The following is a 72,089-nucleotide window of genomic DNA, read 5'->3' as shown; positions in this document are numbered from 1 at the left end:
GGAGTCATTTTTCACCCTCCAAAGAAGAAACTCAGCTCTAGCAAGAGACAGACACCAAATATTTTCCCACTGAATATTGCTGCAGTTAAAGCTCTGTGTCTGTATAATACGTACCAGCATATCATTACTACCACAGCTCTGATAAACACTGTGTCTTTAGTGAATGTCGAGAAGTCATGGAGATCGGGGGGTGTCCCAGAGGACTGGAGGAAGGCAAATGTTACCCCTGTCTACAAGAAGGGCTCAAGGGAGGATCCAGGTAATTATAGGCCCATCAGTCTTACTTCAGTCCCTGGGAAAGTCATGGAACAGATCGTCCTGGGGGCCATCACGAGTCAAATGAAGCACGTGATTGGGAAAAGCCAACACGGCTTCACAAAAGGCAGATCGTGCCTGACAAATCTGGTGGCCTTCTATGATAAAGTGACCTGCTCGGTTGACATGGGGCAAGCGGTTGATGTTGTCTACTTGGACTTCTCCAAGGCCTTCGATATGGTTCCCCAAGGCCTCCTCCTGGAGAAACTGATGCGTTACGGCCTGGACAAGTGGTCGGTGCAGTGGGTGAGGAATTGGCTGACAGGCCGCACCCAAACGGTGGTGGTAAATGGCTCTTCTTCAAACTGGCAACCCATCACAAGTGGCATCCCCCAGGGACTGATATTGGGCCCAACGTTATTATCTTCATAAGCGATCTGGATAATGGGATCAAGTGTAGCCTGATGAAGTTCACAGATGGCACCAAATTGAGTGGGGAAGTAGACACTCTGGAAGGGAGAGCCGCCCTGCAGGAAGATCTGGATAGGCTGGAGGAGTGGGCTAACAAGAACTTGATGAAGTTTAACAAAGACAAGTGTAAGGTCTTGCACCTGGGAAAACATAATCCAGGATTGCAGCTCAGACTGGGATCCACCTGGCTCGAGAGCAGCTCCGTGGAAAGGGACCTGGGGGTCCTGGTGGACAGGAAGCTCAACAGGAGTGAACAGCGTGCTGCTGCGGCCAAGGCGGCCAATAGGATGCTGGGCTGCATCAAAAAGGGCATCACCAGCAGAGATAAAGAAGTCATTATCCCTCTCTGCTCAGTGCTTGTCACGCCACACCTGGAATACTGTGCACACTTCTGGTCCCCGTTATACAAAAAAGATGTGGACAGGCTGGAGGGGGTCCAGAGAAGGGCCACCAAGATGATCAAGGGCCTGGGAAGCCTGCCCTGTGAGGACAGGCTGAGAGAGCTGGGTTTGTTCAGCCTTTGAGAGAAGGAGGCTTAGAGGTGATCTCATCACCAGGTACCAGTACTTAAAGGGGAGCTACAAAGAAGACGGAGACTCCCTTTTTACAAGGAGCCACATGGTGAGGACAAGGGGTAACGGGTACAAGTTACTCCCAGGGAGATTCCGATCGGACACGAGAGGTAAAGTTTTCACAATGAGAACAGTCAATCATTGGAATAATCGCCCCAGGGAAGTGGTTGACTCCGCTACGCTGAGCACATTTAAGACTCAGCTGGTCATGGTGCTGGGCCATCTCATCTAGATTGTGCTAGAAAGGTTGGACCAGATGATCCTCGAGGTCCCTTCTGACCTGGTATTCTATGATTCTATGAATGTATTTTTTTTCATGTTCTCTGTAAGTCCAAACCAAGGTAATTATATCTGAGCAGAGAGAACATATAGGGCATGTAGCCTTTTGCAGGGAACCCCTGGTGTCCAACAACATCACTCACCATTGGTTCTTGGGAAGAGAGTTCAGCAAAACATATGGCCTCAGAGCTGAAGGGATGATTTTCAACTTGGAGTAACAGACTAAATAGCTAAAAGCTAACTCAGAACAGTTTAGGGTCCTTTGAGTCAGTGTTGAGGAACAAATGTAAAACTACATTAAGTCTTTTCAGGACTGAAAAACATACATAATCTAGTTATTTATTAAAAAAAAAAAAAAGCTTCCTAACAAAGACATTATTCCCAGTATAGTTTGCTATTTTTTATTTGACTCCTAGAACAATGTACCTATTTAATTAAAATTCCTAGGGTAGTGTTTGGGCAGGGGGTAATGGGATTTTTTTTTTTTTTTTTTTTTTTAAGAGTATCCCTCTTGTTGGTCACATACAAAGAATTATTGTCCACAGTTGGGTTTGCACAGAACAAAACAGGAAACAAGCTAACTTTCCAGATTTAAAAGAAAGTCAGTTCTAACAACAAACTAGTTCTCTCACACGTAGACAGCATGGCAGACACAAGGTGAAGACCGTCATTTTATGAATGGGATTCCCAAAGCTATTCTTTAAAATCCTTTTTGTCTTCAGGTTAGCTACCATACACAGTAATTGGTTGAGAACACACATAAGGTGCAATACCAGAAGAAACAAGGTACATCTTTAATGGACTTCACATAACTTTCTTTGGACCCACATCACCATGACAGCGCTGTCTTTAGTTTTGTGCAGAAATATGTATGCAACAAGTTGTTTCATCAAATCTTATCAGCTGTTTTTCTTCCTGCTCAGTCAATTATGTTCCAGTCCTACAAAATAAACATTTCAAAAGGTGTATTGCCCAACTAGCAAAATATAATACTCTTCACGTCTAAGGCAAACCATTCTCTGTTATGATCTCCACCACAAGTTAAGTCACTAGCCCATCGCATTTTCAGCTTTCTCCATCCCAGGCAATACTTGTTTCTGTGATATATAATTAATCAGTCATTGAATAAAATAGAGAGATGAGCATTGAGGTAAGCTTCTGAACACAGATCATTCAGACAAGTGCTCTCATCTCTGGGCGACAAGCCCACACTCTTCCAGTTTTCCTTCCTCTTCAGTCCTTTAGTGGACACTGGCCCAATTGCAACAAAAGAGTGCCAAGTCCAGAACAGCCTCATGGTCCAGACCTTTAGGAAGTTGGAGACGGATTTGATTCACTGCAGCACCCAGCAAGGTATATGGTTTCACAGCAATTGCACACTCTGTAGATGAGGTTTCTTGGCCAGCTGGCTAGTACACGGTCAGCAGTAACAGCAACATGACTGAAAAGCGTAAGTTCTGTTGCAGAATAATTAGAAACATGAAACATTATCCCTCAAGATAACATTCTGGGTTGTAGATCCAAGTACAAAAGAGTATTTCTCTGATGTTCTGTGAGAGTTGCATAATTCCTGCAGAGACATAGGTTTCCACACACTCGCCACTTACACACACTCCCTGCTGTTATTTACAATTCTCTAGACCTGTATTTATTTCTAACCACAAATCACATTTGCATCTGATGCAAATCACATTTGTATCATATAGCTGCTTTTGTTGGCTCTCTGCAATAGTGTCATGGAAATGCACAGGAAGTCTTCAAAATCCCACTGGCCGTAGTTTTGGATGAGTTACAACAGGAGACTCATAGTCTTCCCAACTGTAGAAGTAGATGAAATAATAACCTTATCTTAACTGGTATAATGAGCACTAGAATTGCAGTACTTTTTGGTACTAAATCTAGCCAATTCAATATCAAAGTAATATAACTGAATGCATTGTAGAACTTACCAGATAGATAGTAAGCACACACTCACTTTATAAAGCCTGCAGTCTATTTATTGCCTACGACTCTTCAAAAATAAGTAAATAAAATTCAGCCACAGATGCAGACATAAATTCAAGAGACCAATGATACTAATGTTTCACAGTATCAAAAAGAGAAAAAAGGTGAATTGAATTCAGATACCCTCTGAATGGAAAGAAAAAAAATGTTCTTATTCAGGGGATATCTGCATTCAATATTTTTTAAGATTAAAAACCCTAGCTAAGCATCATCATAAATAGAATAACAAGATACTCTAAAATAAACTGAACAGAAAGATCTCAGCACCAAAGGGGAGATATTTTTGATGCAATATTTGCAGAAAAATCCCTAGTGTAGGATAATGAATTACGTTTATATTTCATTTCATTTTTCACAAAGAAGCAAAAATGCAATGACTGTGTAGCCATCAGACAAAACCAGCTAGTGCACATGGACACGTAGTTCATGCAGCGAACGAGACCTTCAGTTGCAGCAGGCATGGCAGTAAGATGCACATCACAATAGGAACTATTACAATATACCCTTCATGGCCTCCTTTGAAAGGAAATCAAGAGACGGTGCCCATGTAGCTCTTTTGACAGAATACACCAGGAATAGTGCTAATGCATTTTTCTTGGTAGCCCAGGTTTGATACTCAGCATAGACTGCAAAGAATTTTTCAAAGAAAAGCACTGAAGAGCAATAACTGCCCAAAGTCAGTGGGCAATCAAATGGCAAAGCTTTCAGTACAACCCTGGGCTCCAAGCTCCACCTAATCAACAAACTCTGGGCCACTCTACTCTCCTTACATACTTGCTTCATGTGGATCATTTATCTTCTTGTCCCTCTTCTCAAACACCAAGTGGTTTAGTAGACGGCCATTTACTTTCCTGGCAGCTCCTACATTGCTCACACTTTTCCGTTGGAGTCATTCATCACTCCTTGCCTCCAGAGCAGAGCCAAGGACCTAACATGGCTTCAGCTGAAACAAGCTGCAAAACCTGTCCTGTTCTTTGCCAGAATAGGAGCTGGATGCAAATAAGCAGACAGTTATTCTTCTGCTATAGTTCATCCCAAACGAACTACACAAAAAATGGTACTGAACAGAAAAGAAACTAGGTCTTATAATATCACTGTACTCTCAAGAGCATAGTAAGGCACTCAGGAATCAGGAGACGACTGATTGCAGCTATTTTTCTTTTCTCTTATCCCTCACAGACCTCTCTTATCTATCCTTATGGCTGTTCACGAGGCTGCGGTGTAGAGTGTGGATTGATGCCAAGGGTTAAGCAGGACACATAAGGTAGCACCTCTGAATTACCTCCAGGCTGTGCTTTCTTAACTCCTTAGCAGCACTGACAGCCACCTTTGTATGCTGCTTCAAGTTCCCGCGTTTCTTTTTCAAGTCCTTATTTACAGACAACTTTTCAGTCAATCAGCTCAAGGAATGAAAGCTGTGAGAAGCATGTCACTTCAGCTGTAACAGGAGCATACTGTGTCATTTGTTTCCATTGGTCAACAATGACAGGGATGGAAATTAATTTAAATTTGGCTTATTTCTTACAGTATAAAAAGGTATTTTATTGTTCCTTCCATTTTCATTTGAAGTTTCCAAATCCTGCCTTCAGTATTTGTTGTTAGTTTTGTTTCTCTAAACAAATCTTACACACCAAATTTCTGCAAGTAGTTGTGTTTGCACAGATCCCCACCCCACAAACTAACACAAGTGATCATCTTCACTGTTGAAATAAAGGCTAATTCTAGCAATGATTTTCGTAACTTGTAACCGTAGCATGGCAGAAACAGGATGAACAGCTATCATAATTTCATCACCTTGAAGGAAAAGAAATTCATAAAAGCATTCTTCAACTCCTCTTCTGTCTTCAAACCAGGAAATTTTATCAATAATTTATGCAACGGTATGGTTGCCATAGTTGGCAGTTTAGCGTGACTTCATTTGCATTTGTGACCAAATACTAAATATTAGTTTTCATGCTCTGTACTTTGACTCATTGCTCTTTTTCACTGCCCTCTGTTCCTCCCTAATTATGTATCTGTGGAAACGGACACCAGAAATGCAGCTCTCGTTTGGTCCTGTGTTATTCTGTATTTAGCCTGTAATGTGTGGCTTCAAATGCAAGACACAAAATCTTTTCTTTAAATACAAATTTATCTTCTGCAATCTTGTATCTTGAACATGAAAGGGGCCAAAACCACTGCCAAAGCAATCAATGACCGCTAAAAGTCTCAGGTCCTGTTATCTTGACTGGACATAGAAATGGATAGGCGCTAAACTAGCAAAGCAATTTTTTTCAGAAATTTTGAAAGATTGTATATTCTAATACAAGTCCTTTAAAAATCATGATAAGTTCTTATCAACTAAAATTATTTTTAATTCACTATACATTTAAAAATTTTACCCCTAAAAAAGTGTTTTTATTTTAATTTCCTGCCATTTTCTGTGGAATAAATTAAGAACATCTTAAAGCCCTACAAATTCAGTGTCAAGATTTTTATGGTCCAGAAATTAAGGGGGTTTAGTTTTCTTTCATGGTCTTTGTTTAGAGCAAACTGAAGTTAAAAACTAGACTTTGTAAAGCAATAGAGAGAGAAATTGATTCAGATACTGCACAAATCTCATCCTCAGTATTTTATGCCTTTCATGTCAGTGTATGGAGAAGTGGAGAGAGGGCTGGGGAGAGATAAATGAATTGTACAAGAATCAGTTCAAATAAATTTTCTAACAACAGCATTGCCACCAGCTTACATCAACCTGGAAAACACAGATCTTTCTGTCTAGTCTCCCACTTGTATTCTAACACGAGGCTGTTCCAGGCAGCAATGGCATAGGAAAGGTGAGCAAGGCGAAGTCAGCTCTTTCAGACTGTCAAAAAAAAGCCTATGTTGCTGGTTGAGCTGAGTACAAATAAGACAGAAAATGGCTTCAAAGGTAGAATCAAGACATACTTAGAAAATGGAGCTAAAAAGATGTTTAAGCTCAGGCTTAAATTTACTACAGAAAGTAGAGTATGAATTCAACCTCTGACTCACAGGCAGCAACTGCCTATCTGACAAAGCGTGCCAGAGAAACCAAGTCAGATGAGTAACTTCAGACAAGCATGACAGTTGTTAGCATGTGCACACAAAGACTCTTCCTCTCCTTACAGCTCCCTGTGCCACACACCTGTATCTCCTGTTCAGTCCTGCAAGCCTAACAGCAATTCTCTGGGTGCTCATTGATATTGTGGTACTTGAGTGAAACATGCAGCTGAGCATTCTTAATACTCTTCTATGCTAACACCACGAATGGAAAAAGACAGCTAGTGCTCTTGAAACACAAGCCTAAATCACAAACATTTTGCATGGTTTTGCCACAGGGCTTAATTAATGCTACTTAACTTTCCTGTTTATGAATGATAGAAAATGCTGGAGCTAAGAGACATCTGATTGCTGGCACGTTTATAAAGGAAAATGAATGTGTCTGCTAAGAAAAGAGAAACAAATTACATAGCACAGTGATATAGAGCAAACATCAATACACGTACATGTTGCTGTACATAAGGGACTGGTAAAGTCACAGAAGCACTCTGCTAGCTTTTCGTAGAACGAATACAGGAGAAGTGAACACCGCAGTTTTGCACTTGCTGGTGACATCCATCAGAAAGCAACACGTTAAAAAATCTTCTTTGAAATATTGTGTTCTGTAATCCAACACTGCAATTACAATGCTTATTTAAGATTCTCAAACACTGTGGATGTGGGGTGATACAGAAAAATACATATACAAGTAACGACCAAGTGAGCTTATACTATCAATATCTGCTCCAGGCAGTGTGAATGAAATGGATCATTTAAGAACTTTGTATTTTCAACTTTGCTAAACTCAGTTTCCTCAAATATTTCTCCACCCTTGTCCATTTTCAGTCACTCACCTCCTGCACTGAGAAAAGCTCTGGAGTATTAGTGTTTGAATTCCAGCATGTCTTAAAGGTTTCTTAAGCTATGATGCTTAAGATGGTTCTGTGTAACAGCCTCTTCTGTACTATTATAACAACTGGTGGAAGAAACAAGAAACAAAGCTCTGTTAGTGTAAGTTTCCAAGGTAGTGAATATTTCTCACAACAGGAACAGCTGAGAAATGGGATTATACAGCCTCCATATGCTATCCTTGTAGGAAAATGTAGGAGGGTAAGCAATTGTAACCAAAATTCACAAATTGAAGGGATTTCTATTCACAGTCTCTGCCAAGAAGAGATGGCAGGCAAAGTTATTATTTCAGTACTCCGAAACAACAATGTGAACTAGCTGAAGAATTTACCTTTGAGTTCAGGAAGGACATGTTGTAACCCCTAAGCTATTTGTCTCTACTAGAAAGACTGGGCTTTCAGCTTTATTTCCAAGCCAACAACATTTTTTGCACCATTTGAGCAAATAATACCTATAGGACCAGCTATTATACATAAAGAAAAAAGGCGTGGCACTCCCATTAGAGTCTCTGTATATAATGACAATGTTGGGAAAGAAAATGTTTTTCTCCCTAAATGACATGGAAAAGTCAACTACTTTGGCCTACTCATTAGCCTAGAGGAAATCCATCCTATCAAAAACACTGGGAGCTGGATTGAGTCCATAACTGAGACAAATGATTGTTGTTCTTAATACAATGATTCATGTGTAATAATAATAGTGAGCATTTGCACAGTGTCTCTACTTACATTTTTCCAAAAAGCTTTATAAACATTAGCTATTTAATTCACAAAACAACCGTTCAAAGGGAGTCATTATTAGGTAAATGCCTAAAGAACACAATCCAGAGATATTTTCTTTAACCTTGTCTCATGCTTTGACTTCTACAGACTTCTAACATAAATCTCTGCTGGAAAATCATTCGGATAATTACTGTGAATTATTGTTTGTGAGCTTATTTTTCTACTTCAGCTGCAGAAGTGAACCATTTAAAAGACAGTCTGTCTTACCCTATTTGAAAAGATCTCCCTATAAACTAGGGTCTTTGCATTCAAACAGCATCAAATGAAAAGCGATGGGTGACCTTGTGAAAGGTGGCTATTCTTCATTCTGAATGCTGTTGCTGTCCTAGCTGGCCTGTACATTTCTGAGCACAGCCAATTAGACATCATGCTAGACCTTATTAACAGCAAAATGAGTTGTTTCTGCTCTATGTTACTCTCTGCTCTCAGCCAGCTAAATATCTTCATATCATTGTATTTGGGGAAAAAGACAGGGCCAGTTTTTTCAAAAGGGAATAACCAGCTTGACTAACATCTAATAAAAGCTTAATTTGACTAATACTAATGAGAGCTTGCTTTGGGGGGAAGTCCTTCTTTGAAATTAATTCTGCTATTTTTACAGAGACTTGCTTTAATGCACAGTAGCTACACAGCGAGCTCTGTCCTTCGTGCTTCTATATATCCACTAGCTGCTTCTTCCTCAAGCTAAGCGCCTTTACATTTCCTCAGCTCTCCTCCTTCTCTCTAATTAGCACCAATCTTTCAGGTTTCTGCAAGGAGCTGAAGGTGCCTCCTTCAGCAAGGAAGCACCACACACAAGTCATTATAAGAGCAATGATGAACCCTCTCAGACTGCACAATTTATTCATGGGTTTCCTTATCAGAGAGAGTCCAACAGCTCTGAAAGGAAGGACTGGGGTGAATTTCCCCAAGACACAAAAACAGACTAACAAACCCAAAACATTTAATCACCAAAAATCCAGCATTCTTTTCCAAAAAATACAATTCTGCACCTCAATTTAGATGTTTTTGAGATTATCTGAATGACTGTCGTCAAGTAACTGCTAATAATTTTGCTTTACTCCAGGCTCAGACACGAACACTGGCTCCTAAGTAGTTCCTTACACAGTTTTGTTAGTTTCCACTGGACTAGCTGGGCTGATAAAGGGCTCACAGTTCTACATCAGCCGCTCTAAATCAAAATTCAGACCCAAATGCCTTAAATGAATGCCATTATTGAATTGCAAATACTTTCATTCTCCTGAATGATAGTGTATGTGCTTAACTAAAAAATTACCACTAACTCTTATTAATGTTTGCAAGTACGTAATTTCCCTTCTTCAGTGTTTTCCATTGACTCCCATAGCACCTCTTGCAAAATGTCAGCATTCTTCTTCAATGACAGTACATATTTTGTTACAGTGTTTGATGTCTTATTATTATACTGTTTAATTTATTGTCTTCTAAAAAAGTAACTGTATTGACCTTTAAGAATTAGGTATGACAGATATAAATGTAAACAGCCTCCTGCCTTTCTGAATCAAATGTTAGTTTTCTCCCATGTCATCTAGGCTGTCTTCAGTTTTCTCTTACGTCAGTGTAATTCTCAGATGTTTTATCCCCAGAGAATGACATTCAGTTATGCAATCAAGGTGTTTCTGGCACAGACTTTGTTTTTCAGATACAAGGCAGATTAGAAGATCCAATTAATCAACAAGCTTGATTATGCCTAATGAGGGATTAAGTATATGTTCTGTCTCTTTTTTTGATGCTAAATTTGCCAGATAAAAGATACATTTATCCATTTCTAATCCATAATCCTACCTGTTTGGAGTTTTATTACTTAAAGCTGTTGTTTGCTTTTCATCTACCATACTGCATATTCCTTATAGAGGGAATCTATGCATTTTACACACGACGATCATCTCCCTCTGGAAACTTTAAACCTACCAACATTATTCAATAGTTCTCTTCTACATTTTGTGGTTTCTATAATTCTGAAAGGCACTACTAAAATCTCTAGCTAAAGCCTACAAAGAATTTCATTAAAAAATTCAGAATACCGTGCCAACCAGAAAAATCATACAGGATTTAGAAGAAATCAACTCATTTTTATAGGATGTAAAAAACAGGTAACATGTAATAAGGAATAGTATTTTTCTACAGGTTTTGACAATCTCATGCTGTTCCAATTTATATTTTTTAAAAAGCCCTATAGCAATGCTTATACTTTCTCTTAATACTCCAGGAAAATATGAACAGGTAAAGTCATAGTACTGCCTCAGCTATAAATGATCAACTCCTTGTACAACAAAAACCTGCTTCTCCATATCTCATTAGCTGACGCAAAGATAATTCTAAAAGAAATTCATCGACAGAAGCCTCAGCTTTCTTCCCCCAGAGCGATTTCAATGTCTCATTTATTCTAATCTATGCCTTCCCCCAAGGGGTGGCTGCTTCTAAGATTTCTACAGCCAGCCTGTCCTATTCTCTCTCTCTCTGGCCACCCATCCCTTCCAATTCTCTAACACAAGAACAATCATCTCAAGGATCCAAAAATTAGGATTCTGATCTTAAAAGGCACAGCAGTCCACTGAAAATCCTCAGCTTGGGGGAGGAAGGCTAAAAATCTTCAGGGCCATCTCATTTGCCTTCTAGTTTCTCAGGGTAGGTAATTTTTCAAATTCCCCTCTGCAACTAAGGGTTAGAGATTTTTTTAATTAAAGAAACATAAAATCCTGTAATAACAACACTGCATGTATATAAATATCTTTTACTACCAAATGAGTCAGTATTAACTCTCATGGAATAAAGAGCTTTTACTACATACACCTGTGGCTATGGGCCCACCATGTTAGACTTTAACTGGCTGTCTTCACTCAGGGAAAATATGGCAGAATCAATGTAGATATTGTCAGAAAGCATTGGCTCAGTAGCAGCCAAAATTCAAATAGGATGTTATGAACTGTTAGAAAGGGTATAAAGAACAACACACAATTGTACCACAGTATGAATCTATAATGCAACTACAACCGTTCAGAAAAAAAAGATACAGGTAACTAGAAGATTTGCAGAGAAAGGCAACAATATTTAACAGAAATGAGAGATGGAGTGTGTTTTAAGCATGAGAGGGTTTAAAAATCCTCTGCTTGCAAAAGAAACACATCTAATACATCATAACTGACGGAGAAAATTAAGAGAGAATGGTTATTTCTTCAGTTTTAGAAATAAAGATACCGGAGAAAGTCCAAAGAAATTATCAGGCCACAAATTTAAGAGACAAGATGAAATACTTTTTGGCACAGGATATCATTTCCTTGTGGATCTCACAGCCAGATGATGTATATACCAAAAGTATAAATAAAATCACGTTTGCTAGGTCTCAGCGTGGCTATTAAACATGGTACCCTAAATCTGATCTTCTCAGTAAGTTCCCAGGACAGCACGTAAAAAAAAGTTGGATGGCACACCAGGGGAAAGACTGTATTATACGTCTCTGGTTCTTTATGTTTCCATCACAGAAAGCTGCAGCTGCTCATAGTCATATAGAGGGTTCAGCTTTATCCATCTTTGTACTGGAAAAGACCTGGTGCCCAGGTCTTCACCCAGAAGCTCATCTTTACAGAGTCAACATAAAATCATCCTGTACTTACCTGGAACTACTGGGGCCAATTTTATTGGATGAAAAAAATAGCAGGGGCAACGCTTTTTATGTGAAACTCTCAGTGGCTGTTGAAAAACGTTTTCATTGCAGTGGGGATTCAGGAGAGTAATTTACTTCACTGAGCTTCCTTTCTCTTAAAAGTTGAAGATTCCTGTCTCTAAATCTAATTTCACAGATTCTGTGCTAACCAGGAAATACTCTGTACCAACTTAGAGCTTTTGGATCTCTGTGCTTTTCAAGACTTAACATCATAGGACTGAAGGAGGGATTTCCACTGGACCAATTGCTCAGTGAAGTCAATGGTAAAGACAGACAAGCTTTAAAATATATATATATATATATATATATATATATAGTGGCACCTTTCTGTGGGATGTGGAGCTAGTCTTGGTAATGATTTATAATGCTAAAATACATTCTAGATCTATCTAACAGTATGTGATTCCACCATAGACAAAAGATGCGGAGTACATACAGCAGAGAGATTATTTCAGTTTTCTGTGATGGGAGATGATTCCTGGGTTAGCTGATTAATTGCATTAGCAAAGAGTCTTGCAAAAAACCAAAGCCAGTGGGACGCAGAACATTCTGACAGGAAAGAGCTCAGCACAAAGGTGACAACATGCATTGATTAGCATATCAATATGAATTTGTCAGTCATATAAACCTGGAATGCCAGGCTGCACTTCACTTTAAAAAAGAACAGTTTGCTCTTCTCAGATAAGAAGTGACAGCAGTGAAAAATACAGCTGATTGCTGCTGATTGATGGCAGTTAGGGTGAGGGAGATGCAACTGGATAAAGAAAATCTTTAAGTGAAACAGACTATTCTCTGTCCACAGTATCAAGCTTCTATTTTGTGACCTTAAGGCTTTGGGCTGCCTGTAAAGAGATGGCAGGAGCTGGATAGTATGCAAAAAAACACAGCCTCCAGCATACAGCCACAAGAAATTTCAATATGTATTTGGTCCTGAATCAAGACAAAAAATATCAACATAGAGCTTGAGATTAATTTTTTCCCAAGTGGAAATTCTCAAAAGTTTAGATTTAAAAAAAACCCAAACAAACCACAAAATGCTTTGCCGTATTTCACAAAAGAAATCATTTCAACAGTCCACCAGTCAAACGCTTTCATTTGAGGTTTGAAGACATGAGTAGCATCTAGACTCTGTGGTAATGGAGGCTGGATAAAATCCTGCCAATGAAAGACAGGGGTCTAAACAAAGCTGCTCTGTGCTGACAGATAAAACTGCAATATTTTTAGGTCTCACAATGGAAGCCTGAAAAAATGTATCGTTATACAAACATTAATATAAACAGATACAAACAGTGTGTTTTTCAGTTCTTCCCCCCCTGCCCCGCCCCAAACAACTTGGTTCAACTTCCAATTATTTTCAGTGCTCTCTTTCCAGTCTCCTGTTTTCCTGCTACTTATTGATTTGTCTTTTTCCCTTTTGTCATTCCTTTGGGTTTCTTCTCTTCAGTTTTCTGTCTTTTTATTCTGAATGCAAGTTGGTTTTAATGGCTGTTGTTGTCCACTGCCCCAGCTCCAGACTCCAATTACCCTTTGCTTTGCCTTCTTGGGCATCCCATGCACTACCTCAGTAAGAAACAAGAACATGAGGCAAAACCACTGCTCAGCAGCAGGGAACACCAGTTCATCTTTCTGGAATGAAATGATGTTTCATTAGGGCAATGCTAGAATTCACCCGAAGTACACATGCCAGTCCAGGATTTCCCTGTCTTTATCATCCATAAAAGAAAATGTGTGCTGAAGGGCCCTTTCTCTGCCAGATTAATCTGGAAATAAATCCATTAGATAACACTCTGAACACATTAAGTCAGGCACAAGAAATTAGTTTCTTCAGCCTACAAATGCTACCTCTACACATATTCCTACCACTACAAATCCTAGTTGACAAAATTAAATTATCTGAACAATTTAGTGAGACAACAAACATTTTATCAACACATACCATCTGTATTGGTTTCAAAAGAGCAAAAGATTTATAAAACAGCTTCAATCCCAAGTGCTTGCTACATGTATGAGAACAAATTATTTTCAGACAATAGCCTGAAGGGAATATGGGAGATTTAATCAAAAGAGTTTTTTTTTTTCCCTGCCTGCCTCAGGAAAGCTAAGGAAGACTCACATTTTAATTTTAAAAATCCCAGATCTCTGAACTCTTTCTATAGTCCTTTTTGCAGCTACTCTCTTATAAAAGCCATGCACTGGGGAAGGGTAGTTGCCTCTGGCTTTTTTTATAGTAAGGCTGAGTTTGTAAGTTCATAATATTGTAGAACTCATTTTCATTTGTCACTTGTTGGAGTAATGATTCAACTACAAGGTACAAAACTTGACTTTAGGACATCCATGTTTGTATCTGTTTATGTCTTTGAACCTGTATGTGTGTGTGAAAAATTCAGGCTGTGAGCCATTTCCTTTGTTGTTTATATAGACAGGAAAGGGTTTTTATCTTTATTTAAAAAAAAGTTCAGTAAAGCTAGAAGGCATTTTTAGCAAGAGATCACTACCTGCTGCCAACCCTAAGTGAATGAAATCCTTTAAAAAGAACAATGCTGTTGACAGATTAATATGGTTAGAGAAATTCCCAGATGATCAACTATCATCACTGTGGATGCAATAACACATTATGGATGTAGATACAGCGTCCATCCACCTGCCTTGACTCTATGATCAGGAAAGGAGTAGCAAAGCTATCTACTAACTTCATCATTTCCACATAAAAGTTGTTTTATTGTTCGAAAAATAGCAACAAGGATCAGAAGTGGTTTATTAGCGGCAAATTACGGCACTGTCATAGCCTCTTCATCATTAAACTTGCCACAGTGTTTAGTTTCGCTTCTGACTACCCTGTCTCCTAGGAAAAACAAGCTATCCAACAAATAGATTGGTCATAAGGTCAACTTAGGTCCACAAAAGTTTAAGTCAATTAGTTAAGGGAACCTAAATTATTGCAGTCTGCAATTGGGGGAAAACATTTCTAAGCCTGTGGTAGGGGAAAAAAAAAAAATGATCTTGCATCAATTTACTGGTTACTAAACTTGTTAAAACTCCCAATTAGCTGTAAATTCCTGAAGATGACTGTGATTTTAGGACACATCTCTGTTCTCAACATCAGTCTTGAGGGCAGACATAGCCCTCCTATGAAAAAAGTCTTTTCTCTGAAATCTCCTTTTCTTGGCAATAGAATTAAGTCATATTAAAATATGGGGTTTGTGTTTTTTCAGTTTTCCAAAAACACAGCCTGTCTTTACTACTTATTTGTATTGGACAGAATGGGAATATTTTAAACATTTATTTGAAAACCTACTTGCTGGATAAGAGTTTCTTTTCAAAAGACAAATGGCATATACTTGTTCTTTATAAAGCAAAGCCCCCCCCTTTCATAGCAATATTTGAAACAGTAAAAAAAAAAAAAAAAATTAGTGACATTACTTTTCACAACCTGTTTTCTGGGGGAGCGGCATCACTCATGCTAGCAAGACACAAGCACCCAGGTACATACACAGGCGTGTGTTGGAAAGAGGGGACTGGCAGATACTCTACTTTTTTGCAACTCACAATTTCTTGTGGTCAAGAAAGTAGCAGCAGGCTACATTCAGAGAATGAAAGGACATAAAATAAAATATGTGAAGATAGAATTACAAAAGACAATCTCCTTCCCATCTTTCTTAAACTGTATCATCTAATTTTCTAGTCTTTTTAACACAGATGGCTGTTGCTAGTGGTTAGAATATCTTCTTGACATAGCTACCAAGGCAACTACTTATACTACAATACCAGAGATTAAAGGAAAGAGTTCACAGAAAGCAGTAAAAGTAACATCCTTGGGTGTCCCAAGATGCTTTTACTGAAACCTGAACACCCTTATTGAAAGCTGGATCTCTTTATGGAAAATTAAATTTCTCAGCCTCAATACTTTCAAAGTGCATAAAACTCAGATCGCTGCTGAATTATTTGTAATTTTTTTCAGATCAGCAGTAATGAGAGGCTTGTCAAAGCAGCAAGAAAGAAAAACCTCATATCATAAAGTGTAATAAGGAAATTCTCCAGATTTGGATTTCCCACTTCATCGGCTGTCTAGAGCTTGCCTAATCCTCTGCTTGCTTAGTTTAAAGAATCAGTGACAAAACCAATAATCAATAACTGAATTACATTTTGGGAAAACATTTTGGGAATGCATAGAAATGCAACAATAAAAATTTTCAGGGTCTTGACTGTCTATCTTGGTATTCCAATTCTACCCAGTTGCCCAGATCACTTGCTACCCAGCTGTTTCTAAGCGATCTTGAAGAGAAGTAAGAAAAATAAAGTGAACACTTTAGAGAAGATTGCACCTTTAGATCATAGCATTAAATGGATGGTATCATCTCCAAAATTTTATTATCATCTTGAAAAACAGAAGATAGTATGGAGGTATTTCCAAACCTACCCAACAGAATTACTCCCACTGGGTTTTGATTGCCTGACTCCCACAGTCAGTATTTTGAAACTCCTGCTTTCTGTTATAAGAATTGTTTATCTCTTGAAGACCTGTGTGTCCTTTCTTCATCTAAGAACATGGAGATGGAACAGCTCAGTGAAAAAATTCTTCATCTGCTATTGAGTTAAAAGACTTCCAAACGGACTGTGAAAGGGTGTGTCTCTAAGTGAAGTCCTGTCTCGGAAAATGTATGGTGACAAAAACTCACATGGGAGGATACTAAAAAAAATATAATTTCAGAATCCTGTGGACAGAGGTCTGTTTTGGCTGGGGTAGAAGTAAATTTCTTCACAGTAGCTTGTATGGGGCTATGTTTTGGATTAGTGATGAAAACTGTCGATAACACAGGGATGTTTTAGTTATTGCTGAGCAGTGGTCACACAGTATCAAGGCCTTTTCTGCTTCTCAGACTGCCCTGCCAGCGAGCAGGCTGGGGGTGCACAAGAAGCTGGGAGGGGACACAGCTGGGACAGCTGACCCCAACTGACCCAAGGGATATTCCACACCATATGATGTCACGTTCAGCAATAAAAGCTGGTGGAAGGAGAAGGAAGTGGGGGACATGCAGGGTTAGGGCATTTGTTTTCCCAAGTAACCATTACCATGATGGAGCCCTTCTTTCCTGGAGATGGCTGAACACCTGCTTGCCAACGGGGAAATAGTGAATGAATTCCTTCTTTTGCTGTGCTTACACACGCAGCTTTTGCTTTGCCTATTAAACTGTCTTTATCTCAGCCCACAAGTTCTCACTTTTACTCTTCCGAGTCTCTCTCCCATCCCACCAGGGGGGAGTGAGCGAGCAGCTGTGTGGTGCTTAGCTGCCTGTGGGGGTTAAACCATAATGGGATGCTTATAAGGATCAGGTAGCCTAGAGGAAAGAATAAATGCCAAGTATCCTCATGAAAAATTGCAATTCATATTTTCCAGGAATTCATGTAAAAAAAATTTAAAAGGCAAGCATGAAAATCTCTCTCAGCTGATGGACAACAAGTAAGAGACATATGAGAGAATTGAGACAGTAGTATGCAAGAAGTGGCAAGGCACAGGCAGCTCGACAGACTAATGTGGTACCCTGCAGGAGCTGCCTTAGTAGCCAATTGCCACAGTCCTTCCTCAGATGTACCCGTCCACTTAAACATATTAGACAACTTTCCTACCAATAGTATATTCAATTAATTTTCTATGTGTATGTGTGTATTTTGTGTAGATGTATAACATTTATTACACAGGTACATGAACAGACAAGATTTATGGCAGAATGCTTTTCTGTTATGCCCTAAAGCCAGGCACTACAGAAATGAGAAACTAGGAGCAAGGTAGAATTGACTATGTATTTTTAATCCTTGTGGGGAGTTGTGGCTGAAAAAGAAGAGCAAACAAATATTTGGGACCCTATGCTGTCCCAAGAGCAACAGAAATGTTGATGTTCTGAGGGGATCCAGTTTAGTATCTGTGAGTCCTTCCATGAATTCTTGCTAATAGACTAAAGCAAGTGAAACCTTTAAAGTGAGAATCTCTAGGCCCTGGCCTGGTATATTAATAAATTTATGGCATCTTCTTAGTTGAGTTAATCCATCAGCTATGAGCATAACTATTCAAATTCCTTAAAGATTTAAGAAGAGAAATCTGCTTTGACAGGAGAGTAGGTCAGAGTCCACCTATGAAATGTGTGAGCCCACTCATTGAAATATACATATAAACAATTAAACAATTCTGCATTTTGAAAGCGTAGCTAAATTAATAAGCAATAGAAACTCTGTTACTATAAGAGATCAGTCAAAATATTAGTTTGAGACAGTTTTTGACAGAAATAGACATTCTAAGTGAGCAACTGTCATGTTATTGTGGGAAGTTTACACTGAAAATTTCAACTTTTTGCTAAGAAAAATTTCAATTTTCAAGTTTGGTTTTTTTTTTTTTTTTAGAAAATGAAGACGAAAAAAAAAAAGAAAATTTGTATAAAGGCAAGTTTTCCACAGGGAAAAAAAAATCTTCCTATTACTACAGAGAATAACAAAAACTGTCGGATCAAATCATGTTCACACTCATGAAAATAACACAAGAAAGCATTTGCCATGCACAGTTTCTACTTTGCATTGTAATTTATGACTACAAGCCCAGTCACTGAACATCAGTCAGTAAGCTGGACAGGGTAAAGGGAGAAATGAACCAGTGATTAAGCAATATGGTAGTTACACCTCTCATAAATGAAAGACGATCGTCCCTTTAGAAAGGATACACAAGGAAAGTAATTTTGCCATCAACTCTTGTTAATATCAGCTATAGTACAGTACTGTAGAGTACAGCATTGTTCAGTATAGTATAGTACAGGAGAGCATAGCACAGCTAAAGAGCATGCAAGATCTGTCTTCGCATAAAATAAACTGAGCGATTGAGTCTAAATCAGAAAAAAATTATGCCACATTGTTACTTGAGAATTAATTTAAAAAAAAAAAAAAAAAGGACACAATGATAAAAATCTAAATACCTGCCACTAAGTTCCAAAATAATTAGTCACCAAATGTGAATGGTAATGTTTGGAGCTTGTCTAAATAAAAAAGATGCATTTTTTACAAATTATACTCAGTTACTACCTTTTGCTTTTGTGCCTCTTCCTCACTCTTTGCTACTGCTTGTTCAAAACTCATCTGGTGATATATGTTGTATCCACAAAAAATAAATTAGTCTAAATCATTTCACCTCAGAAAATTAGTTGCCTTCCTCTCTGTTGTCTTCACAATGCCTCTGGAACATGCTGAATTACTGAGAAAGTTCAAGTCATTTGCAACAAGATTCTTTTTCTGCCAAGTGAACCTGTCTGACACTAGAAATAGGAGAAAGGTTTTGTGATTTAGTACATAAAAAAGCAACCCGATTTTTTGCAAGGACTGGATTTTTTGCACAGAAAAGCTTGGGACAAAATTACTGACATTTGGTTTCCAACCTTAACAGCAATGCTTTGTTGATGTAACTGGTAACGTCAGACCACTTTACAAAGCAGATTAGGAGGACTGGAATTTTGAAGTTGAGAGAGGAACTGATTTCTCCAAGCTGGGTTGTGCTGCAGCCAAACTAGAACACAGGTCTCCACAAACCCTGCTCAATGCTCTTAACACTAAGCAACCGATCACCTTTTGCCTGCCACTGCTCTAGGAAAAGCATGATTAACTAAGAATATACTTTTCCTTACTTATTTTTTCAAGTAAATATAGCTCATTCCACACGTTCAAAACCAAAACCTGCTGTTTTTAAGCAGTGTCAAGAATACTGAACAGGGCTGATGTAGCACAAAAACACGTAGCAGCCAGGTGATTTAATAGGTCAGCTCAATTAAAAGAAAAGGCAATAGGAACACTATCCCATGCTAAGACCAAGCTAGTAAAAATTGGCTCTCTTTTCTACAATTTACAGAATATATCACTGCAGATCAGCCACAGGCTAAGCAGTACCAGCATACTTAAAATACTGTGTGCTAAAAGAAGCAAAAAGTGAGAAATACCCTTACTCTTCACTCTCCACCTAAGGCTTATACAAAGCTGAAAAATTAGATATTTTCACCAAAAGCCCAAAACAAAAAACCTGAGGAAATAGTTTTGAAAATAATTTCTAATTAGAAGATTTTAGTCAATCTTCTACTCATTAATTGCCATGTTAGAAGCACAGAAGCTAGTAAGAAAACACTTTCTTGAACTCTGCTAATTCTCTAGTAATACTTCATAAATGAGAGAATAATGTAGCCCAGAAAATACTTTTCTCTAGTGGATTGGAAGAGAAATCACTGAGAATAAGAGTTTGATGGATCAGACCCCCACAAGGGAGCTAGCACATTCTATTACATAAGAGGATCAAAACAAGAAAAATATATTCAGCACTACAAATTATTCCTAGAATGATGATGAACACAAAAATCCTGGCCTGATTTGTATCTAAATTATACCTGCTCTTCCTGGATTATCTCCACTATAACTCATTTTTGCTGCGGAACTTTTAAGTATTTTAAATGATGGCTAAGATAAAACGAGAAACGAAAACCTTACTCTTGGATGCGGAGTTAAAAGTTGACGTTGCTCTTTAGTTAGAAAGGCAGAAATTTAGAGCAACTCCCCAGAAAGCAGAGTAATTCTGGATCAACATGTAAGCGAGATCAGAAACTGTCATGAATACCTAACCTACCATCAGCATGTCCTGTCATTCTTCCTTACAGTGACTTCTGTGAAGAGTTTAGACTGTACCCCTTTTTTAAGTAAATATATCTTCTGTAATAATCCATTGTGCTATAGTACTTTTTAGTTTTATTATTACTACTACTTGTAATGTTCAATTCTTCCTGATCCTTTCATCTGCTCTGGTTAATCTGTTTGTTTCACAGAAGTTATGGATATTAAATGTGATGATTTACTTTTTCTAGAAGCCTCAAAATGCAATTATTCTGCTTTTCCTTAAACTCTAAGCAATATTGGAAAATGAGTATAGCAGGAAGCTTCTTTGGCCTTGTAAATAAAGCTAGAATGTTTAAAAAAAAACCCCAAAACCAGTTTACTGAGCAGGCAGAAACAGAGTAGCAATTTACAGAACCATTTGCAGCAAACTTGTGGGAAAAAATATTTGCTGTCCGGAAGGCTTGGAGGAGGGAAATTACAGTTAGCATATTTCTAGAAAATCTTCCATTAGAAAAACTAGCAAAATTACCCTCTTCATTGCTCGTCCTCTTTTTTTGCTTTTACTATGACAGCTTTTTGGGAGTCATAATGACCTAAAAATTGTCAAGTCAATTTGTAATTAGTCATATTTTCTCACATTTTTTGGATGGTAATGCATCTTGCTGAACATCAACCAAGTATGTGATCTTCAGTAGCCAGTAAACAATTGGCCAGTCAACTTCAGAGTGTCATTCCTTGGGCTGGCTGCAGGAATGAGTCCTCTCATGCTGAAAAATTCTAATTCTGAATGATGAAAGGCAAATGCCAAGTACTCTTGTTCTTATATAAATAATCTTCTTTCAACATGAATACAGGAAATCAAATTAACAAGAACTCTTTTGTAAATACATATCATAGCAGAAATAAGATGGTTCTATGGTTGCAGAAAAGGTGCAAGAGATTGACTGTCTTCTTGAAGCCACAAATTGAATTTCTCTGATATGGTCATAGTTGTTTTTCCTTTCATTCCAGTTCCAAAGGAAGGAGAAAGATCACACAGCAGAGAAACAGAAACTGAGCATTAGGGAGAAGAGACAGAAAAAGAAAAAAAATACATTTGGTAACAGTGGTTAACTTTCATTGAAAAATAATAGTTCTTAAGACATGATTATTTCAATAATGGGTTCCATAAAACTCTACATAGGCAGATTATATTTTGGAATTTTGGAAAAAGAAATTAAATTATTATTTAAATTATTATTGGTTTTCAAAACTAACTAGCAGGCCTTTTGGCTTCAGAAATTCTATAGTTTAGAAATAGAAATATGATTAAATGTCATAAGAACACAATGATCCTTATACATCAGTTTTGACAGTTGTTTCTTTTCCACTGAGAGACACATAAGCAAACTCACAAAACATGACAAGACATTGTCAGCATATAGGCCACGACAGTGGTTTAGGATGCAGAAAAGCCAAGTTCAGATCCCCTCTCCACCTGCACCTGAAGCATTTCAGATGAAAAACTGGATTCTGAAGCAGGCAGGGCACGAATCTTAGATTCCAAAATGCATAACTGGAGAAAGCAAATGTTTTCCTGCATTTGAGAGAGTAGCTGAGAACACGTTGGAAGTAAAGGATAAAAAAAAAACAAAAAGATACATTTCAAGACACAAAATTTGTTATGTTTCCAAAAGGCTCCCTCCTATATTTGCTAGAGAATTTGCAGGTATGGCTTTTCTACTAAGTTATTATGTGCTTCCCACATAAGCAATTACAAAATTCACTTGACTGTGATCCTGCTCTAGCACTTAGAATTCAAAATAATTTTTGGACAAAAGTCATAAGAACGTAGTAATATCATGTATAAATGTATACCTTTTTTTATTGTAACAAACTATTTCTATCCTGCCAGAATATGGTCTCATATAAGCATTCCAATTAGACAGTCTTCTAAAATAGATGGGATTATACTATTTTTTTAGAAATACTCTGTAGATAGTATTCTAAACCTGTGAATTGCCTGCAATCCATAAAAATTCTTTTTTAATGAAGGAAGCAAGTAACATTGAATATTCTCTTGATATGACAGTGATAGTAAGATAATAAGGAAACTGCTCATCAGATCAAGTCTGAAATTTTCATTCATTCTTTAAAATGAACACCAGTAATAGCTATTAAAGGCAAATTGATTCAGAGGACATTCTAACATCAGCATTATATAACTAAGTAGCTGTATCTAAGTCTTATGGAATTTCTATTCATCTCTTGTTTTTTTTCAAAATATTATTTCAAATTGTAATTGTTTTATGCTTTACCAAAATTCAAGAATGAAAAGGCAACTTTAGAGACACCTATATACATACATCCCTGTTACAACTGTACTCAGAGTGCCACAGCTAGACAATTGAAATAAAAATAACACCTGATGCCAAATAATCTATGATTCAGCAGATTCATGTGATTTCATTCTTTACATACAGAAATGATCCTTACACTTTCTGATGCCATAGTGAATTTGCAGATTTTTCTGTTGGTGTTAATACGTCTATGGACCTATGATAATAGCTCAGGAGCATCTCCTGTTATTAAACAGCAAAGTCAAGAAGCCTCCTTGGTTTACTTTTCAGGTAACAGTGAGATATAGATGCATCACCAATGCTTTATGAATAATGTGAATAAAGCTACCTGAAAATCTTTTCCTGATTTCACTCAGCACTGAGTTACTATGATTCCATCCATGTCTCCTTGTCTTGCTCAGACCTTAAAATATGCATTTTATTATGTATGAATATGTATGTACATTTTATTATATATAACATGTATTCAGTAACTCCAGGAGACAGAAAAGTCACCAGTGAAATCCCCCTTAATCTGGATGTTTGGAAGGAAACAAGTCCCTGGAAAGAGCCCTGTACGAGATAGAGGAAATTGTGTTGCCTTCAGGTGTCTTTTCTATTGACTTTAGTGGACTTACAAACAGGCCCGCAGGAATTTCAGGTGGCAAGAGCAGCTACCCATTAGTTTCAAAACTGTAGGTTCAGAACCTGCAAGATCTAATAAAACACATTCTTTTCATCTCTGATTTATGTGGCCTCATAATTCTGTTGTTAAATGTAACTTTAAAAAAAAAAAAAAAAAAAGAAGACGACTTATTAAAGCAATTTAAAAGAAAAGAAGAATATGGGGAAACATGTATGAGTGCACACATATATGTAAGTTGCTAGTTCATCTCACCTATGACATTAGACAGGCACTTGAGCAGCTGAAGAAAGATGAAAAGGCAGAGGTGCCTGGAATTACAATTGCAAATACTTTGTCCCTCATTGGAGAAAATAAAGACTGTACAGTGGTTAGAAGAACAACATTTTAATTCAGTGAAGATTTCACACTAATTTGTGTCAGGGACTGCAACAAAGGATGTAAAGATGAAAAGAATAATAGCAGGAAAGAAAACTAACTAAAATAGCCCAAGAAAATGTTTATTATATCACATCCCATTTCACTCTGCCTTTCCCTGCTCTCCAGATATACTGCTGTCAGGTAGAGGAACCACTTGAATCAATCCACTTAATTTTTTCAAAAAATTTGCTAGCATTGCACTTTGTATAACGTATTTTCCTCTCAAAGCCCTAGCTGACCAGGAAAGCAAATGAATAAGAATTATTTTTCACAGAACAAATGTGCCCTATAAATTACATTTTGACACAGGCACCTCACTGTACCAGCTATTCAGCCCATTCAGTCATGTCCTATGTGGATCTTACAGCAGTTAAAAAACAGAGGGCTAAGCTATGCTGGTGACAATGGAAACCAAGTGTATTTAGCCTTTCAGGAGGATCAGAAGATCAAACTTTCAATGGCTGAGGAAATCCTGCTGGTTCTTTCTCCATCAAAGAAGAATAAAAATTTTCTCATATGAAATAATTTGTGAATATTATCTATAATTCAGAATAGTCTTCATTTCTATTTAGTGTTAGTTAATTTCCCATAACTCATCCCTAGACCTGCTGAGTTTTACTTTACTCTAAAAGTAGTTTCAGTGAAGTTGTACCTCAGCGTCATATTCGTGAAGAAAACTTGTCTCTAATCAGTTCTTTGGCTCCAACTGTCCCCACCCTTCTGGCCCCCTCTAGCTATGATGAAGACCCACATACAATACTTCTGGGTTTGCCCTACCCTTTTGCTGCAAGATCCTTACTCACATGCTTGTGAAGTTGCCTGATATCCTACTGAGTCATTTTCAGTTGGTGCCAGGAAGAAGACTTTTGCATTCACAAGTAATAATCAGAAACCAAGTGCAAACTGAGGTTTCCAGCTGTGTTTTAAGCTACACAAATAAAAGCAAACTGTTGAAAATCCAGGTGGACTGACATTGTCATGACAGCAGCACAATGCTAACAAGCAGCCATAGTAAATAGGACAGTGTTGAGCATCCTAAATTGCAAAAATTCTCCTGCCATAGCTAAAGCTTTGCATGACTGGCTGATGAATAGGAGATGTCAAAGCTGAAGAAAAAATTTGGATCACCAAAGTTGCTGCTGAAGGATCATCTCTTCTAGCTGGGGGCTGGAGGAAGGAGGCAGGGAATGAGGTCATTAGGCTAAGCCTAATCAAGCAAGCAAATTCAAAACTAAAAACAAACTTAGCACTGCCCTCAGTGCTATTTACAAAAGAAAGGAACCACAAAGGACAGGTCTTGTGAAACACAACTGTTGTAATTAACAATGATGCAGTTAGCACTCATGCTAAATAGCTATGCTGTGCAGGCTGCTATTTTGCTACAAATCCCTACTCGTGCACTACTGTTGATATTCTCTGGCTCTCTTTCCCGTAGCGCACAGATGAATTTAGTGGAAGAGCGACTTCGGATGAAAACTTCAAGTACACCAGAAGACCTGCAGCAGATTAAATCGTAGTCTCATAAATAGCAAAGAATAGAATAATTTCTAAATCTAACTTGTAGTCAAGATGCTAAGTCAAGATCTTAACTTTCACTCCAGGCTCAGTAGGAAAGGTTTTGCTAGAACTGTGAAAAAATAGCTTCAAGCCATGTAACACAACGGAAGAACTACAAGCAATCACAGCTACTTTCCTGATCACAGTTTGGATATTTCTTTCACATTTCTAAGTATTTCTGTAAAGCTGGGAATGGGGAACTGCTAATAGGCACAAGTTTAACCACAGCTGACTGTACAAGCACAAAGTAGCTATCAGTGGAAGGGCAAAAGAGAACAACAAATAGCAGATGACCAGAAAGCAGTCGCTCTAAAATTGAGTACAGTCTTCCCTAGAGGAAAATGAAACATTCCCACTGTAAATATGCATAAGCTGGAATGGGCAAAAGTTAACATAGAAGAAATCACGTACCTCTAACAGTTCTAGAAGAAAATGTGAGAAAGGTTACCCTCTACAACCACCTTATTTTTCTACAAGAGACTGAGAAAAACCACAGACCTTGTCTTTTGTACTGCTCCTTTACGTAAGTTTCACCACAGTCAGGCACGTTTTGTTACACAGAAGTAATTAATACAAATGTTTTTACCGAAGTTGCTGTGGAACTTATTTGAGAAACCGAATGCTGATGACCTTCAGCTGACCAAATGTTAATCGGTACATGTATAATCAACACAAATTTTGATGGAGAGGCACAGTTGACTTCACTGTCCAAGTGAATTTCCTCTCTAGGCAAGAGCCAATTACTGACTGCCTAACCTCTTTCCTTAATTAGTTAAATAAAATGCTAACAAGACAGGTGCTAAAGGGCAGATCAACCTATTTCTTTGCTGTAGTCTTTTAGATGTAGGAGGACCTGGTTTTGCTTCAATTGATTGCACCAGACTACTCCTCTAGGGTTTCAATAAGAATGAAAGCTAGAGCACAGAGGAATTTATTCTAGCAAATTTTTACAGTCTCCAAAAGGAATTGCAAATGTTCCCCATGGGAGGCTGATCCAGTTGCCCAACATTTGCCCTGTGCTGTTCAGTGTTCAATTTCTCAAAACAGCTCCAGATACTCAGCCACCTCTTCTGCCAGATTTGGATACTTGCTGCAACACAACAGATAACACCCAGCTCACTGAGAAAGTGATTAATGAAAAATCTAAGTTGTCCATTATGGAACTATGCTAATGGGACACCACAGTTTCTCTTCTCCTCATGCGTGGAGAAGAGGGGATGGGGAAGAGCACCGTGTATGAAAAGTTCTCGGCAGGAGTGGAATATTTCCTCGGTTTCCTCAGGGTACCCCTGAAGAAGAAGACAGGAATCAATGATACTTTCATTTCTATGCTGCAAAGCTAACGCTTTTGTTCATATACTGTATTGGTGGTCTGGCTGACATTTCACAAACACAGAATACAAAAAGCTTCCTGATTTTTGTTTAAAGTACATGTCAAGGACTCAATTTACTGACAGCTTTCCTTGCATAATGAGGTGTTGACTTGCACTAAACTTCTCACACTGTGACTAGGAATGTATTGAGGAGAACAATTTCCTTTGGGGGCACTGTAGAGGATTAGGGAAATACATATTAGGAATGGTCTCTCCAGAACACGGGGTTTGCAATGACAAGCAATTTTCCAAGACAGAGAGCCAGAACAAGCTTCATTCCTGTGAGAAAGGAGGAACAAGAAATTAGACTGCTGCTCTCAAAGTCAAAATACGGCCGCTAGTTTGCAGCATTGGTGCAAAACTACTGCATATTACACATTTTTCAGGGGAATTCACCACTGAGACAGAATTTACACACAAGACACAAATGTGACTCCATGAACTATGCAGAGGCAAATAGTTCAAACACAGATCCTTTATGTTTCTATACAGAGGAAGTTACTGCACGTGCTACACTGTATGCTGTTCCTAGAGGTTTGCACTCTGCTGTACACCTAGCAGTACTGTGTGCAAGAAATAAGGTCCCTGTGTCTCTGCTGAAACTGAGGAAAAGGAGTAATAAAGCTGAGGCTGGGAGAGCTGGGTGGAAGCAACAGAAGCATGTGGGACACAAGGACTTGGGCAGCTGGTGTGGGAATGTGGAAAACACATCAGCTTACTAAAAGGATACAGTCTGGACTTTCTAGTTTGGGCATAAAGGTGCAAGAGTATAGGGCACAGGTCTGGGTTTGTGCTTTCTGGCTCATAGCCATATGAAAATCTTGAGTGAAGCTTCTGGATTCAAGAGTTGAGTGTCCAAGTCTCTGCTATAACTAGTCAGTCCAGCATTCCTCACTCATTGGAACCACCATTTGAATTCTTTCAACACTCAGACTGACAGAGATTTTCTTTACCATAGTGAATTCAGTTTCTTACTTGGACTTTGCCTGTGACTTAGATCATTTATTACAAGTCAGATTTCCTTGCCCAGGTATGGGATTCTCACAGTCTATCCCACTGGCCTATTTTTAATGATACGATACAACAAGGAGCCCTAGCTATTAACCCTCTGGCCAGCACCCCACTGATTTTACCAGGAGAGTGCACCTGAATTGCTCAACTGCTTATTCTTCACTGCCTTCCCAAAGTCTCCTCTATATATGCCCAAAAGTCAGAGAAATATATCCTACAGTTCACTGTAGTCTAAGCTATCTTAAAGAGCGGTTCAACCTGCTCAGCACTACTACAGTCTCTCCTGACTCTGTGCTTCTTACTACGGGATCTCTTGAGAACACGGCACAAAACCTATTGGAGAAACGGTGTGTGAACTACTGTTCCCTTCTTCAGACTCACCTCCAGGGAGAAGATGAAAGGCAAAGATGGAAGACGTGGGACTTGAAATGGAACTGTGGGATTAAGCCCAGTGTTTTCCTGTGATGAGGACCTGCAGCGTATGGGTAGGTTCTAGAAATGCTGTAGCAAAGGGTGGTTTTCAGCAGAGTTTCTAAGCCTGGGGTGGGCTGCTGCTTAGGAACATGTCAGCTGGTAAGACCTGAGAAGCATATAGAAATAGCCACAATTGCAGTCATTCAAATTAAAACTGCAGTGAAGACCTGACAATTAAAGTGCAGACACTACTTCCACTGGGTAAATACAGCAGGGAAGAAGTGGCATGCAGGAATATTTGATTTTTGTATGAAGCTTTTGTTTAAAAAAATGTAGAATGTGTCATTGCTGATAGGGGTATTGAATAGCTCCCACTGCTGTGATACAGTTGAGATCTCTGCTGATGACAAGTAGTAGCTCTAAATTGTTGAAGCATGGAGCAGATCAGCACTAAAACACATTTTCTCCCTAAAGACTGCAGCCTATTGAATAACAAAGGTTTGTTAGTTGAAGTCCCTTGCAATCAACCCTTGCACAAAGCATGCATTCCCAATGCCAGCTGTTGTTAACCTATTAACATGAAAACTGATTTCTTGGATGTGAAAACATCAGGTGTTAAATTTCCTCATTTACCCTTTTCTACCAGTATAGAAATCACTGCATATAAAAATATTGTTTGCTCAAAACAATAATAGTACTAAGTGTAAAATAAATGCAAATAAGTAAAAAGAACTAAAAATTTTTTTTTCAAATATACAAAGAAAACAAACCCCTATCATTTTACTCATATTTAAGGACATCCATGTTTAGGGCTGCATAGTGTTTCAACAAAAATCAGTGTCTTCTGAACATGCAAATAGCTTTACAGGCACCAAAGTGAGCGCTGTAAGAAAAAGACAGTCACGTTTTATTTTTATAAATGTTTCTTGATGTCAATTACATATTACAGATTGAAAAGTGAAATTAGGGAGCAGCAGGATGTATTCCTTTATCTGAAAGAGGTCACTATTCCAAATCTGTAGTTAACAGAATGGTTAAAAGGAAAGCGTGCACTAAATGAAAAGACAGCACAAAAAAGCAGATCTGAATTCATCTGCAATAATTTCATAAATTCATCTGGAAACAGCTTTAATAAAACGCAGTCTCAGTCCTGGGATGTTCAACTAAGCCAGCTAATTAGCCCTGCAAAGACAGGGCAAAAAGACTATTTAAAAAGGAAGCACAATAATGAAACTTAAAGAAAGGCAATATAAAACAAATCTCTCAACAAAAACGAGACAAGAATTCCTTTTCCCTGTGGCACTCTCCACAGCTCCTGAAAGTGCCTGCTGCTGGCAATGAATGAAATAAAAGGGGAGGAGGGAGAACAGAGAGAAAGAGGTGTTATCTTACCAGCCGACGGAGCTTATCACTCCACTCCCTTCATGACGTTGGGAACTCACAAGCCTATAAAATGTGCCTTGGCTCCCAGTCCCCTTCTCCTTCAGCAAAACCAAAAGCAAGAGGTGGCCGTACAGAGGAGGAATGGGATGCTGTTCTACCCAGAGGTAGCTTTCCCGACTCAGCTAGTACAGCATTTCTAACAGTTTGAACACTATAGCCCAAGCTTTTTCGGACAGCTCTCTCTTTCCCAGTACCTGCTGTGCTGCCTTGCTTCCTTTTTTATTTTCTTTCTTTCTTTCTTCTTATCTGTTAGTGGGGATTTTGGAGGGTTGGGAGAGGAAGGTGGGAGAGGCACATCATTCCTGGAAGAAAGGAGAGGAACATCCAAGATGACTTCTGTCCCCACAGCCAACTGGAACATAAGCATGAGCAGCAGGTGGAACATGAGCCTTGCTGCAGCGGGCGATCCCTGGGGACAGGCACTGGGACTGCCAGCTGGAAACGCGTCGCCCCCTGTAGCATCCTCAGCAGCCAACTTCACCAATCAGTTTGTGCAACCCTCTTGGCGCATTGCCCTGTGGTCTCTGGCTTACGGTGGTGTGGTGGCAGTGGCCGTTTTTGGAAATCTCATTGTCATCTGGATTATCCTGGCTCACAAGCGCATGAGGACGGTAACCAATTACTTCCTGGTGAACCTGGCCTTCTCCGATGCCTCCATGGCTGCTTTCAATACTCTCATCAACTTCATCTATGCGCTGCACAGTGAGTGGTACTTTGGAGAGGCTTATTGTCGCTTCCACAACTTCTTCCCAATCACAGCTGTCTTCGCCAGCATCTACTCCATGACAGCAATAGCTGTGGACAGGTGAGAAAAGAGAGGAAAAGTTTAGGGGTGAGAGACTGAGATCAGGTTCTCTGCTGAAATAAAAATACAGAGTTAACAATTATCACATGATGAGAGGCAGAGCCCTCAGTAGTTCATTGACTGTGCTCCTCTGTACTTCTTTAAGATCTCTCCCTAACACACTGTTCTTCTCCCTGTCTTTGGTCTTTCTCCTTCAGCCTTTCATTGGTTTTACTCTCTTGCTTTCTTTCACAACAGACACTTCCTCTGTTTGACTTCAGGTGCTCTCTGTGCTCCATCTTTTAATACTAATTCTGTAACAGCAACAATTGCTCAGGGTTTTGCTTCCCCACCTGTGGAAACAGTACCTGTCCCTCAGTCAATGTCATCTAATTCATACTGATAAGGAGTTGTAGAGATTGTGTGTGAAAGGAGAGGATTTCAAATTTCCCTCCTCTTTGTATTTCTGCAGCTGGCAGAGGCATTTGCCTCCTCCTCAGAAATCACTTCAGACTCTGTTTTTAATAGCTCTTCTCACAGACAGGTCTGAGCTGCTTGGTTCCTCCTGATTTTAACTAATGAGACTATTTAAATTGCCATCTGTGCATATCCAGAGGTCTGGTAGGAACACGGTTTCTAAGTGCTTGATTTTTTCTGATTACTTGCAGCAAAACAAGCTTTTGTGACTGCGAAAGAAAACAGGACAGGGAAAAACTTTACCTTTGTGCTCTTGACAATAATAGAATAGGACAGCTGTAGTCTCCATAGAGCAAAGGGGAGATGTAGCTGTCAGGTTTCTAACAGAGATGATTTGACGGACCGTCTTTCTCAGAAGGTGCTGTGAGTCTTCCCTGGGAAATGTTCCTTTTTTTATGATCATTTTCACGTTTGTTGTACTGGAGAGATAATTCACCCCATGCCTTAGAAATCCAATAAATTCCTGAATTTTCATTCAGAAAACCAGATCGCTTTGTACTTTAGATCTCTTATTCCTTTTAGCAATGCACTGGAATTACTCACAAAACTCCTTTCTACATATTCAAATCACGTTATGCATCTTGCCTGAATTGACTTGGCAGAACTGCAGCACTTTCTGGTGGCGGTAGTTAAGATTTTATAAGGTTCAGTCCATCTCCTGAAATGTTATTTCTCATTTCCATGTGCAAAGATTGGGAAACATGTTGTTGTGCCTTTTGTCTGTGCTGTGGACAAGTTCATAATAATGCTTTTCTGTTGGCCCTACTAATTGCAAATTTTAGGTGGAATTCTCAGACAGATGCATTTCTGTTGTGTAAAGCTAAAAATTAAAGAGAAAATGAGATTCTTAGCAACTCTTCTACCTCTTTGCTCCAGGGATGGGTGAAGACAGGAAGAAATCAGTACACTTTCCTCCTGCCACTGATATATCTTGTTCCTACCTGTTACTTTCCATTAATAATGGAGGAGGTAGTATAAAGCCAGTGATACTATCTTTAACCAGGCAAAGATTTCTTCCATTGTCAGTTTGGGTTTAGCTTAAGATTCTCATCTAGCTTGATGTTTTAAATGTTATTGCTGCAGCTGATCGTGTCATTAGTGGAGCAGTTAGTAGGATGCTCTGAGTAAGGTTTTTTCATTTTTCTGACAAAAACATCCACAGAGATGTAGTACTTAATACCTTGAAAGTTCCTAAATCTATGCTAGTAAACTAGAAACGAAGGTGAATACAGTTCCTTGGAAATCCGAAGGGTGCGTTTCTGGAGTGAGTAAAGAATAGCTCTGCTCCATGCTGACTGAAGTGCAATGGTCAGATACAAATATATTGGAAATGTTTTCCTTGGTTTAGCAATGTGAGACATTGGTGCTCAAAAGTGAGTCAATTACTACTGCTATTCACTCTGATCTATTTCTTTTCTGAAAATCCCCTGAAGAAATCACAATTTCCACCCCACCACATCTTCCAAGCTCACCTGCCCCCAAAGACAACTCAAAAGCTTCCCTTGGTGGGAGCACAGTGAACAATGCCACAGCTGTGTTTAGGTGAGCTCTCTGTAGTACCAAGGAGCATCAGGTAAAATAAACAGAAGAGCAGCCTATCCCTCCTTCCCTGTTCACACTGCTGTTCCTTTTCCTTTTATACCAAATCATACCTGATGCGTTCAGTACTTTTAACTATTTCCTGGCTACCTCTGCAGAACACTTCTCCAGACTCGAGGGGAAAACTGAGGGTCAAAGTGAATCCCAAGGAATGTCCTTGGATGTACCGACTGCCCTATTCCAGGGCGCAGAGCAGCTGGGTGGACAATTTTTAAAACTTTGGTTCCTATTTGCCTTCTGTAAAAGTTCAGCCAGTGCTTCAGACAGGACACTCTGCTTTAGTTTTGACCCGGTAAACTCATCCTTACACATTCATGTTCATTTAAAAATTAAAAAAAAAAGCTACAAATTAGGATAAAGCTACTGAGGGAACTGAAATTATGGGATCTTATCGGATGATTTTCCAGTAGAAATTGTTAACATCCCAAAATACTGAAAGGTCATGCATTGCAACTCACTAAAAAGTATGTCGTGATGTGCTCCATTGATCATTTTAGAACGTCCAAATGTTCACAGAGTGTGAATGAGTCACTGTGATTCTAGAGATCACTGAGCAGAGGTCCCAGGCAGTACATGTTTCCTTTCACATCTGATTCTGTAGACCACGTTGTCTAAGCTGTGTGCACTGTGAAACTACTGGACAGTTCCTGCAGTGGGGTCTGCTGCATCTGGAGCTGAGGACAAAAGTATCATCCTCATACAGTACGATGCTATATGACCACCTGGTCATTGAACATAGACTCAGATTTATGTGGGTTTATTCACACTTCTGACCACCCTTTCCTGGTAGTCTTTTTCCCCTGCCTCCTGCTTCTTTTCCAACAGGCTGTTTGCAGTCTACTGCAGAGATACCACAGGTAGCTTTAACCAAGCCAATTCAAGTATCAGAAGCAGCACAGATTTTACACTGTACTGCTTCATAGGCATTCATTCGTTCCTTCTTCTGTAGCTCATGCTGCACAGTCCTAAAGTTACGTTGCTTCCAGTGCAATAGTCCCTTTAGCTACCCTATGGGGATAAACTTTTAAAATAGCCTAAGATAAACTGAATAGGGGGTAGTTCTGGAGCCAATATGCCCTTGCTGCTGGCCAGTGCATGATCCTAAAGGCTCGTGTGTCTTAACTCCATCTGTGACTACTGGCTGTGGTACAGTTCTTGGACATATTGAAAACAGTAACTTAGGCAGAATTTAAGCCATCTGGCCCTGGCCATTGAAGACCCACTGTCCCTTCCTAGTAGTTCTTAGCATGCAAAAGAGGTGGTTCATGTACGCTGGCAATTAATTTCCAATCCCAAGATTGCCTCATTATACAACCAGTTCTGTGTGTAGGCCTAGAAATTCTCTGCAGATATCTGATAGTTAAAGTGGAAGTATGGAGATGTAGCAATACAGCATAAAATAACATGCCTTCGATAGAGCACTTCGTACATTTTTATGCATTTTTCCCTGTTATTAGCCCGTCTACAGTATGACTTTCTCAGTTATTGTTCTCTCAGCAATTCCATAATGATTTTCTCATTTCAAGAAGTTTAACTCTTTGTAAAAGCAACTGCTCTGGAATTAAACATGGTATTCTAACAGTGACAATGAGTAATTGCTGATCTTATTCACATCTTACCATTTCTTCCCAGCATGCAAGCAAACTTGTGGTCTTTGAAGAGCTATTACATATATATTAGATTTCTTTATATGCAAAAGTAATTTAAAAGAATGACATATATATGCCAATATTTCATACAAATGTAGGTAAAATTACATTTATGATGCACCAATGTTCTGCATTACTGCAAAACAGCCTACAAGGCTTACTGCTGCTCAACGTGGGTCAACATAGTAGTATCAAAAATGGTTATGTTATTGATAACATACTGATACAGTTTGGGAATAAATATAGACATAACAGCTATTTTTTACTCTTTGTTTTGCATTGAGTAAATATTCTGTTTAACAAGCAGCTTTCAAAAGATGCAGTGAAAAAGATGAGGTTGATACGCCAATAATGAGGAGTATTAAAGCAACATTTACAACAGTGACTAGCCCCAAGTCTTCTTGTTCCAGGCAGGAAACAACTTCTGACAAGTTCGAACCATATGTTCAAACGAGAAGTTCGTTTTAGACAGAGTCTTAGCCTTAAATACATTTTCTCAGTGCCCTTATTTATAGCTTAATGAAAACTATTAAAAGATGTATCTGTGGTTTGCTCTGTAATGTAGCCTGTAGTACTTTTCAAAGATAGTCAAAGGTTGGGTTTTTTTGTTTTCTTTTTTTTTTCCTTGAATGTTATTGCCTATATGCATGTATTTCTGACTGATTTACCAACTAGGAAAGAAATTTGTATCATTCACATATTTGTGTTTACTTAAAATAAAATTATTTCAAAATAACTGCAGAAATAAGAAGGAAGCCATTCAGATGACAGCATCAGAAATGCAGGCAATAACAGAGTGGGTTGTAGTCTGTGCAGATGGAGCTGTTTTTGTAGACTTTGCATTGATATGGGTCCTTGATAGCCCAGGTAGATCGTATTCAAAGAATAGGAGAAAGGGAAGCCCTTCTGTCAGGGGAGGTCAGTTAGTCCATCATTTTATGAGACAGACCAAAGAAAAGTGTTATCCCTTTTCTATGAATATGCATAGGTATAGAATACATTGTGTAAAATCAATTACACACTTATAAAAATCTAGCCCATTGCCAGTTACCAACATGTTCCTCAAGTAGAAAGCATTGCACTGTTTATAAGAACTCAGCTATACTGAAGAATTTCAATATTACTGTTTTAAGGTTCCTGTTAGGAGGCACCTAAAAGCAAGGCATTGGACACTAGTCCTGATTTCAGAGAAACTGCAGTGTTACCCCCTGCTCAAAGCACGACAGCCATTCACCAAGAGCAGCACATGTGCCTCTGGGTAAATCAAGGCCAAGTTATCCCTCTGGGATATTGCCCACTGGTCTCTCAAATGTACAATGTGTTTGTTTATCTGTCATGCTGTCATACGCTCTTTCTTTATGCTGTTAGCTTTACAGTGATCATTGCATAACAGTAACATTGTTCACTGTAGATCCTTCTGGCCACCAAAACCAGTCTTAATCAACGGTCTGAGATAGTCCTCCAAAAATACCCATAGCCACTCTTCCTGCAGAGAAAGTCAGTCTAAATGAATGAATACAGACCACTCCCACAAGAAAAGATGCAGCCTTGCACTAGCAGGTAGAAAATGAAGATTAAAGAATGCAAAGGTTAAAGATTTGGCTTTCATCATACAAAAAAATGCCTCTAAAATCTCACAGTTCATTCCATCCCCTTTAGTCTCCTGTATCTACATTACAGAGACCTTTTGTAGGATTTTCCACAACGATGCTTTAAATAAGGGCAGGGAATCATAGCCATTTCCCTACCCAAGTTTCTTAATTGCCAGTTGATTCCAAACACAAAGTTTCAAAACCAGCTTCTGTTTTGAGGGAATAACAGCATCCACGCATTCACAAAGGAAGTGCACTCTGCTGTCTGCTGTTGACAAGCCACTTGTGTTCAAGCATTATGATTTTCTCTCAGTCTCTTCCTTTGTCAAGTCCTGATTTCCTGTTAGCTGAATTGATTACTTTTTTCCCCGTTTGAGTTTATAAACACACTGTAAACAGGTGAAACAAATCACTTAGGATGATTAAAGGGTTCCAACTGTGTCTCCAGATGGGCATTTGTAGGATCCAATTTTGAACATTGTTTTGTTTTAAAAGTGTCTTATATATTTTTGCTACAATTTTCTAAATCGTGTGTTAAAGAGGGAAGATTTTCCTGCCTGCCTGTATTAGTCAGTGTATGCTGTTTTACAAAAAGATAAATTAGGATTATTTTTTTATCTTTTCTACTGTCAGGACCATAATACACAAACTTCAGAAGCTTTTATAGTACTTACTGACTCTTTGTCTATTATGTTATTTGCAAACTGTAACAGAGCTACATGATTATGCTGTCATTATAACCACTGGCTTAAAGAGTTTATCAGTTATTCAAATGAGGACAGTCTCTATTACTGTTTCAGAGAAAACAGATTTTCTTGATTTCATGAACCCAAGAAACAAGTACCAAACAGTAAATTGTAGACTACAGCCAAACTGAGCAGTTCTGAAGGAAACTACATCTATTCTGACCCCAGTAGATAAGAAAACAGTCTTGAAGGAGAAGAGCACTGCAGCAAGCACACCATGATGCACCAGTCATTATATCTTGCAGCCTCGCTGATTTCTCATTAAGTTCAATGGAAAGACTCTTGCTAACTTCAGTAGTAATTAGCTAGGGACAAAGACTAACACAAGCCAAGGCTGGCAGAAAAGTGATGACAGTGGGATATAGCATGATCACAGCAAACAAAATCACGTGCTAACGATTCTAGTGATGAAACTAAAGTGCTACCTAAAAATGCTTTAGAGTAATACACAGAACATAGTGCAGATGTTGAATAATCCACATTCTTGCAAGTGTTGGCTTGAGTCTCTACTTGCACATATTTATATCCCTAGATTTCCAAATGTGCATATTCTGTCTTGTAATTATTTTCCAAGTGTTAGTGTTTATGTTGGATGGGGTAATAATGGCTTCTGCTTGTTGTGATTAATGAGCATAATGAGTTAATTCTTTTCAATTGATATGTACTTTAGATTCAGCATCCCTGCTTTGTTGTGTGGAACAAGCTATCTGTGGCGTTCTCTGCAGCTCCCACTGGAGTAAGAAAGCATTAGAAGTCCGATGCTTGAAATCAAACAACCTCAGTGAGAGTTCAGAGCCCTTTGTTTGGCAGGGGGTCCCATTGTTCCAGCCTGGTGACTGACTGAACAGTAAATGTCCAAAGACTGCAAAGCAAACTGGCACAGCACCCCACTGAGTAACGTTTGTGTGGCTACGGAACTCTTTTCAGAGGTGTAACAAGTCTTCAGTTGCTTGTAGACATTGTAAATTCTCCTTCAGCTCAAATACCTACCATCTTTTAGTGTCCTTAGAGACAGAGGTGCGGGGAGGTCCAAGGTCTGTGTATAAATATCACAGAACATAGGGGACCTACGAGGGCCTCAGCACTCGCAACTTTCACTGACTTCAGAAGGACTGCGTAAGTTCAGGCCACTTGAAAGAACAGTGGAGAAGCGGAACAGTCATTAAGACAGATGACATCAGAGCATCAGAGAACTCCATCTGTTCCTCTTGCACACAGCTTGTGGTTGGCTGATCACAGAGAGAACAACTCTTTGGGAGTTCTCACCCATACACTTTCAGAGGCAAAAGGGCTTGCCACCACAGAGCCCTACTGCCAAAACATTGTGCTTTCCTACCAGTTCTACGTACCTTGGAATCTCTGGTCCACTAGGGCTGATTTTTCTCATACGTCTTTTGCCTTTACATCACTGCAGTTTCCTTTCTTATTGTCTCCTCTCTCAACACAATTTCTATCTGCTATTATAGCAGCCCTAATGACAGAGCTACACCATGAAAGACAACAGACAGTTCTCAGCCATGAATAACTGGAATATATGGGGGCAATGTTGGTTTGGATGGTTGGACTCGATGATCTTAAGGGTCTTTTCCAACCTTAACGATTCTATGATTCTATGAATATCCTGCATCATACATACACATTATCCCATACTTGGCCTCCTCACCTCACTGATTTTCTGAGCAACACCTAAGCATGGAACCTCTAGCCTGTGCTAGCAGGAGCTTTCATTCCTGATGGAAACACTCTAGCCAAAATGGACAGAGATCAAAGGCAAGGGCCAACTGAAAAATTAGCTACTGCTTCTTCAGGTTGAGGCTAAAGAGACAGACAACCAACTTACCACCCTTAGGCACCAGTAATGGCAAGATAACATTTCCAGCAAACAAAGTTATAGGCAGGAATGGCTAAGCCTCCCTTGCAAATGACAGCTAATTGCAGGAAGAACTCAATTCTCTTCTGGGCTTCTTTTGGCTACAGAGATTAACATCCAGAGATACCTCAACTACGGACATGTTTTTTAACCTGCAACTGAGAGTCATTCCACATTTTCCACTATCCCTAATTATGGCAATGATATCTTCTCTAGGAAAATGCTACCAAACTTACATGACAAATTTGAGTGAGTATAACAACTGCAGCTATAAAGTAATATCTCGCTAGGTTAATTAAGCAATTTTGTTTCTAAGAAAAGCTACTTAGGGAAAAAGATAATTCATTGCAATTGTTAGTGTACTGGCAAATTATAATAAATAAGATTTGTTATCAAAGGCTCAGTAGTAGAGAGCTGTCAATAGTCTTTGGTCAGATAAGTCCTTCCTGCACAAAGGCATTATTGAGGGAATGGTCAAGGCTCCTCCACCTCCTCCCCATCTTGTTTGTTAGAATGTCTGCCTGCTACGTTTTTGTAATCTATCTTGTACAAAAGTTAGGCTGTTGGCTTATCACTCAAATTTCAACAAGACAGACAAGTAGCCTGCTTTTCATCTCATCCTTGTCCTTTGACTTACCTCACTCAGACAGCCAATACTTAAAATTTCCATCAGTACAGCTATATGAGTCGTTTCACACAAACAATCCACATCTTTAAAGGGCAGACACTAGACAGGGAGATAAAACAACAGAATTATATTTTAGCCAAAGAGAATTACTGCTGCTGCCTATTGGGAATAAGAATAATATAGCTGGGAATAAGAATAACGTGAATGTACTAGAAATCTGACAACTGCACATAAAATAATGTCAATGTGCAATCTGAAAAAAACTAGCAATTGAAAGGAATGATTCCAGGCTAGGAGGAGATGCTTTAAGAGTCCCACAAGCATGTGAAAATGATGACTTGTTTATGGGTTACCACTTACTACAGGTAAAGATCATCAAACATTTTGGACAGTATCTGGCAGCCCACGCTGAAGCTAGGTCAATTTGAAAGACAGGACTCATGACTACAAACTTATCTTCATTACCAAGTTGTACTTACTCTTTGGAGGAGAAGAACTAGGGTGTAGAGGGCAACAATCCAACTGATGTATATTTTCATGAGGTCTGCTGCTCTCTCAGGAGAAGACACCCAGCACTTGAATAAAGCTATTTCATAGTGTGGGATACCAAAAGCACCGGTTTAGCTGAAAAAAAACCCAAAAAGCAGGTAAAGGAAAGGGGAATTAATTACCCTGTGGGAAAAAATATGTATGTGCAGTAAAAACAATGCAAAAGTAATAGGCTTGAAATTCTAGATACGGAAATTGATGATTCAGAACTGAAGTTGATTTAGATCACGCTGTTTCTGACAGCATTTAGATGTTTTAAGGTATTAGCACAGTTATCATGTCTATTAAAGGCTGAGTACCACTATGATGGCAGATACTTATCACATATTTGATGGTTAACTATAAACAGAGTTATTTTTGCTAAAACAAAGATCTATTCTATAATTACCCATCTCTCAAGTATGAAATTTCCAAAAAGTAGCAATATCTTGAATGAAATTTGTTTGCCATAGCGGGTAAATATGGATGCGGAAGATTACTTACACAAATTCTTCTCAGGAGCATTATGTTATGAATATTACTATTATTATTGTCTTGTAGCTAATGTCTGTACATAAAAATCTTGGGCAAGTCTGCCTAGAACCTAGATGTATACTGTAACAATTAGGACATGTCACACTTTCCTTCATTTTAAATGAGTAGTACTCTTCTAATTGCAGCAGAACAGAACTTATTCATTCAAAAAAGGATTGATTCAAATCAATGGCAGCTTATCCATTGATTTCAATGGATTTCAATTCAAATCCCACCTAGATTTGGAAGCACAGACCCAAACAGTCACATAACACTATAAGAAGGGTTCTCATGATCTAAAGCCAAGGCAGAAGATGAGAACAGAAAAAGTAAACATCATGAATGGCTTTGAAATTTTTTTATCTATGAATGTCGAAAGGACAAACAGACAAGAAAAATAACAATAATCGCATATTAGTGTCACTTTGAAATAGGATCTACTAATTTATGCTTGCTTACCTACAAAATAATTCATTCTCTGTGAGTGTAAACAGATTTTATAACTTCTAAGCCCCACAGCAACACCTCAAGTCCCAGCAATAGCACAAAATCTACAAATGCTTATAAGACAAAGCGATTTTTTTTCCACAATCCTGCCATACAATGCCTATTACTGCCTATGTAATTTTCTATACAGAAAATAGTCTCTGAATCTATCCCAATCCATCTTTATATGAGGTAGAAATGTAGAGAAAGAGTAGATAAAGAGCCACAGTACATCTTTTACTTATTGCAATTCCTTTAGATGGTATAAATGACATAAGGAAGAAAGCAATACTGGAAAGTTCTGAAAATATTTTCTCTACACGTGTAGGCTGGAATAGGTGTGGTTTGACTTTCTAACTGTATTTAAAACCTGAAACAGACAGGGACAAGGGCAGTTACCAGGCATGAAGACTGGAGACAATGGAAACAAAGAGGACCTTTTGGGAAATCACTGATATACTCCAATAATCACAGAATCATAGAATCGTCAAGGTTGGAAAAGACCCTTAAGATCGTCGAGTCGAACCGTTAACCTAACACTGCCAGGTCCATCTATACCATGTCCTCGAGCACCACATCTATCTGTTCTTTAAATACCTCCAGGGATGGAGACTCAACCACTTCCCTGGGGCAGCCTGTTCGAATGCTTGACCACCCTCTCGGTGAAGAAGTTTTTCCTAATGTCTAACCTAAACTTCCCCTGGTGCAGCTTGAGGCCGTTTCCTCTCGTCCTATCACTCGTTACTAGGGAGAAGAGACCGACCCCCACCTCGCTACAACCTCCTTTCAGGTAGTTGTAGAGAGCAAATCTTGTCAAAGACAACCAGATAACTGGACATGTGTACTGTGAAAGACAGTAAAAGCATATGGGCCATAATTATTCTTTGGCAATGAGTTTGCTTCTTCCAGAATTAGTTCTAATCCCTGTGATTGACGACAAACTGTTGAAACTGATCCAGACATTCTCCTAGAAATTTGGAAAACTCTCATCAGCAAAACATTCAAGCTGGTTTTCATATTCATCCCAGTTTTCTATCTGCTTCAGGTGTTTTCATATAATATGGAAATAAAAAAAATACAAGGAAATACAGAAAAAAAAATTTTAATTTTGTTAGTTTCCTTTTCACTTGCCCTGGTTATTCCTGAGGATCTTCTAAATCATTGCTATTCTGATTTCAGAAAAGCAATGGGTTGGGCAACACCGTGTAGAATATCAATGCTACCAATGACTTCAGAAGGGCAGATCTTTGGTTTCCTGAATAAGCACAGATACACTGAATACTTCAATGGAAATTTCTTGATTTAAATTACTGATCTGTTAACTCCTACATTAACTCACAAACAGCATTGTGTTGCAATCATGAATAAAAGGATTTTTTAATGTACTGTGAGAAGCCTCCGGATCTGAAGCAAAATATTAATGTAAAAACCATTTCCTTGGGCTCTTTTGGAAAACATTAGGATGTCAGATTAAAGAACATGTAGCTAGTTATTCAGTATGCTATATCGGTAACACAATATGGAGATATGTATAGCCAGTATCTCCTTGGTTTTAAGGAAGTACAAAAATTTCTTTAAATGTGATTCTGGCTAATACTTATCAGCATTCCCCCTAATAATGGAAGAAATTTTGAATAGTGTTCCTATCTAATTAATATGACTAATGACTTTGCAAGTCATTATTTGGTCATTGTTAAACGAAACAAAATAGTGTGATCAGGAAAGTTGGTGGAATATACCTTAATTCAGGGTTTAGCCCAGAAATCAAAGCAGTAGTCATGCTAAGAAAAATGTGAAAAACACATGAAGGATGTGATATGGAGCTTATAAAATACACAATTTCTGTCTCCCTTGTTCCTTGCATCTATAACAGAGATCAGAAGACAGAAAACAAGACTTGTTTTTCTTTTACTGTCAGTCTTGATGCCTTCCTGTTGCTCTTTTTTCCTAAGCTTTTAAATTGTACTTACTTAGAGTAAACTTTTTAATGATTTATTGCATGTTCTTCTAAAGTTATCAGCATATATGGGTTGCCAATACAATTATAGGACAGCAAGAAGAATGCTCTCCTACCTGAGAACACAGGAACTGAGAAAGTAAATGAGATGCTTTCATGCTTTATGCATCTATTTATCACTTCTACGTTGACTGAGGAAACACTCATATGGCTCCTCTCTCAATCTCTGTATGAACCAGTTGCAGTCTGGGGCCCTTTGGCAGATGATCTGAAGACAGTCTATATCTACTGAAATAAATGCATGTGGACTTATCAGGTTCCTGTAGCTTTTGGACAGACGACTAATAATCCTGACAGCTTGGCTGTTAATTTTTTAATTAGAGATAAACCCTGTATTATGTAGCAGAGTAACAGAGGATCCAGCTGTATTGTTGCTTTTCAATCAGGTTGTGCAGTAACAGGATTAACTAACTCTTTGAGAAATAGTTGCTCTACTGGTATACGTATGGTTAACTGGGTGTCCCACAGCTTTAAAATAATATTTGATGAACCTTCTTTTTCTTCCAGCACTGCCTTCATGGGGGCTGAACCACCCAAAGATCACAGAGATCAGAACTCCAGGAAGACAAATACTTCTGCTTTTATCCGTCTCACAACCCCAAGCTTTGGTTGATTCTAGATACATCCTAATCTCTGAAGGTTTCTTATGCACAGGTTTTTGCTTTCTTTTACAGATACATGGCCATTATTGATCCCCTGAAACCTAGGCTCTCTGCAACTGCTACCAAGGTGGTTATTGGGAGCATATGGATTTTGGCTTTCCTGTTGGCCTTTCCCCAGTGCCTATACTCCATAACCAAGGTGATGCCTGGGAGAACTGTTTGCTATGTAGCATGGCCAGGTGGTCCAAAACAGCATTTTACGTAAGCTTTTGTTCTTCTAAACTTGTGCATGGCAGTATCTACACTTGCAATGGAGTTGGCAAAAGCTGTAGAGTATCACACAGATACTCTACATGCAGAATAACTAAAAGCACTGATCGCTGAGAAATGTAAAGCAAATTTTTTAAGCTAGGAAGATAGAGCATTTTAAGTGATAAGTGGAACACATTTATTCTCTTCCACTTTTGTAAGTGTTCTCCATCCCATACTGCATGTTTACCATGATCACTTCACCTAAGATGACTACTTCTATACAGAGAGAGATGGTCAGAAATGAGGACAGAACATGCAATTCAAAGCAAGCTTCCTTTTCATCCTAACCAGGAAAACAAGTATTTCCAGCCAGATTTTTTTTCTCTGGATCTCTTCATGAGAGGGTTGGATTTTCCCAATTCATTCTGTTACACTATCACAGTTACTTATCTCAGATATCAGTCCAAGAAAACTGTAAAACCTGTAACTGGTTCCAGTTTCTGAAACCGTAGAATTACAGTCAATTAAATTGAATATATCCTATTTGTCCCTCTGGCAGAATTAGGAATAAGTGGTTACCTAGCCATAGAAACATTATCTGCCCTTTCATGTCGTCTTTGGCATTTAAGATGAACTCTGTGTTCAAGGCTGAAAGCCTGTGTAACCATCCAGCATCAAATTTGACCTTTTGCTCTCTTTCAGGAAGATGAAAGAGGCCCTGGTCATACATCATTTTTATCACTTTAGAAGCCATGCACAGATATTTCTCTTTAGGGCAGCAAGGTCAGTCTTGGTGATAACTGGGGATTCTTCACTGATCATTCACTGGGATTTTATCTGAAGATGGCATGTAACCAGGAACTAACAGGAGGCAAAAGAAATTACCTTTTTTTTACCAGTGCTTACATCAGCAGCGATGACTATGTTGCACATAGCCAACAGCACTGCGTTGCCTATGTGGAACAGATCTGCCATATGAAGTAGGTTGGGTAACTCAGGACACTTATCAGGGCCTTTATATAAAGATACCATTTAAATACTTATTTTCCTCTTTCATTTATGGTCCAGACTGGAGCTCAAACTGCCTAGCTTGCCCTTAGGATACTTGGCTGTGCAATAATTAAATCAATTCAGCTAGCTATGGATAAACATACCTTATTCTGCAGTCATTAATTTTGATAACCATAGAGTCATTCTTAATTTATGCTAGTGCAAGTTCAGAATCAGAACTAGAAACTCCACAAAGCACTTGCATTAAAATGTAAATAAATTTGCAGTGCATTTCAAGACTCTCAAAAAGACAGTGAGAACACCAAGGACTAGCCAGTCAACATAAAACATGCTTTGTGCTACAGTAGCACTCTTGACTTCTAGCAGCCCATTCCATTGGTATAGCTCCTCTGAAAGCACTTATCAGCCTAATGCTTTTTCATTGCAGGTATCATGTCATTGTGATTGTGCTGGTCTACTGCTTTCCACTGCTTGTCATGGGCATCACTTATTCCATAGTGGGAATTACCCTCTGGGGAGGAGAAATACCAGGCGACACATCCGACAAGTATCACGAGCAGCTCAAAGCTAAGAGAAAGGTACTGTTCCATTAAACCTCACTAAGTGAATCCCGATAACATCATCTGCAATTGCGTTGCAAAGTATTGCAGTATATTCCTTCAGAAACACCAAGACATTTGAAATAACAGTAATGAGAGATCTACTTCAGTAAAAAATTTGATTAAGTTTGACAAGTTTTCTTCCATGTTCACTAGCTGTTCTTTTTGTAACTTTAATGTTCATCATTAAATAAAGGTAACATTTGGATTTTAACTTCTTACTCCACATGTAGTGGCATATACTGTGTCTGATATGTGGAAACTAAGCCCAAATGTTTAGCCTTTACAGAGCTAAAATATTGAGTTTTGAACAATGGACTAGCAAACCATTAGCTCCTCTTAGGCCAGATTCTCATTCTACTGAAAGAAAAGCGAATCTTGCTGTAATTTTCAGTAGATTAAGTCCTATGCATCTTCGAGATGAGTGCTGATCGGCCTGTTCATATTGAATAATTTAGGTTTTAAATAAATAACTTTTGGTGAGAAATACAAACTATTTTTTCCCAGTTATTTTCTTGTAATTTTTTTCACTATAAGTATTGCCTAATCTAACAAGACTGTGGATTGCTTGTGAACTGATTATTTGACTATTTCCAGTTCAGTTTTCATGATGTTGCAGTGCCATGAAGGTTTCTTTCTTATAACATTCTTTTTCTTAACCTAACTTTTCTTCTTTAGTAAGGCAGCCCTTCTGCTTTTTATTTCTGACATTTTTTTCATACTAAAATGAATTTAACCTTTCAGATTTGAAAAAATCGTACCCAAACATGAACTTCTAACTCACAATGATGAACACATTTTCAATTGCTCAGTTTGCTTCCTGATACTGTGAATACATTTGAAGAGTGCTATATGCTACCACTCTGTAGCAATAGCAGAGTGCAGCATATTGGGTCCTGAGACAATAGGGGATCTTCTGCAAATATGGGAGAAGAGTGATGTTTCCATTACTTTCAGGACACTCCCAGGAATATGAAAGGGGTTTTCCCCACACAGACCACAGAAAAAGTTGTTAAGGTGGAGGATATATGAAAGGAAAGATTAGGATCATTTTCTCATTCATACATCTTCAGACTCATAAGAGACAACTGCAAGACTTTCTATGGCAAGTGTCAGTTGTCAGAATGGTAGACATGCCTAGGCAGCTTTACAGTATGATGTGCAATGCTTCCTATGAAGCCAAAGGTGTTATTTAATTTCGCTTTTACATATCTTTTGTAAGAGGGTAAAATGCTAGCCTCTCTTAAGGAAGCAAAATGCAGTTTGACTAGTATTATCACTACTATTGCCTTGTAACAGTTCGAAGATTATTTGGAATGTGAACGGAAAGAAAATGATGAAAAATCATCATGGAAAACTAACCAGTATGCTTTGCATCTTTGCCCCAAAGTGAAATTATTTGCCGAATTTCCAGAAATGCCGAAAGCATTTCAAAAGATCAGCATTTCACTCTTCAACATTATCCATAAAAGTCCAACATTACCATTACAGTCTTTGCCATGCATGTTGTCGCTTACCCAAAAGTGTATTTTCAAAGTTATGAAATTACCTTTCCTACAGAGCATAAGCAGAAAAAGATTTCACTGGTCTATTAACCATGCTATTACCAATACTTCCCTTTCAGCCAGTGATAAAAAAGGAAGCTAATATGCAGGGGAGGGTGCCCAGGGTCTGATTGTAAAGACAAACTGAGGAATCACTTTCTGTAACAGACACAGTTTGCAAAAGCAAGTGTGGAAAGAAATTTATTAAAAGCTAACTTGGAGAACCAGGAGATCCCAGAACTTCAGCACCTATTATCATAACGACTAAGTAAAATAAACATGTCATAAAAACTAAAGGTCTCTGAAGAGAAACGCTGGTTTTTACTATATACTATGAAGGGTCCAATTAAATCCCTTGAATACTTGAAAAACAGCACCTCCTTAGAACTCTAAATATATGCAAGAGACAAGGAGTAGCATCCTTAATTAAAGGATTTTAAATGTGAGAGTACTGGAATGCATGCCTTCAACACATGCAACCAGGGTATTGAATTATGTGCAGACATATTGTAACTGCATCAGTGACTTTATTGGCAGAGCTCCATGAAGCTCTTCAGTTCCACTGCTGTGCTCCCTGGCAGGATTTATGAAATAACTGGTATTTCGACAGATGAATCATAATTGGTCATTCATGGAGATGAACTAATAGACTGGAATCCAAATAAAGCTATCACTCAGCCCACCTCTGAAAACAGAGCTATTGCTTTTCCTTTATTCAAACAAAGAAATCATCTGTTTTTCTTGCTATTTGGCATGCCGATGTCTAGAGATATGGAAAGTCTGTACTGGCTGCACTTATAATGATGGAGAAATATAAAATAGCTGACTGCATGTTTCATATTATGCAATGATACAGTGCAAAGGACGTTTGATTAGGATTCTTTGACATGGTATTTCATGTAAGACCTTTAAAAGAAACGATGTTTGCCAAGAAAAGATTTGAAGCTTGAGAAAGTTGTTAGTAGTTCAATAAATAGTCTCATCACTTCATATGTGTGACTGTGCAATGCACCCTGAATCCTTCTGAAAGCAACATCAAAGAAAAAAGGATTCACAGAATTTCACAGTACGCACTACAGACTGGGCAACACAAAGTCATACTTAGTATCTTTAAGGGTAAAAGACTTGAAATTTTTAGAAATTCAGAACTGCATGAGACTACTACCGCTACTTTTTTTTTTTTCTCCTGACAGATCAAATGTCTCAGGGACTGACCCATTTAAATTTGCCTGACATCAGTCTTTTGAACTTCTGAACATTCACTACATGTGGGGACTTTGCAGCCATTACCCATTCTTCTTAAAGCTGCTGGCATGAGACTGACTGATGTTCAGCTGAACATCATTTATTCTCCTGCAATTCCCATTTTCACAAGGTGGAATTACAGTTTCAATACTGTCATACATAACTGAAGTTTATATAGGTGGCTCATAATGTTACTATCAGTTTTAGTAGGCCAAAGTGTTCTTTACATTCAATGCAAATACTTAGAGACTTGCTCTCAGATCTTGTCTCCACACTGTTTTTTCTATCTAACCTTCTGTTCCAAACTCTTCCAGCTTTACTTAACCTGTAAGAGGGGATAATCATGTACTGTAAATAAAATCAATCAGTTACTGTTATCTTTGTCAAGAGATGCAGTTCTGATACAACTGTCTTCTGAAAAAATAGTGTTTCTCTCAACAGAAGATGCCATTGCCTTGTCCCAAAAGGACGAATACAGAAGAACAGGAAATACTTTCCTTAACTTTTATATCTTTTCCTTACAGTTCCCCTTACCTCTAACTATTAACTTTATGATAATACATCATTGTGCATCTTTTTCAGCAATTTTCATTATTCCTTTATACTTATGCCTCTGCCTGTATTCTTTGCTTCTCCTAACACAGCTTGAGGTGTCGTCTCAACTTCTTACTGCAATGAAGATTGATTAAAAGCCACATTTTTCCAATATCAAAATTGTTTTGCAAATTTGCATGTAAAACCAGAAAAAAGACCTATATGTTGCTAGTGACTCACAGTGTTACAGGAATCACTAAAGAGACGGTCAGGTTTACCAGCCTAACTACATAAGGAAATTTTCAAAGTTTTATATATATATTTTTGACAAATATAGCAAAAGTAGAAATCCCATATCCATTTACAGTCAAATGCATCTATTTACTTAGTTAATACAGTATATGTAACACAGTGGAGAAGAAAATGAAAAAGTAACAAACTTAAGACTTCCACCTGAAAAGAAAATAACATTCAAAACAATGTGGGACTGGAGGAATAATGATGTCACAAGAATCACTTTTGAATATGAATTTGAAATATTATGTAGCGCGAGAAGCCAAATCAAGTAAGACGGCAGGACACACTTTTCCAAGTCAGGGTCAGAACAGTTACATGTAAATTCAGAAATCACTCAAAATTACTGCATGAAAAGCTTTTACTAGATAAACAGAAATATCCAGGTGAAGTCTTAAAGGACTACAAGTAAATATTACCAAAAGGCATCCCAACAATTTTAAATAATTTTCTGAAATACTTACATGAAACTTTTCCCCTCTTTCATAGACTGCAGAAGTAAGCAACAGAACAGGATCTGAACAAATGGTCTCTGTAAGAACTACTGCATGAGCGATTCACACGTAGCCACTCACATGTATTTCTCTGTTTTGTTCTCTTTCTTTTTTTTTTTTTTTTTTTAACTTTCATGAATTTAGAGAAAGTCCAAAGAAGGGCAACTAAACTGATCAAAGGTCTTATGAAGAGATTAAAATGGCCTGGACTTCTCAGTTTGGAGAGAAGGAGGCCAAGGGATGGGATGATCAAGGTTTACAGAATCACGAAGGTGGTAGATAAAGTGACTGAAGAACTGTTGGTCACCAAATCCTGAAATACAAGAACTAACAGAAGAGCAGTTTAAAGCAGGTAGAAGAGAGAGTACTTTAAGAAAGGGTAATTTAAGAGTTGGTAAAGAGCTTCTGCCACACTCTCCTGCCCGATGCTATGATCTCAGAAGGTACAGAAAGGCATTAGGCAAATTAACAGGCAATAAATTCATAAATAGATACTGAAAGGATGAAGCAGGGATGCACCCCTCTCTAATACAATTTTGGATGCTGGGTCAGCATTAGGAAAGAGAGAAAATGGCCAGGTTCGTGGGATCTCCCTAAACAGCATCTCCTACTGCCACTGTCAGAGACAGAATAGTAGCACAGATGGACAACTGTCTGATCCAGAAGGAATTGTCCTATGTCCTTATGTTCCTTTTTTACATAGCAGCACAGCTATAGAAATATAGTTCAGCATATTGTTCCTGACTTCTCACTGACTTTCAGTGCAACTAAAAAGGCAGATTTTCCTTTTCTTTTTTTTGTTTTTTACCACATATGAATACATGACATGAAGTCATGTTAATATACATTTTATACTACATTGCACAAAATAGGAAAAGCATACTTAGAAATAATGATACTTTTGCTGGCATTACACGGTAGCTGACCAGGTCAGGATGAAAGAAAGAAGCTGAATTGTTTCACTGTGGAGTAGTTTATTAAGTGGCAGATTTGGTTAAATAAAAAAACAAAAAACAAACCACAAAAAAAACAAAACCAAAAGAAAACAAAAACCCAAGAGAGTCAAAGCCCAAAACATTATGGTGTAGCATCAAAACTCGTGGAACACTGAATTAATTATGAGCACCCCACAAAGGCTGACACAGGTTTGGGAAAACAAGACCATACTCATAATATAAAGCTTATTCATCAAAAACAGGTGATGAGAATATTACACTATGAACTCACATGTCACATGGTAAGTAATTCTGAAATTAAAGATCCTTATTGTTAACAAGCAACCACTAACTCTAGACAGACAGACTAGTTAGATACTGCCCCATTCATAAAACGTCATGTGAAAGTTTGCATCCAGCCATAAGAAACAAAATGTTTTGACAGTCTGGGTCCATGGATTTGTCTTGCACGTGACTTCCTATCTCCTCCCAACACGCTCTTGAAACTCCACTTTTATCCTAGACATTTGTCCAGACTTCTTCAAGGTTGGAAAATAATTGCTACCGCAGGGGACTGCACAAAGACATGGTAAGTTTAGTATCTTCCCAGTTATTTAAGCAAGCCATCTTCTCCTACCTTTTCCCATCCTGAGGACCAGCATTCCAATCTCCAATAACTTATATGTTATATTCCATCTTCAAAATGGCATAAGGGAGTCAAACAGTTTAATATAACACAAAGTCAATATAACTTGATTATCCTAAATTCCATTAAAAACACCAGCTGCAATCAACTACTCTACACAGCTTTGTACTACAGACTTCAAGGGATAGCCAAATCTTCACAGCTGACACCCTATTCTGTACTAAATCATCACCTATGAACGTTTTTTGGAAGTCAGACAGTAATAACCAGAGAATTTTTGGGCCTTTATTCAGGTGATGGTCTACCAAGACTGCACATATGTCTAAATATTCACTTCTCCATGTTATGTATGCTCCAAATCCTGGAGCACACAAATACAGGGGGAAGGCATCTGGATTACAGCTTATCCAAAATGGCCATGTAACAGCAGGCTGCAGAAGAGACTTATGTTGCCATTGTGCCTTTCCCACTGCTTATGTATGCACGGGGCATGAATGTTTCCACCTTGTAGGTTCATTTGTGCTTGTGCTTCATGGACAGAAATGACTGCCATGTGATGTAGGAGCACTTCGCTTACATACTGACAAGGTGCCCACTTCAGAACTGTGCATACACAAAGGGGCATGTGCGCTTCCCCTGTGGGAAGGTACCCCTTCCCTTTGGTTGATTTTACGTTCCTGAGAGCGATAAGTGAAACAACCTACCCATTCTACTGTGGGGTAATGAGGTGCAGAAATTCAATTTGCTATGAATAATATATACCTCCTGCCAAAAATAGGTGCCTGTGTAATTTTTTGGTCCATCAGTAATCCTCTTCTGTAAATGGGTCTACTCTGACTTCTCAGAGATTGACAATGAAAATAAAATAGGGGTACGCTAGAACAGAAACAACAGAGAAGAAGCAGCTGGAGAATTAAACTCTATTTTAAGAACAGGTGGTCTTACTGATCTAACAGACTTAGCACTATAGCTTATATTGTGTGGATGACTATATTCCTCAACTATCTGAAATTTCATAGAGCTACAATTAAATTATCATTTACCCAAAATGCTGATGCATTATGGGTGCCTTGTAGGCCAAAGCTTTATCGTGGTGGAAAAGCAGAGCTATACTTCTGTGCAGCCATTCATAAATTTAGCAAGCATTGTTCAGCACATTCAAAAAGCAAAAAAACTAAGTAATATCAGGTGGAAGGACAATTTACCCCAGCTAGCACCAGTTCTGTACATTCCACTGCTTTGTTGTCAGTCAACAACCAAAAAAAAACAGAGATGCTTTTTAATGATTCCAGTCCTTACATGGAAATGTCCACTGATTTATTCCTTAGGCAGCTGAAGGTATGACACAAATACCACCCAAAGTGGCAGCTTGTTATGCTTATACAATGTCTTTCCTCTACATGAAATACAAAGGATTGAACTAAAAGTTTCTGAAGTGATTAGCTCTGAATCTTTGTCTTCCCATCATAAAACTAGTCTAACTTTATGATTTCATACTTTTAAGTCAGTGTCCTCTGATGTTAGACTCACCTATTCATATATCTTAAACTTTGTGAAACTACTGTAGAAATTAAATCCATTTGAAGGATTTCACGTCAATGGGACACAGCAAGTTTTAAACACCAGTTTTATCTGTGATTGTTTTTGACATTGTCACATTTCTTGCTTGAAGAAAAAACAACCCAGGAAGAAGGAATTCTCAGGAGCTTTTAAAGGCTCCTCCAAAAGCAAACTCATCCCTTGTTTGCCAGACACTGGAAGATGTTGAACTGTGTCCAGAGCTTTCTCCACTTATTCCTTGAGTGTCAGTTTGTCTCTTTCAGTATTAAAATATTAAATGAAAACAGGACAGGAACCAGCCTCAGAGCCCCAGACCTGTCATCACAGGCAACCCTAACAGAATTCCTCTAATATCATCTTAAATCTCCATCTTAAAACCATTTTGCCTTATGGATCACTACATCTAATGGAAAGTGTTCTAAAACTCTCACTACTCCCAGAGTTCCAGTTTCCAGGCTAAATTTATTTATGGACAGCTCTATTTATGCCGTTATTTTCTGTTAGCTTTCTTAATTACTTATTGTCCCTGACTGGTGCCATCTCTACAGACGATTTTATAGCTATATCCTCTCTCAGCCTTTATTTACATTCACTACATAATTGAAACAAGTGCCTCTGGTCTTCTTTTATGTAACATCATCTGTATGCAACAAGTGACCAAAACCAGACAAGGAATGCCAGCAATGGAGTCCCACCATGATCCTGCACAGTGGTAGTAACATTTTCCTGTCTCCACTGAAAAAGCCTCACCTCGAACATCCTAATATCTCATTTATTTGTTTCATTAAACTGATGACCTGGTTGTGCTGTAATGAGTCAATACATGTCTCCTCCTCATTTGTTCACAACAGTTCATTCCACAACTCACAGCAGAAAATTTTGTTAGTCCTTAATTCAGCAAATCCCAGAATTTTTCCAATTATGATCCTACCTGTGAAAGAACAGTGTAAAACAATCCCCAAAACTAGCACAGCACCAATCCAGCAGATTCTATCTGCTCTGTGATATCTGTCGCTGCCTTAGAGACACAACCACTACAGGTACTACACTAAGTATAGGATTAGCACTTTGAAGTTGCATTTCTGCTCCTGCGGTTCTTCGACATCCAAGTTATTCCTCTGCTATGCCTCTGTAGCAGCAAAGCTGCACAAAAGTGTGTTTTCACCAAACTTATTTGGCATGCTTTTATTCTTCTGTACTAAACTCCTCAGTAAATACATTAAATGAGGCCGACCTCAAGACTGACACAGAATATATCCTGATTTGGAGGGAGGTTAGTATTAAATAGTTTCTAATAAAAAACATTTCTCTCCACTACCTTTCCAGTGGAAAGTGTTTCCCAAATCATGCTCAGTAGTGAAATGTGACAGGTAAAATTTACTTGCAAAAATTAATAACTAAAGATAGGTTTCCTCTGATTCTGCTTCAGGGCACCTCTTACTATGATATCCTTAACTCTGACAATTTATGGGAAGTATGAAATATCCTCGTTAACATGGTACATGCAAATCAGTCCTCATAAAGCTAGCGCCTGACTTCACGAACTGTTACACATGCCTAAAACTGGTTTTGTAACACTGTAGATGAAGTTACACAAGGGGATGTATCATGCTTCTTAGCATGCTTCCTATGAAGCACTGATGGTAATTCTGTCTGTTGTTCTCTATGGCTCTGCATGGGTGAGCCAGCACTGGTCATGAAGTAGATTATTGGACCGAACTGCAAATGTTAGTGTTCCACAAACGTTTTGAGCAGTTGTCCCATACCCATAAAGACAGATACCCTGCCAGACTCACCAGATTGCTATTAACACAATAGTAAAAGTCATGACTTGCAAGTAATTGCTATTACAGTTAAAAGCTTGCAGAATAGGGATTTTTTTTTTTTTACCTTATTTGCTCATAAGCTTAACAAAAAGGGTAATACAAAACAAAAACAAAATACAAAAAAATAAAAAAATACAACAACAAAAATAATAAAAAACCAAAACCAAAACAAAACAAAAAATACAAAAACAAAAACAAAAGGGTAATAAGGTCCAGAATACAATATGAATATCTGTTGGGTGAAAATACTAGCAGAAGAAGATATCTTTTCCTATTTTGATAAGTAATACATTCCCATAGCTATTAAAAAACTAAGCAAGAATACAAACAGAGTAGTGACAGGAAAACTTGATTTGGGCATTTTTATTTACCATTAATTAAATTCTTAAATTCTTCCACAATCAACACATTAACGACAACGTATGACCCCCTCCTGAAGCACATACACACAGAGATGCTTTTTTCCAGCAATACAAGACAGCATAACCAATACTCTGAGAAAACTTCTTTTTTTTAAGTTTTAAAAAGTTCTGTTAAACCATTTCCATTATCGAGTATATGGACTCAATACCTACTGAAAATGTATGGAATCGGTAAAGTTATTCTCAATGTTGTGTATCATAATTTTCATTTTATAGTCTCATTCTTCACATGCTTAGCAGTTGCCTACATAAAGACTGGGACATGAGGTACCGGGGAATTATTTTCATTGCATGTTAAAACCAAAATATTTTTTACAGAGCTATTCTATGGGCTTAGAACTTTGGAAAAACAGGGTCCATCCTTTCTCCTTTTCAGGATATTTTTTTTTTCTGGGAAGTTGTTCTCTTTTTAATAATTTGCCCACATTTTGAACAGGTTTTCCTATTGAGGTAAAAATAAAGTCAGACCTCCTGATCATTTTCTGAACAGCGTTAAAACTATGTATATATGAAAAAAAATATAGAGATATATATAAAAAATATAATGAAATTACTGGAAGCTGCCCTGCTCTGCTCTTTGTCTACCAAATAGCTACAGCACAGTCAGCAACAGTACCAGCTTCCATTCACTGTCTCAAGTTTTCCTAAAACTCAGCTATGAACTGTGAACACATCAGTCCACACTCATTGTCTGTGCTTCAAGCAGCAGCTACAGGGGAGTAAAAGAAGAGTAAATTCTAAATATGGCTTTATACTGTGCATAAACCTTGCACAGTGTAAGTATTTACTGACTTACTGATGCAAGTTTTCTGGTTAAAACTTTCTTATAGAACAGCTGGCAACAACGCCAGATCAGGGGCAGAGTTAGACTGGTTCTGCATGGTCAGTGAGCAGGCTCAGGATTGTGCACTTAGAATTTCCGTGGTGCTTCTCCTATGTATTTCTATATTTCTGATCACTTGTGGCAGCAAATTCATGTGAATTCTAGTCTAGTCATAGTCCTAGGGCAAAAATTCCTGTTTGGTAATGCCTCATATTTTTAAGAATGGAAATAACACTGGATTAAACAGACCAAAAATTTCAAGAAACCACTCCAATGGTAGTGAACTCAGTGTGTTTTTAAATGCATTGCTGAATTGAACTATATACATTCCTTAATAATAAAACCAAGGTACCTACCAGAAAGACAAATCAAAACCAAATCTGTCTCTTTTTCAAAATTTTAATTTTAAGCATGGAGATTATGGTCTCCATGTTTAAAACTATGGAGCTGTTTTTTTAAGACAGTCCTCATTTCCTCTGTGTAGTTTTCCCCAAGTTCAAGTTTGGGACCTGACCCAGACAGATAACCTTAATATCCTGTGTTCAGGACAAAGTATGTTCTTTAAGTTCTAAGCAAATTCTTTCACCAGCATACAAACAAACCTTGAAAACCTCGAAAGGTCTTTTGTTGTCTCTGAATGTTTCTCATCTAATCTGCAGTCAAAGTTATCCCATTACATATATCAAATTGCAACCATGTGTATAGCACTATACATATAAACACACAGATAAGAGAGACCTAATAAGAAGCCCCTTCTTCATTGAGTCCCTGTAGGGAAGTCGTGAACAAATTAATTTTAGCATGAGTTTTGAGTCTGTTGAGCTTTCTGGAATGCTGTCCAGCACCTGTGTGGTGAAAAGTCCAGGGAACCTGACACAGATCAGTCATTTTGGAGGACTGCAATGCCGAGACCTGCACATTCAGCAAGGGCAGAACTGCAGCTCCAGTATTGCACTTACACACTTTTACGTTCATTACATGGTGCTATTCATGTAAAAACAAAACATAACTTCAGCATGTCTTTTTTTGAGCTAAAGCAGAAGGCTATGTGACTACTTCCTTAAGAGTTAGCGTGAGAGACCTCACTAAACTCCTGCTACAGTATAAACTCACAAAGAGAAAACCAGATGAAACAGCCCAGAGACATCACAAATAGTGTCAGGAACTGAAATGCAGAGAACCTACAATATTCCAAATGTGCTTTTTAGAAACAGGTGAAAATTATCACCTACACACAGAGGAGCGTCAGTGCTATGACTATTGATACCTTCACCTAACAAATTCCATCCTTTAACTCAAGTACTTCCATGCTTTAGCAGTTTCTGTACTGCAAGACTGTAAACAACCTGTTCAAAGGACTTTTCTGTTATTACTCATTTTCTGGGGTGGACAGAAAGAGTTTCTTTGATTTCTACAGGCTTGGAGCAGGTTTCCTAGGAAACAGTTTAAGCCACCCTGACATGGGTCAGCTTGTACCTTATTCCACAGGATTATCAAACCAGTACAGTAATGATCAGGGTGTTGACCATTACTGCCAAGTAGTGTGGATAGTTTAATACTTGAAGCAAGGCTAAAATGTCTGTACAAAAGCAGAAAGAGCAGATGCTGTCAGGACAATGACGCTCCTGATACTTTTTAGCAAGAATAATTGACCAGAGCATATACCACCTTTTTACTGACCAAACATTTCCAAAATGTTCTGAGAGTTACAAGTCTACTTCTAAGAAATTCATAGCCTTCTACAGTCATTTGTGGAATAACAAAGATAAACTAAGTGCATCAAATGCAAAATATGCCTCAGGCATCACTGACATTAAGAGTTTCCTCTCAACTCAAGTTAAATTAAAATAGGACCGGGGGACATGTTTGTTTGTTTGTTTTTTCTTAGTTGGTAATAAATACTTTTGCTTTGACCTTTGAAAGGAAAGCTCTTACTACCATTGCAAATGCATAATTATGATGGCAATAAAATAATAGCTTTCACTGTTTTTGGGTTTTTTTTTGTGGTTTTGTTTTTTTTTTTCTGAACAGAATTTTGCCATGCATTTTAAACAAGTACAGTTTAGGAATAAATCATTTCACCTTCAGGCAACACAATTTTATTCCTATCAACAGAAAAGAGAAGAAAAAGGTTTTTCAAACTATAGATTAAATAATCTGCATTCTTTCCCATGATGTCCCTGTGCCAAGGTTATAAAGAAATATGGGAAACATTAAAATAGTAGGCTTTCCATATGACATAAGAGCCTGTGCTCCTGTTTTGAAGATAATCAAAAGGTACACATCTCATTTTAAGTTCAAGAGGGCAGTTTCCATTGATAGAGCTCACATAAAGCAGACCGTGTTTAGGGATACTTTTGCATAATTCACTGGCATAATTCAGCATAGCCTTATTTGTTTATTGCACTGTTCAGTATAAGGTCTGGTTTCCAAGAGAAAAAATTCACACGTGCCAATTCTTCTGAAGTCTTCTCTGGAAAATTCAACTGAGTCTTAAAACACTGGCAAGGTTCTGGAAGAGCCTTCAATGAGGATTAAAAGACTCAGACCATTTTCAGAATTGTGGCAAAAAGTAGACTTAAGAACCAACTACTCTTATTGGGAAAAAAAAAAGAAGATATGTTTACTTTGTTTCCCCCACACCAAATCTCATCTCTGCTTGGAAGCACAGAAGTGAAGTGTGCTCCACCACTCGTTCCAAGCCATATCTACAGAAGGAAACTATTGTAAAATAAGTGATGGTGTGAATTTTAAATACAAAAGCACTAGATCAGCTTTTTCACTTTTTTTCAGCACTAAACCTCAGGTGGATAACCATATCCAGTAATGCCGATTCCACAACAGCCACTCAGAGTCATTTTCTAAAGAACATAAACTTCTTATGCTACTCCATGCTGAAGACCAAGGCAATGATACAAGGCAACCTAACTTTACTTTTCATTTAGGTTACAGAAAAAAAACTCTTTTAGTTTGAGCAGCAGACATGAGCATATTGTCTAATATCTAACAACCTCTTGTGAGAAATTAAGACATCTCTTTTAGATAAAGTAACGTAAGACTTGTGGCAACTTTTCTTCCCTGCCCCCAATCAGATGCTTGTAAAATCATGTCTTCTCAATGAAAAAAAGCCTGAGCAAAAGATTTACCCCCTTTCTTCAGTGGAATAGATATTTCTTGACATGTTGACAGGATCATAAAGTCATTGTCAAAGCCGTTTTCCATGCAACATTAGAAAAATATCATTTTAAAATGGCAGTAGCTAAGACCATTCATGAAAAATATTAGAATTGCTTTGGATGGGGGGGGCGGGTGGCGCATTTTAGCGTTTGTAAGGCAGCAATCTGATTCAAAGCCACTTCATACTAGAACAGAATATCTTATTCAACTTTACCACTTAAATAAAGTGATTGTGAATTCTGTCTGCAGCAAGGGATTATCCAAACTGAAATGAAAAGTAGTTTCTTTATTTCAAGCAACTGAGAAAAAAAATGAAGGAAAGTATAAGTCAGAAGAATAAAATGATTTGTCGAGCACTGGAATTGACAAGTACCTTACCTGACTGAAAGAATTCCAAGCTCTCCGATTCTTTGTCCTTCTAAACGTGCATCTCCTTCAGCTATCAAGAATCTATCCTTTCTATGGGCTAGAAGAGCACAGCAAATCCCTAAGCTTGTCAAAATTATATGAAAACCCACAGCACTTAGTATCTCAGAAAGCAGTCCTATCTCTGTGCTAATTCCAGTAGTGTTACCTTTGAATCCTAATTTTCTTGCAAAAGATAGTTTACTCCAACTAAGCATTGTGGAGAAGCAAAAGACATAATGGTGTTCCCTTCTCTCTGGTGCTTAGTGCACAAGTGCCATGTATGTCCCCAGGACTGGGAAGTGGGTTTACTGATTGCATCCTAACACGTTGGAAGAAATACTTTGTACAATGTTAGTTTGGTATTTTACTTCTTCCAAAAGAGCACAGAGCAGAAAGAGAAACACATTATGACTCCCAGATATCATCTGTGAACTGTGCTTAAGTTGTATTCACATGGACAAATAATATCCATGAGTGGGTAAACCAAGACATTCTTACACTGTATGGGTTCTTAAAGTATTTGCTCTGCTTCTCATTTACATCTATATAATACCTAGAAGTAAAAGTTCTGAAACTAATGACGTTATAGTGTGTGATATTGGCACAAATGAAATCAGAAGCGAAATTCTTGACCTTGTAGAAGCAGCAATATCAAAGATGACTTAGAAAGGCAATAAGGAGCTGCAGAGCAGACCGAAAAGGAAATGATTCCCTAGCCTAGGCCTTAGGCAAATCGATGGCAAATCGATACCTTGCAGTGTGAATTGCTATAGCCCCCCAGCATCAACTGAGTCTCTCATAAAAGTATATTTTATTCCTAATCTTTCAAGAGCTGTTCTCAATGCTACATCTCAATCATACTCATTTTTCTAGCTATTTTTCATGCAGAATAAAAACAGGAGAAGAAAAAAAAAATGTATTTGCTTCTCTTTATGAGTGTAGTGGAATCTGTTAGCTCCTTTTCAATTTTACTGCTTCAAATGTTTCACAACAAAAGCAAACCTGCAAACTCCAATTCCAATGAACTTACGTCTGTTTTGTTCTTTCAAATAATTTTTTTTCTCATTACATATCATTCATTAATGAAAGATTGCTTCTTACTCAGAGAGGAAGAATTTAAAGCACCGGGCAAGACTACAAAGCACATAAATTAACTTTTTTCATAGACATAGTTTTTCTCAGGCAGAAGTACATCAATATCAGCAGGACATGTTGACGAAAAACAAAATATAAAATATTTTGATTTTCCACCATATTCCAAATCTAGCCTCAAGACTTGCCTAAAGGTTGCACAACTGAGAGGCTCAGTACAACTCATTTTAACAAAAGTCCTGGAAGAGGAAAAAAAAAAAAAAAACACCTTTCCTCCAGCCATGCTGCCCACAATACAGAAAGGGAGCTTGAATAGAACACCAGGGGAAAACAGTGCGACTGGGACACAGGTTGGTGATGTTCACTGCAATCACACATTTTGGAAATGTCCATGGTGAAATGATGGCAGGAACAGAGCTAGACATTAAGCACAACTGAATTCAGTCATTTTCTAGATTGCTTGCATCTGAAATGCTTCCTAATGCACAAGAGCACACCCTTATTAATGAATTCTGTGCAACACAGAACAGAGGAGAAAGCAATTGAAAAATGGTACTATCTCAAAAAAAAAAAAAAAAGCAGAACAGGCATATTAAAAAGAAATAAAATGAAAGAACTTTGTATTGTCAGAGCCACAGGTCTAGGTATTCCAAACAAACAAACAAAAATACTCTGCAGCTGAACCTGCAAGGCGTCATTGGAGATTCTTTAGTGAAACATCACAGTGTACTGGGAAGAGACAACCAGGCTTTTGCGGCAAATTCATACTTGGCCTGTTTCACTTATTTTCCCTGTGCCCTAATTGAGCTTAACAGTTTACTGGCGCTCATTCATCAGGATTTATACCAAGTAAAATCAAGGTGCCCTGGGTTTATAGATCTTGAAGGCAGTTTCTGTTCATAGTTATTGCTATCATCAAGAAATGAAACTTAACACTGGAAAGACTAAGGGAATGGACAAGAACCACAGCCATAAACTGTAAGACATGGCCTTGCACACTGTGCATGCCTGTCTCTGAAAGAGGAAAGGAAATTGGGAATAATCTCCCTCCTTTTCAGCTTCCTCTTATTCTTCTTTTCCTCCGTTTCTACCAACATATACTCATTCTTAGCTGATGAAAAAAGGACAGAATAGTGCTTTTTGATTTGTCTCATAACTTCTGTGGTTGACTTCAAATTCAACTGTAACCGCCCTGTGTTTCAAACAATTTTATGCCACACAGACTTGCAACATCTCACTTCTCCTCGGGTAACACAACAATGAGTGCACTGTACTACTCAAAAGAGTGCGTAATACTCAAAAGAATGACAACTCAACCTCGACTTTTCTTAAACGTCCCTTTTTGCTGGAAAAATGAGCACTTTTTTTTGTTCCATGAAAAAATACTTTACACATTAATAAGGAAACCCCATTGCATGTCTCCCCTTCAACATGCGTATACCAGTATATTACCATTCACTTCAGTGAAACTCAGACCGATACAGCCTTATCTGAGAGGAAAATTATTCTTTAAATTTTTAGGTAATTTTTGCTATTTACGAAAAACAGCTGCAAACCTGAATGATTAAGAACATAGTGTACTTCACTATCTGTCATTTCAGTGATGTGTTACTTCACAAATTAAATCAAACACTAATGGTCACTTACAATCATCTTTTGCTTGTCTAGTTTAACTATTTACTTCAGAAATTTCTGCTTCCATGATGGTGATGACTTAATATTTAATCATGGATTTCCAGACAGAAACAGCAAGAAGAAAATTTTATGCTGCTTTCACCGTTTTTAACGATGAGTGTGTTGTTTTAAACAAAGCAGTAACCTTGCAGGAAAAGATGTTATTTTCTGGGGGTGATATAGCATTTTTCATTTAAAAATTTTAAAAAAAGAAGTTAAAAGGTTTAAAATAAGAATCAAATTGCCTGAAATTGAGACAAAAATTTTTACTTGAGGATTTTCTTTGGATCATACTTTAAATAGTTATTTTGGGATTTCTGTTTCTCTGAAGAAAACCTGAAATATTACATTTGCATTAAACCAAAACTTAATTAATTTTGTGTTAATTTTTGAGTGCAGTAGTTGAAATAAAAAAGCTATTATTTGTACAGCCTGTGAAGGTTTATTAGCTTTAGGAGAACTTTAAGTAGACTTGTGAAACACTGCTTGCCTTGCCCTTCGATATAACACAGAAAAATGGCCAATGAGAATTTGGATGTCAGAAAAAAGACAAACAACTTTCTTTTGAAAATGTTGTTAAATGCAATTTAGTATGCCAAACTGGCAACCTGCACTCTTACTGCGATTTCTAGCAGCTCTGGGGCATGAGCGGCACAGTGTTCAACTGGATTAAACTACATTTATTGCTGGAAAGCTCCACTGTTTCAATTCTTAAGCACTGTACAGATGAAATGTTCAGTATACATATGGATTTGCCTGATTACACTTTGAAAATTTGGAGACAAAAATCAAGCCTCAAATCCTCTGTTTAATACCTATGATATTCCAATGATAAATAATTCTAAGAATAATTTCACATGCACAGCTGGTACTGCAAGACTTGCTAATTAAATATCAAAGCAAGTAATTAGATGCTCAAGTGTTCTGAAATTACAGAAATCCTGAATGGTGTTGAAGTAATACTTATCATTCCTGGCAGGTATAAAAACACAGCAACAAGCAAACTGCACCTGTAAATCAATGGACAGAGAGCTTAAGTGTTGTGGTAAAACTATGGAGTTAAGTCTTCTACCTGCACAATTTGTGGAAGGCACAGGCATAAATCCCCAGCAGAAGAATAGTGGAAGTTATGTCCAAAGGAGTAGAAAAGACATGCCATTTAATGGTAGACTGTGATTTGACAACATATTTTTATGGCATCATTTCAGATATATAATTTAGTCCAGAAATGTCTATTCACATACAGTCACAACCTCTTCCCTCCCCCAAAAAATGTCTTATATACAGTCCCCTATACATCTACACATGCCTAGATATGGACATACAGATGTACACTCGTTGCCTTCCCTTCTAATACTGATCTTCCTTCTGCAATGATTTACAGTTAACTGATGAAAAGTGCTTTAGAAGAACTAAATATTAATTATGTTGTTGTATATGTGGCCAGATGTCCCTTTTGTATCTTTAAGTGATGATTGGTATACGTATCAGTAATAATAAGCATTGTCATAAGTAAAATGTTGTACAGTACAGTCCCAGCCAGCAGAAAAGCTTGTAAACTGATGCCAGATACTAAATGAAAAATTGCTTCGTTTCCCACAGCAAGATGTAATATGAGTTAAGGACAGTGCCATGACATTTATGTGTAAAATGATTTAATTACGTTAGCTGAAATTTTATAGAAATATCAACCTAAGACATGTAGGTATCAGAAATTTCAGCGCTCTCTTTTTTTTTCTTTTTTTTCCTCCGGCAAAACTACAAACAGTAGGAAATGGCACCTTGTACAGAGAAATGAAAGGAACTGTTGACAGCAATCCCTATTATTCCTCAGTATTCACAGTACAAATGAACAAGCGACCTCCCAGCACAGACCTATCATGTCTGGTTTCATTTTACCTACAAAAAGAAAATCTGTTGTGTAAACGTGTGACATACTGTGTTGAAAATGGTAGCTGGGCTAGTATTTAACATAGCTGAAGAGGAAGAGACAGGAGTGAAAATTTTACATGACTCACAACTTTTCTTCTTGTGTTTCAAGCACAAAACAGAGCTCCTCTTCATTAGTGCTTAATGGAAACTATGGAAGCTAACAGATGTTATGATGCCTGCAGAAAACAACAAATAATGATCACCAGCCAAGGAAATTGTTAGCCTCTGAAATTAAACAGGATACTGCAGTTGCTCATTTCCTACAACACAGTGTTTGCTCAAACCACATCTAATAATTGGGGACAAGGAATATAATTGCAGACCACAACAGAAAAAGACACCAGGGTCAATAAAGGCCAAAATGAGGTGTCCAAATAAAACACCTTGTAACCTTATTCCATGATTAGGTGTACAGAAAAAAGTAATATTTTAGATAGCCAAATATAAGTAAGCAAATGCATTTATTGGAAGAATCAATACAAATGAAGTTAGAGAAGATTTTCATGTTATTTTCCTTAGGAAAAGGAGGATCTCCAGCCAAGGGGTGGGGGGGGACGACGGGACGGGACAGACGGGACACAACATGACACCCAACAAAACAGAAATAGAAATTTAGGAAAGTCAGATTAAAAGGAAAGTTATATAAAGGCATATTCATCTTTGCTTTGACTAACTTTAATAATCAAATGCAAGAGAACTATTAATGGATGTTGAAATGCTAGTCCAAATAAAAAAGGCTAATGTCTATTATAAAATAGCATTATTACTTCCTTCTTTCAGGTGGTAAAAATGATGATTGTGGTTGTGCTGACATTTGCCATCTGCTGGCTGCCCTACCACATTTACTTCATAGTTACTGGGATCTATCAACAATTAAATCGGTGGAAATACATTCAGCAAATCTATTTGGCCAGCTTTTGGCTTGCCATGAGCTCTACAATGTACAATCCCATTATCTACTGCTGTCTTAATAAGAGGTAAGAGCTGGTTATGAAAGAGTTGGTATGCATAGCCGCAATGAGAATATAAATGGTTAAACGGGAAAAAAGACTAAGAATTTTCACTTGAATAGTTTTCAGTTAGTGGGAAAGAAAAATAAAACAAAACAAAAAACTTCCTTTAGGTTTGTACTTGAAATGAATCCCAAAAAAACAATTGCGTACTTCCAGTAAACTCTTTGGTCTACTTAAAATTTGAGAGCAAAATTCAGTATTCAGAAAGCAGCCCTTCCATTTCCATATGCAAAATTTAAAATCTATAGCAGTTTAATATTTTTTGGCTTGCAAAACATTAAAATAAAGTAGTAAAGACAGTCATTAGTGACATATAGTACAATCAGTAACTAATTGTAGCCACAAATTTGTTTTGCAGTGCTGGAATATAATATAAAATGTGATTTACTGTGTATTTTCTACCTCACCATTAGATTTCTACTGAGCTCTGAGGTCTGTAACAGGCTAATAAAATAAATATTTATATTCTCATTACTCAATAGTAAATTCAGTACTGTTTGATAGCAACGCATTACACTGAATCTCAAAGGCACTGCACTTGTTGCGTTTGGTGAGATTTTACAGATACTTGGCAGTTTGAGACTACTGGATTGCAGAACGAACTCATGTTTTTCATTTCAGCTTGTAGAACCAGGATCTAAACAAACATCATCCTGGCCATCCTATTTTTCAGTATTTCTTCTAGTATTACTGGATAAAGACCATGAAGAACACTGAATTAATTCACAAACTCAGTCAGTATGAATCAGTACTGAATAAGTAATCTTAAATGTTATTTGAAATACCTTTTGAATGAGCAGCCAGTGTCTTTAATTGCTGACAAACTTTATACCAATTTTGTTAAATATTTATAAAACCCCAGTAGCGATCATGCAATAGCTGTCAAAAGGAGTCTAACTGAAAATGAAGTGACCAAATCCTGCTGAGATTTTATTGGTGTAAAAACACTGGTGTCTGCCTCCTTGATGAGGATAGCTTATGATGCTTAACATTCATAGTCTTTTAAAATGTCAAGATAATGCCTGATTTCATACAGCCTTCTGCTCCTTTTGATCATTTACAACTGTTCAAAGAAGAGGCAAAGTTTTAGTATGCTAGAATGAAATCCTAAATCAAATGGCAAATTTTCCATTAGTTTCAACTGAAACTAGATTTCACTGGGTGCCCAGTGCCTGCAAAATCAAAGGCGAGGAAGAATCAGGCCTCATATTTTCTCAATTACCACCATAAGCCCTCTAAAACATGCCATTTTCTTCAGAAACTTTTTATGGCACAGTTACAAAAGACGTTATTCATAAAAAATTAGTATCTCTGATGTAGCTTATGTTGACACTCCTACATTGCAAAATTAAACATCTGAATTAAAGAATACAAATCAACAAAAATGTCATAATTTTGAGACACACTAAAGGCCACTTTGTTCAGAATTTAATGCAAGAATGAAATACTGGTGAAAGTTTTCTTATAATTAAGATTATAATCAAGAAGCTAGAACATCTGCTTCCTTTTCATGCAGTAGGAAAATACAGCCTGTTGCTGGGAGTCAGATTCATCCAGTATTGTTATCTCTGCTGGATCTAGTATCAGACAGAGTTACACCACCTATCCCCTGCTTCATCTTCCAGACTAATTAGGATATTACTTACATATCTAGATAAAGAGAGCATTATTTCAAGATGAAGAAAAACCATGCCTTGAATGAGAAAGAGGATAAAAGGCAAGAGAAAAAGTAATGCAGTCTAAAGGTGTTTAGGTTTTTCAGCTTCCTTCACTAAATCCATTTCCATCAGAGGTTCTGCCTGTATTTTTCACAACATGGACTGCATCTAAACAGCGGTATGCTGAATAGCAAGCTACATGCTCATTTGTCATCATGTAACAGCTCTGTGGCAAACAAAAAATTGAGGAGGAAAGTTATTTTTGTGAGATCAGTCAACTTTCACTGAAAACTTAATCTAAATTTTTAGCTGTAGTCATCACTGTGGCAGCTGAACCATTGCTCCAAAAAGCTTACAGACACAATAACACAGCTGATTATTGAAGCAAAAGCAAGAGAAGCAAGACAAGTGACAAAGTCTGATAAGTTTTAGGTCTAGGTGAAAAGGTGTTCCTTTTCAGGTTACACATAAATATCTAGCAAATTGTTTTACTAATATATTTAACTTCTGGAAATGTATGCACACAAAAAGTAATAATAGTCTTTATAGTAAATCTCTGTCTCTGAATTGGAATGAAAAGTAACCCTGTATGAATATTGCATGCACGAATGTGTTAAAGCCTGAAAATTCCTGTTTATACATCATTAACATTCAGTGTTTAACTTTCTAGGATCTTCTTTAATTATTCCAAATTATATTCCAAATATTTTACATGAACAATTATTAGTCATTACATCATTCCCATTTAAGCATCTCCTTTAGAGAGGGAAACACAGAAGGGATATTGGAATTTGGAAGCTGGGATAGTATTTTAGAGAAAAGAATGCTACAAAGGTTCTTGCTGAGAGAAGATGAAAATATAGGTGCAGATTTCATCATGAGTCAAATCAAAATGATTTCTGTGAAGATAGTCCTATGAAAGCTGGTGTTTGTTTATTTAGGCAGTGGCAAAGGAAGGGACATTGAGTATCAGGAAAATACTAATGTTAAAATGCAGGGAAGGTATATAGAAAATCAGAAACAGAAATGAGCTGTTACCACTGTCTTTTTTACCCTACTCAGATTTCAGTCAAGCAAACTCCCACTAACTTCACCACAAACAGGATTAGGGGCAAGATAATTAGCCAAGCCAGTGTCCTGCCAGCACGGTATATGTTTTCAGATGAAGGCCTGTGGCCGGCTGTCGCAAGCACAGGCTTTCACCAAGCATCCTTCTTCCCAGGTTCCGAGCTGGCTTCAAGCGAGCCTTCCGCTGGTGCCCCTTCATTGAGGTGTCCAGCTATGATGAGCTGGAGCTCAAGGCAGCCAGGTTTCATCCCACCCGGCAAAGTAGCCTATACGCTGTGTCCAGAATGGAGTCCAGCATGACAGTGGTGTTCGACACTAATGATGGAGACAACACCCACGGCAGCCGTAAGAAGAGAGCAGCTCCGAGGAACACGAGTTTCAATGGCTGTTCACAGAGGAATTCCAAGACCACCTCCACAGCCTCAAGCCTCATCACTTCACTCCACACATCAGTAAATGATTATTCCTAAGCGTTTCATGGTGACAGCTGCTAGAAGGGCAGCACTGGACAATGCTCTCCTACTTTGGGACTAGATACTCATACCACAGGAAAGCAAACATAATTCCACTGACAAACCCTAGCTATAAATATTGTGAGACTTTTAGACATCACTTTTCTGCTTTGGAGAGAAAGAGGAGTTTGAAGACATATGTATGCATCAGTCCGAAAGCACAGTCGCACCTTATGCACGGCAATGTTTGTAGGGATTATCTAAAATAAGCCAACAGCATGAAAAACATTGTTTCATTTGACCTGTGGCATTTATGTTTCACTTACTGAAATGTAACAGGCTCCTTTACTTATTGAAGCTGAAACGTACAACGTTTTCTATTATGAGTGTATTAATTCTACGATAACAAAATTACATGAGATCTGATAAAAAAATGTCTTTATAATGAAGACCTAATGAGCCCCAAGTCTATTCAATTGTTTTACTATTTATACCTATTTGCAGGCAAACAGACAAAATGAAGTTCACGTGAATGAAGTTCAGCTCTGTCTGCAACAGTACAATTTTTCAAATATATATGAAAAATGTTTTTGTCAACAGAATAAAATCTCTAAGAGACTAAATTAAATTATACTGAAGTTTCTATATTAGTGAACATTAGACTCCAATGGAATAGGTACTTCCAGGAGAATGTATTGCTTAGATGAACGTCCTATAGCTTTGTATCTTAGTGCTAAGAGTAAGATCTTCCTCCAGTGACCCCAACAGGAGCTTTGTGATTGACTTTAGAAAGGTCAAAAGATTTTAAACTGGAGATTCACATATAAGAAAAATACCACTGTGGCAATGAACTCTTCTCTGCAGAAGATACAGTAACATGTTTCACTACGAAACATCTTCACCAGGAAAAAAAAAAAAAATATATATATATATATTTGGGCTATTTTCCCAAATTTTCCATAGCTAGATGCATGTAAAAATACTCCTCTGTCTGCATCTGAAAACATATGAGGCATTATTATACAGACATTTTCCCACCCAATTCAGTCGCAATCCACTGACCATCACTGTTGCAAAAAAAGCTGAACTTAATACAAAAGGGACCAATGGGCAGCCTTTGTTTTAGATAAATGGCTATATCGGTTGTGTGGATCAACTGGTCATGTGAATGCGTGTTCTCAAACAGTTAATCAAAACTGAAGTAAAAGAGTGCCAATGTCTTCCTGAGTTAGCTAGATCAGCACAGGGGCATGCATATGTGGCTCAACCCAACACAGTACCAAAGCTGAGCAATTAACAAAGAAGTTTGAAGAGAGAAAGGCTTGAGCTGGCTTTAGTCCACATTCCTTCCGAGCAACTGGGGATGCCCAGCATTGTGACAGTGAGCACATCATAAGAGACTAGTAATGAGAATCATGTTTGTATTGTGATTCATCTGTAAAGTCAATTGCTCTAGTCTGCTAAGTGTCATTTGTATTTGTATTGTGATTTCAGTGCATTGCTGTATCAGTCTGCTAAGTCAAAATCCTGCGTAAAGTCAAATATCCTCAAATAAGTAAATCTGGTATTTAACATTAAACCCTCCATATGTGGAATAACTGAAGAACTTGGTCATAAGAGTATTGTACTCTGATAAAAATGTATCACAATTCCAGACTCACACTTTTCCTGTCCAAGGCCTGATCTGAAGCAAAGACCTCTGTTCATTAATGGCTTTCCATTTAAATGCCAGTTCATGCTTTTCAACGGTCTGCATTTCTGAAAAAACACCTCTATTTTCCATCATGCCATAGTTGTACTCTCACTTTTCCTTTAAAAAAAAAAGTGTATAGTAATCCAGCAAGTGTCATGCAATGCCTATAAAAATATTTTTCTTTTTTTCCCCTGAAATACTCTGTTTTAAGAATTTAAAATCTTCACAGGTGTTTAACAACTCTTCTGAGAAGATTCAGGATAGCCACACACACACACAAAAAGAACCTAAGCATATTAACCTGATGATGATATATTACAAACACATGCTGTAAAGTCCTCTGCTCATATACAACTTTTGAGGAACATACATACAGAAAATGTATAGTTGTTAAATAAACTGTCTTTTCTAACTATGGCTGTTATAAAATCAATGTTGATAAACATCAATATATGAATGTAAGTTTGAACAATGTGGTTGTAGTGAGATTAATTTATTGTTTTTAAAGGTAAACTATAAATCTTAAAAAGCTGTATATAAAAATACAGCATCACAAATGAACAAAATGTCATCCTCATACAACTTTTATGATCCTTGGTTGACAAATGTTGAGGAAGCAATGGTGGCTTCCTCACGCCTGTGGCTTTAATTAGTCAAACAATTTCACTTTACTAATTGTTTTAGGATGTGACATTCTGGACAAGTAATCCACTGATAATCTCACTATATTTTGGTGGGCTAGGGGTGTCAAAAACACCCTTGCCATTCCTGTAGCTCTCCTCTGAAGTTACAGGATATTTGTGTACAACAGATGAAGAAATCTGTTCTCTTAATCATGGCATTGCTTTAACAAAAGGTTACAATGATACAGAGTGCAAATCCATCTCTCTGTCTCAGCCTCAGAAAACAGGAAGGGTTACACAGTTAAACAAGTAGCACAGCAAAAGCTGTGACTGACAGCAGATCGCATTTGAATGACTACTTCTGAACAAACATTTTCAGTGAGTGTCCTGGTCACTAAAAGATTCATTATAGGTCTCCTGACACCCCTCACTGAAGGTAGAGGAAATCAGGTCATCCTCAGTTTGTGGCAATAAGATTGCTCAAAGTAGTAGTGTAGTAGTAAGTAGTGCACGTGATTCTGTGTGATTGCTGGTGCGGGACTGTAGCAGTCTCCTATCCACACTGCAACCTTCAATCCACATTCTTTACTTTGGCTGAGAGGTGAGTTAAGGAAATCAGACAGATACAGAGCTAGCTGCCTACTGAGAGAGCGATAATAATACTCTAAATCAGCTACAATTCAACAGCATCCAGAAAGATCCGATCTTGAAGATCTTCTGAGACATGAGTCCTTCTCATCTATAAGAGTTCCTACTACTTCAGCCCAGGCTTCTACTGGAGTCTGCCTCTAAAATATTTATCTGATGAAAAGACTTCATTGCTCCTTGAACTGCCATTTTGCAGTGAGGTATAGGACAGGTTTAACTTCCACATCTCCAGAGACAGTATGGTCAGCATCAGTTTTCTGTCATTCCCTTGACATTGGCTAAACTTGTTAAAAAATTTTAACAAAAGAAAAAAACAAAACACAGAGTGAAAAAAGCTAATCATGACTACATTTAAACACAGATCTTCAAAATTCATTTCATGAATAGAGATTTATAATACCTTTGTCTCAGGTCTTCCATATAAAAGCATGATGTTGAGAGGAAAAATTAACTCCAAGTATGCTCAGGGCACTCGTACAAGATGCATTCAGTAGACTGCAGCTGGTAGCTATTTGGCAAGAATCCCTTGACAGCCTCCCTTCCAGTCCACTTAAGTCTTATTGTCAAGGTTAGGAGGCATTGGCAGAACTGCACAGGCATGAGCTATTTGCAGCATGTGTACCTCTGGGAACTGAATGTGTCCATTGAGGAAGGTCATTGACCAATACTAATATACATTTTCAAAAATAACATACAAAAGGAACTAGTATAGAAAAGGAGAGCAAAACACAAGTTTTGGAAGTTGTCTTTTTTATCTAGATAAAAACATTCAGGTGTTTTGGACATGGATGTTTCTCCTTTAATACCTATGAATTTCTTTTGCAGCAGTAAACAAGAACCTCCTATTTCACTGATATAAATTCCAAAACCTTTCAGGCTGTTCTCTCCAGGAACTACAGAGTTTATAGAAACACTTGTTCCTGTTGCATTTATTTCAAGACTTTTGAAGTTGCCCCAGCTAAGGTAGAAATTTAAACCTGCTGTACTACTTCCTCTAGTTCAAGATGATCTTTAAATTTAGAGTCCCGATTACTATGTGCTGTTTGTTAATGAATACCTCTACATACTGCTACAAAAGATGCAGGAGATACTGCTTAGGACACACCACTGTTTACAAATGTTGCGTGAGTTCCTTGTATTAAATAATGCATTGA

The 72,089-nt window shown here is 37.9% G+C and overlaps 1 protein-coding gene across 1 annotated transcript; it reads left to right on the top strand.

Annotated features, from left to right (window-relative positions):
* Positions 1–30,090: 30,090 nt before the first annotated feature.
* On the top strand, positions 30,091–67,989 carry TACR3 (tachykinin receptor 3). Its single transcript, XM_009474677.2, has 5 exons — positions 30,091–30,605; positions 43,385–43,573; positions 45,003–45,153; positions 64,561–64,757; positions 67,674–67,989. The coding sequence occupies exons 1-5, from the start codon at positions 30,130–30,132 to the stop codon at positions 67,987–67,989; spliced, it is 1,329 nt and encodes a 442-aa protein (XP_009472952.1). The 5' UTR covers positions 30,091–30,129.
* The last annotated feature ends 4,100 nt before the right edge of the window (positions 67,990–72,089 follow it).

Source organism: Nipponia nippon, unplaced genomic scaffold (assembly GCF_047370975.1).
Source record: "Nipponia nippon isolate SJK-2023a ecotype South Korea unplaced genomic scaffold, ASM4737097v1 scaffold_6, whole genome shotgun sequence".
NCBI classification, from domain to species: domain Eukaryota; kingdom Metazoa; phylum Chordata; class Aves; order Pelecaniformes; family Threskiornithidae; genus Nipponia; species Nipponia nippon.
This window is presented reverse-complemented; position numbering and strand designations above follow the sequence as displayed.

What these genes read in the sequence shown, in the direction of transcription:
- TACR3 (XM_009474677.2), top strand. Translation starts at nt 30,130, where the DNA reads ATGACTTCTGTCCCCACAGCCAACTGGAACATAAGCATGAGCAGCAGG. An exon ending in GGTCCAAAACAGCATTTTAC is followed by an intron (nt 43,574 to 45,002) that starts GTAAGCTTTTGT and finishes TTTTCATTGCAG; the next exon opens with GTATCATGTCATTGTGATTG. An exon ending in TACTGCTGTCTTAATAAGAG is followed by an intron (nt 64,758 to 67,673) that starts GTAAGAGCTGGT and finishes CCTTCTTCCCAG; the next exon opens with GTTCCGAGCTGGCTTCAAGC.